The 51884-nt window shown below is 41.3% G+C and overlaps 1 long non-coding RNA gene across 1 annotated transcript; it reads left to right on the top strand.

Annotated features, from left to right (window-relative positions):
• The first annotated feature begins 925 nt into the window (after positions 1-925).
• LOC135565326 (uncharacterized) lies at positions 926-42660 on the top strand. The gene is made up of 3 exons (XR_010461534.1): positions 926-1060; positions 18121-18370; positions 38951-42660. It is a non-coding gene; the product is annotated as an uncharacterized LOC135565326 (long non-coding RNA).
• The last annotated feature ends 9224 nt before the right edge of the window (positions 42661-51884 follow it).

Genomic DNA, 51884 nt, shown 5'->3' on the forward strand with positions numbered 1-51884 from the left:
CACTCTAAAATGCGCAGTTGTCTCAAGTTTTGAGGGAGCGTGCAATTGGCATGTTGATTGCAGGAATGTCCACAAGAGCTGTTAGCAGAGAATTTAATGTTAATTTCTCTAGCATAAGCCACCTCCGTCATTTTAGGAAATATGGCAGTACGTTCAACTGACCTGACAATCGCAGACCACACGTATGGGATCGTGTGGGCGAGCAGTTTGCTGATGTCAACATCATGAACAGAGTGCCCCATGGTGGTGGTGGGGTTATGGTATGGGCAGGCATAAGCTACAGACAACGAACACAATTGCATTTTATCAATGGCAATTTGAATGTACAAAAATACCGTAAAGAGATCCTAAAGCCCATGGTGAGGCCCATTTTTTTTAAAGGTATCTTTGACCAACAGATGCATATCTGTATTCCCAGTCATGTGAAATCCATGGAATAGGGCCCAATGAAGTTATTTATATTGACTGATTTCCTCATATGAACTGCAACTCAGTAAAGTCAATGAAATTTTTGCATGTTGCATTAGGATTTTTGGTCAGTATACTTATAAACCCCTTTGGAAATTATTTTTAAGTAGGCCACCTTAATGGAAGTGTTACCCTTGCACATTGTTGATAAATATGCCATGACTTCATGATGGTTGGCTTCTCAAGTAGGAGCAGACCCTGAAAGTCTTTATCAAATCAATATTCTTGTAAACAAAGCAATTTATGAAATGTGTCTGTTTTACTACAATTGCCATGTTACATATTGTGAAAGGGGACACCCCTCAGTTTAGAAGGTACTTTAAAAATGCCATGAGCATTCTGTGGAAACGTGAGGTTAACTCCAGTTTCAAACAAGCAGCCCAACAAAATGATGTGACCCCGCCATCTAAAAATTCAGGAGCGCGCAACACGTGATTTATCTGCCAAAAATCAAGTATGGCGAAATCTGTGAATGATTCTCGCACTGGTGCTTTCTCCAACGGGTCCTAAACTTTACACTTTGGATAGAGTGGAGCTGCTGCCTCGTACGGAGACTGGATAGAAATCACCACATTCATGAGTGTTTGTTCAGGTAGCTTTTCTTTGAACGCAGATATGACAAGCTAATACAAGCGAGATGAGACATTGTCAAACACCGTGTTTGCTTGACTTGATAGAATTGCAACTATTCAGACGGAGGCGAAGTTGTTATCGCGGGCTCTTTATCTGTATATGGTTTGGACTTTCTTTTTCAATTTAAAGTATCGCCTAGTAAATAACTCTATTTCGAAAGTGGGTGGATGTGTAGCAGATCATGTCCAACTGTCATAATGTATTTGATACGAGTAGCTAGCTACATTACATACACGGGCGATATATTGTAGCAATACAGGCGATTCCATGTGGTCCAATTGTCAAATCGGATACAGCATAACGTTAGTCCCATAGGAATCTACGATTACTGTTGTCGTTCGAGCTACCTTGTAACTAGATGAAATAAGATACTTGGGTTACTGTTGCTGATTATGCATGTTGTAAATTGAGATTATTGCACTTGACGTTTGTGTGAATTCGTTTATTTTACGGCTCATATCCGAAAGACAAACATTTTTCAACGCTGGGTTGCTAATTATATCGGATATATATATATACTAGATGACTAACAGGGTTCGCTGTTTTGAAGCCACCGCTCCATTATGGCACTCTTCCACCATTGTTTATTTTTATTTAACCTTTATTTAATTGTAAAACATATTGATTTAGGATTCTATAGAAATGCATTTATAAATGTCTACATTTGTTTTTGCCACGTTTATTATATTACATACACCTTAATGCATACTTGTAAATATTTTGTGTGAGCTAAACATACAAATAAATATAAAAAAGCCCTTAAAGTAAACTATTTAGAAAGTACTAATGTTATTGTTCCCACTACAACAAACCAATACTTAAGTACATGTAACTTTGTTATTGATACATTTACATTAAATATTGTAGAATTCCATTCATTCCTATGGAGGACTGGTTTTCTGAGGAGTGCCAATATGGTGAGCGGTGGCATCAAAGCCTCTCATTGGCCAATACATAGTAGCATCAGCAAACCAGGGTTTATATAAACCATTGCATTTAACACATCCTGCTGTTCACATCTATTTAGGCTAGGCAGTGACATGTTTACTTCAGTAATTGCTTGAGTTTTCCGTGGCATGGATGTCGTATTTGTTTCAAAAGTGCTTTGTGGTAGGCTACTCCATAACATGCAGTCATGTAGATAACATTTTCTTAGCTCCAAATGCAATTAAGGATTCTGACATTTACACATCATTTCACGTCCGAATCCTTAGTTGTATTTAGAGCTAATGTTTTCTGTCATGGCACTAATGGGTGTCAGGCTTTAGTTTTTTTATTAAATGGAACCTCAAATTTCCAAATCTTATTTTGAGTGTGATTTGGGACATTTACACTCGCTCTGGATAAGAGCGTCTGCTAAATGACTTAAATGTAAATGTAAATGTACACTAGACATGGATCTACAGATGAGTAATAAAGGGTTAATACATCCAGTTGCACTTTAAAGGGCCAATCAGCAGTTGCTAACATACATTTTTGGAGGTATAAAGTAATGATATCTACTCACTTATTCTTGGAGAATATAAAATATGAGCTTGTTTTACTAAATTGTTCGTAAACAGTGTAATTGTAAACAAACACTGTATAAATGCCAAGATGGTTAAAACTACAATATTGATACTATGGATGGTCAGTCCTTGCATCCAAAGCCTTGTCTACGAGTGATTACATTTCTCCAGCCACATCCCTCGGCTGTTTACCCAAAAAGTATCAGGGTGATAGCTTTGTTGTTTGAACTTTTAAATTGCCCTTTTAAGTTGCTCTTAAACCTGTAACAACATTGTATTAATTTGACCTCATTCCAATACTTGTTTTTTCAGGCTATTTGCATTGCAATGGCATACAAATGGGATTGAGCAGTTGCCATTAGCCTACACAAGTGGAATAGGCTCTGTTCCTTCTTTATCATGTTATGTTAGTGATTTGCTCACTTGTTAGAGCATGCCAGAGTTTGTTTAAGCATGTGTTGAACTTGAGTCATTGGGGTTATGTGTTGGTACTTTTGTAGGCCTATGTCTGTGTTTCAGTGCGTTTGTGAAGTGAGGAGGTGAAATCGGAGAATAAGGGTTAGCTAAACTGGAGTCGGGAGGGAGATTTTCAATAGCATTGCCTTGATTCCTCGCATCCTCTCATCCTTCTCAAAATCATTGGATGAGAAGGTCAGAGGGGGACCAGAGGCCTCAAGTTGAGTTGTAAACACACTAACTCTAATCTAAGTAAGCTCTTGCTCCTAGCATATAGATATTCCTTCTATGTTCCAGTTCCCAAGGACTGGCGTTCATCAATCGTAAAAAAGAGCAGCCTTCCAAGAATTTGGCACTGGCAGTGGACCGATCTTTAATGACGACTAGTGATGGGATGTTCGACTCTTTTTACTGACGCTGATATTTTGGACTCGTTCAGTCAAAATAACTAATCTTTCGATAAATTTCATTCATTTGAGTCAGTAATGCCCATAGCATGCATGATCCCCTAATGGTGAATGTTGAACTGAACTCTGAAGAGTCATGATTCTACGAGCCTCTCTTTCACATGTCGTTCACCATATGGGGCTTATTGAGCCAGAGGAGTGTATATTAAAATAAATTACTAAAATGAACGAGTCAGTAAAAAATCCAAAATCGTTTGCGAACTGCACATTACTAGTGACGACTCAATCTCGGGAGTGGGACTGCATGGAGTAGTAAGTTTCATCAGTTTAAGGATGCATCCATTGAGAGCATTTGATACGGGGGTAGCTTGATTGTATTATGTTGGGACTGCTCAAAGCATGTGCTGTATTGTATGGTATGTTTTACGAGAGATGTAAAAATAAGTATAACAATTTTTGTACCATCTGATGTGTATTTTCCATAGCAACACCCGGCCAGAACAAAAACATGTCCCTACTGAACGTGACTCAGGTAGCCTATAGAAGGGTTCTCAGATTCAGGTAGCCTATAGAGTTTTGCCAGGGGCTCTGAGAATTGTCCTGGCTTCATCCTCTTGTACCCATTGCCCCCTTAGCCCTATTATCAGACAGTTTTGCATCCCATTGAGCTGCTTTGAACTCCGACCCGGCTGTTGTTCGTTTGGCCTGTTCCAGACGCTTTAAAAAAAGTCCCCAAGAATGGGCAATTAGGCAGAGTTGTCAATTAGAACGGTCGTTTGTTGATGTTGTCACTCTAATGAATGCTAATGGTCTATTAATGGCCCGGAGACAAGGTGACATGACGCCTACGCGTAATCAGCAGGGCAGAGTAAACTCTAGTTTGCCTCGTTCTCCTTCATTCTGCTGCTTGTTCGAGTGCTGCAAAGACTGGCGATATGAAGAAAAGGAAGGAGAACGATGGGGCGAGTGGTAATGTGAGTTCGAGAAGGGAAGAGAGAACATGTTAATAGAGTTGTTGTGGAGGGAAGACAAAAGAAGGGGGGCAGAGAGAGAGAGAACATAGAGCGATGGTGAAATGGAGCTAGAGCGAGAGAGAGGGCAAGTTTGACAGGGCTGTCATTTAGAAGGCTCGGCAGATGGCAGGGAAAGTGTTCACTTCCTGCTTTTTGTATGGCTGAAAATAGACAGGCTTTTTGTGGCCGTGGCCCAACACGGGGTGTCAGTGCTCCCACTACAGAGAACCACCTCAGCTAAGTTTGTCAATGGTAACAATTCAATGCTTGAAAGGTTTGGAAAGATACACAGCTTTCCAAACAATTGTTGGTAGAACCAGATTGTAACTGAGAGAACCTCCATTCTGAAAGCCTTAAATCAGTATTTTATAAATGCAGGCAGTTTATTTGAAAAGGTCAAAAGGTATAAATGAGCCCCCAGTGAATTTACCTGACACTCCTAGGCACTCCTTCGCCAAGTTCTCCTTCTCATCCTTCTCTGTTTCAGAAGTGCGTAAAACCCTGAAAGAAATTTATTTAAAAAAAATCCCCAGGCCCTGATGATCTAGACCCCCGCCTCCTACACCTAGCTGCAGACACCATTGCGCTCCTTTAACATGTATTTTTAACCTCACGCTTGACGTTAAGGAAATACCCAAGTTATGGAAATCTGCTTTTGTACTGACTTTCCTGAAAGGTGGAGATCCTTCGCTACTTGACAACTATCAACCCAAATCAAAATTGTCTGTACTGTAAAAGGTACTGACGTCCTTAGTTAGTAGGCGGCTGAAGGCCTACCTCCAAGAAAACAACATATTACATGGAATGCAATCAGGTTTTAGGTCTGGCCACAGCACTGTTTCAGCAACATTGAAGGTTTTAACTGACATCCACTGTGTTCTTGACAAGAAGTTACATTGTGTGTCTGCCTTTATTGATTTGTCAAAGGCATTTGACACCGTGGACCATGATGTGTTGTTGTGGAATTATTGGTCATGCTCTAGATTGTGTACAATTTGATAGGTCATTTATAAACCAATGTGTAATGGCGGTTGGTTGTAAGAGTCCACAGAGTTGTGCTCAGGTGTTCCACAAGGTTCTATTTTGGGCCCACCGTTGTTCATTTTGTATATCAACAACATTGGGGATCATATTGAAACAGCGGATGTTCATTTTTATCTAGATGATACTGTTCTTTATTTAAGTGAAGGTAGTTTATCTTTAGCTTTTGAAAATGTCCAAAGAGCATTTAACACCATACAACATAATCTGTATGATTTGAAGCTGGTTCTGAATTTGGGTAAAACAAAATGCATGGTATTTTCAAATGCTAGCCATGTCACTAATTATGTCATTACTACATTGGATGGACATACTATAGAGCAAGTAAAAGTGTACAAATATTTGGGTGTGTGGGTTGATGACAAGCGTGGAGAACTTGATAAGGAAGCTCAAGCTGAGAATAGGTTTTTATTACCAGCATAAGGAGCTGGTACGAAGGAGCTGGTACAATGTACACTACTGGGGGATTTAGATTTTAGTGATGTGGCCCTCAGGTTCATTACCAATCAAAAACGTCTAACTGTGAAAAACGTTTCATTGTGATCTCTACAGCGCAGTTGGCTGGTCGTCATTGACATTGCGTAGGCGTAAACACTGGTATACACTGATTTATAAGGCCATACTGGGTAAAATACCACTTTATCTCTGTTCTTTTCTTTAATCAGGTCGGTAAATAAATATCAATTACAGTCCCATTCTCATTTGCTTTTAACAGTACCAAGAATTAGAACAGGTCATGGTAGAAATAGTTTTAGTTACTCAGCTCCGAGGTCCTGGAATTATCTCCTGAACATTTTAGTTTTGTTCAATGTTGTTAGTTAATGTAAGTTGTTTTGTCTGAAACTTTGTTCCCCCTGCTGCTATTGGACCAGGTCCGTCTTGAAAAATAGATTTTTATCTCAATGAGAAAAACCTGTATAAATAAAGGTTAAATAAAAAAATGCTGAGGCTTGGCATGACTGGCGTGACTCCAATTTACTTCGATATTATGGTTATCATATCAATATTTGCACAGAAAATCGCTTCCACCGCCATTTCTCGCATAATTCATTATACAGACACAAAAAGATCCCACCTTGTCTAGCGTATTTTGTTTTGTCGACATTAGGAAGTTTACCAACACATTTTTCCATCAGTCCTGTCATGAATTTCTTTATTCGACATGTACTTTACTCACATAAAAAGGTTGTGTGGAAACAGTGTTTACTGTTCCTAATTCATGACATCGCTCTGCTCTCTTATGACTTTGTATGAAATAGGCAGAGTAGCTAGCTAAATTATTAGCTACACACATTGTGCCAGTGACTTAATAATTTGAAAAACTGCAAAAATATGTGCAACCATGTCGTTCATCAGTGCCTGACCAGCTGCTTAACCAACTTGTTGTAGCTAGCTACCATACTGACTATTAGCCAGCTCTACTGACGTAAACAGCTTGCTTAGGTTGTTTAAATTACCCTGACGTTGTAGTTATGCTGTCCCAAAATTAAGAGGGACTGTTATCAGAAATCAGTCCGTAGATCAACATGTTGCTCCATGATCGCTACTTTGCAGTGCTCAGTTTAAGACCACCTGAAGCAAGACCGGAGCAAATCGAGTCCGAGTCAAGACCAAGACCAATTCAAGACATGATTGTAATTTTGTCAAATCACCACCATAATAAGAGTAAAAAATCTCCAGTATTTTTGTGTTCATATTTCAGAACAACATATGGATTCTTTAGACATTCATAAAAGTGAATGCTGAGGGGAAAATAGAGCAACTCTACAAATTATTACTAACCCAAACAGTGGGGAACAATGGGCCTTCTACACCTTCAGAGATGGGATAAGGATTTATAGAATTATAATTATTTTCATAGATTTTCTGATTTAATCTCTTTGTGTTGGAAAGGGTTAACACTGAAGAGAAAAAAATATCCAATAAGGATTTTTCTTTGCTGGTCTCTTGGGAGATACAGTAAATCTAGCTAGCTAATTCAGCCATTGGCTAGGCCATCTGAAAATACAGTAGATGAAGGCAAATGCCATTCAACTGTATTAGAGCAAAATTTTGGACTGACAGTGGAATCAACCAATCACATTTTGACATATTAATAGGTGGGACCGTTTTTACAAAAACGTATGGAAACTTCTGCCTTCTTGAAGGCCATCAGGTCACTGCACAATAGCGAGCAGTAGTTTCCCCACAGCCTAGCTAGCTAGTTTGATAAGAGGATGTTGTTGCTAATTTGTTAGCTTCTCTCTTTTCAAGAATACCTTTCAACAAGAAGTTATGTTTCAAATTATCACCATCTGGTGAGTGGAACTGTGTTTTGTATTGCAGCGGGCTTGCTGTTAGCCATCTCTTTGAAATGAACTTGTCTGTGAAACATTGTTGCATTTAAAGTGGAACTGACAACATTTTAGCAACATTAAATTTGTTAATATACTCCCAGGAAGAATATGATAACTTTAAAACATTTTCTGACAAGCCACCACTTAGATATGGTAATTAAAAAAAATAAAAATAAAAACATTCTTAAGAATGTTTGTGAATTATGTATACTAAGGCATTTGGGAAAATTCTATAGCAATATAGAGAGGGAAAGCGGCCGTGTGTTTGGACAATTAGACCGGATTAAAAACATCTGTCTTGTCCAGGACCGGAGTCCACATAGACCGGTGCGCTATAGCCAATCAGAGCTACAGTAGGCCTTTATACAAACAAGCCATTTGCCACATGGGCTTGCCATCATTCACTTTAAACTGGACTGTGTATTTGAACTGGACTGTGCAGTTGCAACAGCGAGACTTTAGATAATTAGAACGCATTTGCCAAAAGCCACAAAATAAACATGAATGGATTTCTGCATTCAGAAAGTATTCAGACGACATGACTTTTTCCACATTTTGTTACGTTAGGGCCTTATTCTAAAATTAATTAAATTGTTTATTTCCCCCTCAATCTACACACAATACCTCATAATGAAAATGCAAAAACAGTTAAAAAAAACAAGTTTGAAAATGTATTAAAAATAAAATAAAAAAACTATCACATCTAGGAAGAGTCTTGATGGTTCCAAACTTCTTCCATCTAAGAATGATGGAGACCACTGTATTCTTGGGGCCGTCAATGCTGCAGAAATGTTTTGGTACCTTTCCTCAGATCTGTGCCTCAACACAATCCTGACATGGATCATTCCTTTGATCTCATGGCTTGGGTTTTGCACTGTCAACTGTGGGACCTTTTATATAGACAGGTGTGTGCGCCTTTCCAAATCATGTCCAATCAATTGAATTTACCACAGGTGGTCTCCAATCACGTTGTAGAAACATCTCAAGGATGATCAATGGAAACTCAATATAGAGAGGGAAACTCAATTTTGTAAAATTTTTAATAAATGTGTTAAGAAATGCTAAAAACCTTTTTTCACTTTGCCAATATGGGGTAGTGTGTGTAGATTGCGGGGGATTATATATATATATTTAATCCATTTAGAATTTAACAATGTGGAAAAAGTCAAAGGGTCTAAATACTTTCCGAAGGCACTGTACGATACATTTCTTTACTGTACAATAGGGGTGGGAGGTAGCCTAGTGGTTAGAGCTTTGGGCCAGTAACCGAAAGGTTGCTAGATCGAATCCCTGAGCTGACAAGGTAAAAATCTGTTGTTCTTCCCCTGAACAAGGCAGCTGTTCCTAGACTGTCATTGTAGATAAGTTGTTCTTAACTGACTTGCATACTGTTCATTGACAGATTTGCCGTGCATTCCCTACTGTAGGATATGCCCTGTTATTGGGCTACACACGGCCAGGCAATCTTTTAAAATAAGCTATTTGTCACGCCCTGGTCAAAGTATTTTGTGTTTATCTTCATGTATTGGGTCAGGCCAGGGTGTGGCATGGGTTTTTGTATGTGGTGTGTATATATTGGAGATTGTAGCTAGTGGGGTGATCTAGCAAAGTCTATGGCTGTCTGGAGTGGTTCTCAATCAGAGGCAGGTGTTTATCGTTGTCTCTGATTGGGAACCATATTTAGGCAGCCATATTCTTTGAGTTTGTCGTGGGTGATTGTCCTTAGTGTCCTTGTTCCTGTCTATGTGTTAGTGTACACAAGTATAGGCTGTTTCGGTTTTCGTTACGTTTATTGTTTTTTTGTAGTGTTTGTATTTAGATTCGTGTTAACGTTTGTTTATTAAAACATGGATCGCAATCTACACGCTGCATTTTGGTCCGACTCTCCTTCACACCAAGAGAACCGTTACACTATTGATCCTCTGCGGCTATTTTATAGGCCTTCTCATGGTGTGGTAGGCTATTCTGAATGATTTCATTTCTTTCTAAACAGACAGCAATAATTATATAACTTTGGCAAATGTATTTCATTTTATCAGGGGTGTTGCAGCTCCTCCAGAACACTCCGCGCGGCTATGATTTTTTAAGAAAATAAATGTGAAGTGCAAAGCTGGAGAGAAGAGAGTTGCAGGCTCACGTCTATCAGAGCAGAGAGCGGGAGAGATCATATAAATGAAAAATATAAACATGTAAAGAGTTGGTCCTATGTTTCATGATTTGAAATTAAATCTCAGACATTCTCCAGACATACAAGGCTTATCTCTCTCAAATATTGTGCACAAATTGGTTTACATCCCTCTTAGTGAGGATTTCTCCATTGCTAATAATATCCATCCATCTGACAGTTGTGGCATATCAAGAAGTTGATTAAATGGCATGGTCATTACACAGGTGCTGGGGACAATAAAAGACCACTCTAACATGTACAGTTTTGTCAGATACCACAATGTCACAGATGTCTCAAGTTTTGGTTGAGTGTGCAATTGGTGTGCTGACTGCAAGAATATCCACGAGAGCTGTTGCCAGATAATTTAATGTTAATTTCTCTACCATAAGCCGCCTCCAACATTGTTTTAGAGAATTTGGTGATGATGCACAGCGCATGCATTTTCTCTGTGACTTTTTCAAATAATAGTCATCATATAGGCATATGGGTTAAGCTGAATGTTTTTCTAAGGTTTGCATCACAACTGACGTTGCCAAATAACTCCAAACGTAGCCTAAAGGCCCAAGACGCTGGCCGACAAAGCCTAGTGAAACGTGTTCTTATAAGCCTAGTCATTGCACAGTCGTCATTGCACAATAAGCCTAGTCATTGACACTATTTAATAAAAGCGGATCCCAACTTTCTCTTGCTGCTATATTTTCTGCTCAATTCTTTAAAATTAAGCACATTAATCCACTTTACAAATGATGTAGCCTAACTGGCATATTTAAAAAAAAAAGTATCTGCACATAACCTCCATTTGCTATTTGAGTGCAGGCTATGGATGATTTTTTTTTAAAGACCAGATTAATCTTTACTTGTTACTTCTGTGAATTTTCCTTGTCCTCCCTCATGAGGGAGAGAAATGAGAAAATATCTTAAATATATGTGTTTTGGTAACAGAATGATAAGACACTAGGCAATATTTCTTAAATTTACAGAAGGCAAATACTTTCGGCACAACTAAATATAAATGTTGATATTAGTTGGCAGGGGCCTTTACTTAAACATTATTGTGTTTTGATGTATTTTTAATACTCTTTTCTTTTGTCTTTTTCTGCCAGATATTTTCTAAGACCCCCTTTCCATCTGTTTGACTAGAAATCATTCGTGCTCATGTTTTGTTCTTGTCGACTTACACTTTATGGAACAGTGGGGACTGTGAAGAGACACACGCACACACACTCACAGGAACAGACACACACACATGCTAGGACATGCACTCTATACACACATACAGTGTAATACTGTTGTATATTATACATTTTGTATTGTAGATAAGTAGTGGTATAATAATGTTATGATGTACTGTTTTATCTTTTTTAAATTTTTTATCTGCGATGTAAGTGGCTTAATGTGAGTGGCAGCTACCTTGGCATTCCGGAATCTATTTGCCATGCAGGATCCGATACTTCTCATGGCATGAACAAAAATAATCATTGTTTGCAATTCATATTTTTTAAAATATAAAATGATAAAAGTTAAATTAGGTTGACTCCTTGATTCCTCTGCCTTTGAAAACATTTTTTTTTTTGCCTGAGCATGATAGTCAGAGTTGATTTAAGCCTGACCGTTCCCAGGCTTATGGCTTGTGCATTGTAACCTATGTTTTGAGTGGCCGTTGCTGTGGTGGTTAGCCCACCTCACTGCTGGCTTATATGGTGGTGGTGGTGAGATATTCCGTAAGGTAATGTGTTCGCAACTACTCTAATTACAATCAATGAACCAACATCATCGCTATAGTGTTCTCTACCATCCTCATGGATAGAAAGTTTAGAGCCTAGCATAAGCCAAACAGCCCATACAGCAGGGGCGTAGGTCTGGGATGACACAGACACAGGCCCATCCACTGGGGAGCCAGTCTCTGCCAGGCACACTCAATCAGATTGAGCAAAATCAAATACATTATTATTATTTTTTAAACTACTCCTCACCACCAACCCCCCCACATCCGTGTTGGGCCATCCACATTTCTGTAGGTCCAACCACCAGCGAATTTCTGGCTATGCCCTTTCCATATAGTATGCATAATAATACAGTCCACACTCAAATGCTATTACTGGAGTTTGTTTAATTTTGCTGTAAAGCAATTGTGAATCAAAGACATCTTCAATCTATGGGCTTGTTTACATGTTTACATTGTACTGCTGTGCATAATATGGTAGGCTGTGTTATTATTTTTTCCCCCCAGGCTTGTGCTCTATGCATAAATTCTAATATTTGTATAGGTTTTCAGTATGTGTTGTCTAAAATGCTTTGAATGAATCAGCACCTTAGAAAGTGCTGTACATTTCAGCAACAACATAGTAGCCTACCTGTGATTTGTCTGCTGCTCTGCTGAATTGTTCAAATTTTTTCTCGTATGTTCCGGTACCTCAGAGCATCCCAGGTTATACATTTTTAACTGTTTGGGCTAGAAACAAGCAGCCTAATCATAACAACAATTATTTGGGCAAAGTTTGTTTTGTTTTTGTAGGTGCACTGGTGCTCTCAATTTTAAATGAGCCTGTTTAGACCAGACTTATGATAGCGAAATCCCAATTATTTTTGCAAGGGGCACTAAACCCTCACAGAGATCCTTTACAACACCTCAACCCAACCCTTGCCTTAACAAAACCATTCAGGAGGAGTCACATAGCCTGCCTTTGTCAGTCAGCGTCTCTGGATCTGCAGTGGCCGTTGTGTCATTTGTCAATAGACGGAGGAAAAACTTCAACAACGACAACACAGTAACGTGTCAATCTGCTATAGCATCATTTTTTCGATAAACACGTGCAGGCATGTAGACTACCGTTAATCGTGGTCCCTGAGTGAATTATTCATAGTCAATTAGGCCCAAGAGGCAGGCAGCAGCTGTCGAACACCAGAAGTGCATTTCAATGATTCATTTGGCGTGCCGCACACCCCTAATTGTTGTTTACCGCTCGCAATCTCCAGCACATGTTATTTTTATGCAGACATGATTACTTTTGGTGCCACTTGGAGCGCTGGGGAAATGAACCCCTGTGCTGCAAAAGCCATATTTCTGTCAAGTGACATGAGACATTTTCAGACCGGTATATTGTTCATGTTCAGTCTGTCTTATCCATCAGTCAAAAAGACATACAACTGGAAGCATTAAGAAGGAAAGGAGAGGCTTGCATTGATCATTATTAGTTCACTCAATCATTAATGTCTTTGGATATGATCCGCCATGACACACTGGAGTGTCACATTTTGTTTAACCTGCTTTAGCCAGGTTAGTCATTAAGAACAAATTGGCTTTTTACAGTGCAATAATGACCTTGTTTGTCAAGAAGCCTAGTCTATTCACAAATGCTCAACATGACCCGTTCCTCCTGAGTGGTATTAAATGGAGTTGTGCACACCGTACCAAAGCCTTTTGCCACAGAAAATTGCTTGAGGAAACAGAATGGCAGATGTTCCAGGGCTGCAATCCAAAACTCTACCCTTCTAAGCCAAGTGTGCACTTGTTCACTCTCCCTCATTGATTTCAAAGAGTTGGATTGGTGTAAGCATGGGCTTAAAGTAAGTGTTCAGTGTTTCCAGAGTGATATGAAATATGACCTAGAATTAATTACAATATGAGTGAAATAGTTTTCCTTCCAAAAAATTGTAATTAAGTATGTAAAAAGCAGGGTTTCAGTGTTAGAATGGTGTGTGCGCGTGTGTAACGGCTCTCGTCGGAATGAGTGGACCAAAGCGCAGCGTGGAAAGTGTTCATGATTTTATTTATCAAAGAAACACTCAAACAAAGTAACAAAATGAAAGCGAATAGTTCTGTCAGGTAACAGATACTAAACAGAAAATAACTACCCACAAAAAAACAGGTGGGAAAAAGGCTGCCTAAGTATGAATCCCAATCAGAGACAACGATAGACACTCGGCCAAAAACAAAGAAATAGAAAACATAGAATGCCCATCCTAATCACACCCTGACCTAACCAAAAGGAGAAATAAAAAGGCTCTACGGTTCGGGCGTGACAGTGTGACCCAACAACAGAATGGTGTGGGTGTTTTACCGGTCATTCAAAATATTAGTGTGAGTAGACCTCTAATTGGCCAGCTCCTCCTCTATGAGGAAATGGCAAGCCTTTTTGAAACGGTCTGTTTGAGATGCAAGTTTGAGGTGGGGTTTTTGAAGTGTATTTTTTCCCTCCATGTTTTGCTTTGGCCACATCCGAGTAATTTGGGTATGAGTTAACAGAATATTAACTTTTAAAATATTTTCACTGGACAGTTACTTTAACCATATTGCTCACACCTGTCCATTCCTTGTAAATCCATAAACTGGAGTGAACGAGTGCACACTTCGGGGGGGTGTAATTGTGTATTGTAGAGAGAATGAAACAATGTTTAATTTTCATTTTATTAGGGTCTCTTTTAATCCTTAAACTTTAAAATACAATTTACAATACAATTACATTTTCACAAATAACACTGTTGCAAACAACAGATATACACTGACATATTGAAATGTAAAAACATATTATATACAAAAGTAAATAAGAAAAAACTAAAATATGATGATGATAAATACTCTGGCAATCTGAAAACATAGAGATTGGTTCAGTCATCTACCATAGTCATGATCAACATCAGTCTATTATTTTCAAGTGGTCCTAAAGTTCTCATATAAACTATTACATTTTCTGAATTGTAATGTTTCCCCCCCCACCCCCTTATATGTCTTCTCTGCTGGGGTAAGACATATGGTGGAAATCCTATTCCTTATATTGACTGAATGTTGGTCGCTTAACAACTGGCTGTTTTAAATGGTGTATTCTGTGAAATAAAGTGAGCATGTCTTTTTAATTATGTTGTCGATTGCTGGCCACCCAAGAACATTGTGCATGACTACAACAGAAGAATCATATGTCCACTTTAGAACAATCTTGGCTGCTTTATTCTGTGCATTCTGCATCCACCTAATCTCACATGCTGATGCATTTCCCCCGACCACATAACTTTAGTTCTCTTGACTCCCAATTAATGTTTGGGTTGTTTGTCTTAAGAATATTTCACGGAAGATACTTAGCTATCCTTCTGACCATGCACACAATCATAATTGTTTTTCATGCATAGATTAGTTATTTGAGCTGAGCATGATACGTAGTTGTATAGCTGCATCCCTGGTAGTTTAGTTTTGGACACTTCCTCAATTCGTTCTTGCCTCATGTTTAATCACATCCCATGTTTTGTCTACTGTTTTCCTGATAAAACAGACCAACATAACTTTGGTTTTCTTAGCATCCAAAACAAGTTTGTTCCAACAGACCCACTCCCTGATATTTCCCAAAGCCACTTGTAGAGCTTCCTGTACCTGTTGAACAGATTGTCTTGCTGTATACATTGTAGTATTATTTGCAAATATAGTAGAATGAGTTCCAGATAGGGAATAAGAAAAGTAATTGGTATATATTAAATAAAGAAGTGGCTCAAGGCAACTGCCCTGTGCAATTTTACTAAAGCACGAGGGGAGGAAAAATACCCATTTAATATAGGTGGACTGTCAGTTAAATATGACTATACTAGAGCTGGGCAATATGGACAAAAATACATATTGTGATAAATTGTCTGAATTGAATAAAGGATACGTTTTTTATCCTTTAACTACTGCTACTAGTTTGATGGTTGTAGCCATCAGTTGTCCCATTAACAATCACCCATATTAGCAAACACATTTCTCTAGGATAGACTAGGGCTGGGCGGTAAACCATATTTTACCATATACCGGTGTTGATGCACGGATGCAAATAGCAGTACTGTAATGTTTGGTTTGTAAAATGTAATATAAACATGATAACTAAGTGACGTATCTCGAAAATGACTCTTTTTTTTCCAATGACCAATTAAATCTGAGTTTCAGTGGAGCTGCAATTGGGGGAGCAGCATAGCGAAGCTAAATATTGTCCACATGATCATTACCTGTAGATTTACCATTGGTTAATGACTTCAATAGGTGGACTAAAGAGCAAGTATTTGACTTATAACATGATCATCAATCAATTGGACAATAGCTTGCTTGGAAGAATGTTATGGATGGGATGGAAAAAACTGTGTGCCATGCCAGAAAAAGTAGAAATGATGTGTTGTGTGTAAATAATGAGTGATGACAACTAAATTATTTTTCTTGTTTGACAGTTTTGACTATTATAGTGGAGCCCAGGGGGTAGATTGAGACAGTGGTTGTGTCCAAAAAAACTGAACTTGCGTTCGAAATAGTAGGCTGATTGGGAATGCGAAAATAGAATGTTTTGTAATATGTGACATTTAAAAAATGTTGTATTCTTTAAATGCCAGGATGTCATACTCATTTCGGCTTTTCATCTAGTAGAATTTGCTGCACGTGATTGAGGAAAATAAGTGTTTTTTCAGACCTACAGTGCATTCGAAAAATTTTCAGAACCCTAGACTTTTTCCCTTGACTTTTTTTTCCATTTTGTTATGGATATAACACATTTTTCCCTTCAATCTACACATAATACCCCAAATTGACAGTGAATTATAAAAAAAAAATGTTTGCGCATATATATATATATATTTAAAAAAATCAGAAATACATTATTTTCATAAATATTGTGACCCTTTGCTTGAGACTCAAAATTGAGCTCAGATGCATTCTGTTTCCATTGATCATCCTTGAGATGTTTCTACAACTTTATTGGACTCCACTTGTGGTAAATTCAATTGATTGGACATGATTTGGAAAGGCACACAAGCCATGAGGTTGAAAGAATTGTCCGTAGAGCTCCGAGCTCCGAGACAGGATTGTGTCGAGGCACAGATGTGGGGAAGGGTACCAAATAATGTCTGCAACATCGAAGGTCCCCAAGAACACAGTAGCCTCCACCCTTCTGTAAGAAGTTTGGAACCACCAAGACTTCCGAGAGCTGGCTGCCCGGCCGAACTGAGCAATCAGGCGAGAAGGACCTTGGTCAGGGAGGTGACCAAGAACCCAGTGGTCACTATGACAGAGCTCCAGAGTTCCTCTGTGAAGATAGGATAACCTTCTAGAAGTACACTTGTAGTTTCCATCCGGTAGAGGTGCAAATAGATGTTGTGCTGGTGTGTTTTGGGGTGGTAAATCAGAGTTTACCAATTGATCTCTGAGATTTCTGCCCCATCGAGAATACGACCAAGGGAGGGTCCGAAAACACATTTCCGATACTGTCATCGGATGTTAGAATGGATCTTAGAATGTGCCAATGTTTGAACGATTCCCTTAATCGGTTCAGAGCACGGGTAGTGAGGATGCAAGAATGCTTCTTTTTGCGAGGCTGTCCTTGAAAGAGATCATGTCTCGATTTGTTTTGGATTTTCTCAATGGCCATATTAATCTGACCATTTTTGTACCCCCTCTCCTTGTATTTTCTTTGTGTCTCAGCCATATTTATGTCGAAATCTGATTGATTTTTGCAAATTATTTTGGTTCAACAGAATTGGATGTAGAGCAAACTGTTTTTCAAGGGAAGTGGGTGTCATTATACCCTGATGAAGACAGCTCGTCTGTCAACGTTGGTTATTCGGTTATTCAGTTATTGCATCTGAGCTCCTTTTCTTTTGACAACAGTTGATAATCAGATATGAGGACAATCTGTACCAAAATGAATGAATAGTGGGAAACAACACAATTGTGCATTACATGACGCATTCTCAGTATGGGTGGGCCTAGTATGTTGATATTCGTTTGTTACGTAATACATTTTTACATTCTAAATAGTATATACACTCAGTGTACAAAACATGCCCCATTACATAGATTGACCAGGTAAATCTAGGTGAAAGATATGATCACTGATTGATTTCACTTGTGAAATCCACTTCAGCATTGGAGTCAGCATGGGCTAGCATCCCTGTGGAAAGTTTTTGACACCTTGTAGAGTCCATGCCCTGACAAATTGAGTCTGTTCTGAGGGCAAAAGGGGGTAATGTTTTGTACACTGTTAAGTAGCCTATATAGTATTCTTAAACTTTGAATTGTATGGAAGCATATTTGGTCCACATATGACTAACCTCATTTTAACTTGAGTATTTATGTGCCCTTGACAGGTTGAATTCATGGGAGTGGAGAAGCAAGCCAACTGCAACCACCTGAGAGCTGTGTCGTCTAGAATGAGCCCTTGAGACACTCCCTCCTCCTCCTCCCTCATAATATTCTCCCTTGCAGTGTTCATCCAGCCGGACAGTCGATGGTGTTCACCTTACACCCCCCAGAGGAGTACTGAGGCCGTCTTCCTCATCCTCTTCATCAGTCTTCTCAGGAATGGTACCCCAACAATTGATTCCTACAGTCGCCTAGGTAAGAGTTTGTCTGGTTGACCAGTGCTGGGTCGTGTTAATTCGTGCACACTGTAGCAAAATATTCTGCAATGGAAAACTGCCTGGTTAGAACAACACCCTGCAGTACCAGCAGACCAAGGTTGTCAAATCTTGTGCTACATCAAACCAAACGCTTTTGAACTTCTTCCCACTTGAGTTGAATTAGATTGATATTGCTTTTTTATCGCTGGTGTCCTTATGTCAACTCTCTGGTATTTGAGGAGCTGCCATTAATGAAGTTGTCTGCCTCGCCTGAGGTGGAGTCAGATCTTTGGCTGCTGTAGGTGACAGGCCTTATGGTTAGAGAGACAGCTGGGAAGGATTCTCACTAAACGGAATGAATTAACTGCATAACATAAAGATTTTATGGCATGTTGTGTGTTTCTCTGGCCAAAATGTGACATACGTATCTGTTGATATGATGGAATGTACAGTCACCTCAAATTATTGGCACCCTTGTTAAAGATGAGCAAAAAAGACTATGAAATAAATAATACACATACTGAGCTATATTTTATACAAACATTATTTTTTAAATTATATTATTTTATACTAATACAATTACTCAGAGCAATATATTTTGTTTAACAAGTAATAAAAACAATTCTTAAAAAGATAAGCATCAATTATTGGCACCCTAACAATTCTAATAAAAAAATCGAACAAAATAAAATCTGCATTAACATTCTCTTTAAAAAAAAGTTAACCTGTTTAAAGCATGACTACACAGGTCAGTGGCGACCCTATGCCGCCCCACTCCTTGTGTAATGTTTTCACTTTGAATGAAGACAAGGGGGTTGAGCCCTTAGCCGCCTTTGGCTGGTCTTCTGGGCAAAGTGAGTCTTTGCGCTAATCCAGCCTATTCGAATCACCCTGCTGTCCCGGTGCTGGAGAAGAAGTGAAAGTCACTTGCAACCTAATGTTAAATGCGTCTAGCTATAGAGGCCATTCTACTGCCAATTTTTGTCTATGGAGATTGCATGACTGTGGCTGAAGTAGCCGAATCTACTAATTTTGCATATATAGTATAGGTAATATACTGGCCATGGTCTCACCTGAGAGAGAGGAGGTAGATACAGACTAGCCATGGTTCCACCTGAGAGAGAGAAGGTAGGTAATATACTGGCCATAGTAATTGTATATCAATTTCTCAAGTATACTCAAAATACTGTTGTCGTGCAAAATGTCTGCCATTCTTTATGAGCAAAGGTTTCCTACCAAGCCCTTTGCACTGATGTTCTTGAAGATTAAGTCTTAAGTGGGACAGGAGGAACGAGTCTGAGTCTGTGGGGGTTGTTGGCACTGTGGGAAAACCTTATTTAAATGGTTACTTCAATAGTACACGGTACAATGCAATGTCATATTCACTATGTTGTGCATATGTCAAATGTTGATTTTGATAACATAATATGTATATAATGAGTAAATTATAGAGCGAACGTACGCACCATTAAGGAATTCAACCAATACTTTTGGTGTATTAATAGTGTATTCAACCAATACACCATTCATTCTTTGTTGACTACAGCTAAATGGGGGAGGGGGAATATGCTAATTTGACCATCCTATGACTTTCTCCCATAGTCCACCAACATGTCATGCAGATGAGCCATTGTTTACTTGACAGATTACTCTGAGTATTCATTGTCGTTCTGGTGGGTAGTTCACACTAGGTTGGAATCAATGCTGTAGAAAGGCAGGAAATGTGCTGAAGAGGTAAACATAGCTAACTATTTTGGTCAATCACTAACAAAATAATTATTGAATCACAAAGCGTAATAGAAAATGCATACAGCATTTATTTTCCTCTCTTTCAGTGTTGGATTTTGCACAACCACAGCGTGTACACAGGTTCCGTCAATATCAGACAGTCTCCACCAGTATCTCCCTGAGATACTTTCACATGTTTGTGTGATGTTACTGTACCGATTTTTAAAGCTACGAGTGGTCCTGGGCCGAAAATGCTGTCGACCACTTAGCTAGCTAGTATTATCAACTACAAAAGAAACACATCAACAGTCTGCATATCTAGATTTAGCTAGCTAATGTTAGCTAGTTTAAATAAAGGCATTGGGCATCTTGTGGGGTTTCAGTGTAGCTACATGATGCTATTGAGTACAACACAGTCAGAATACAGAATATGTTAGCTAGCAAGCTTTGTAACTAAGTTACTATGTTAGTTAGCTTGAACACTGGACACACTAAGGTTAGCAGCCAAGGTAGCTAACAGGCTAAAAACACAACCCAACACAACATTACCAGTCCATGGGAACGTTGGCCATTTCGGCATCACTCTTCCACCTTTAAACATTCATTCCAATGTTTATCCGGTTTCTGAATTGGTAATTAGCAGTCTATTTCTCGCTTCTTTTTCTCTTTTGGGGTTGAGTTGATTTAGATATAAGAACAGAGAATGATGCTTGTTTGCTTTGTCTGCTGCTCTGTTTGTTTCTGGCGGCTGTAACATTAGGTTGCAAGTGAATTTCACTTCCTCTCCAGCTCCGGGGCAGCAGGGTCATTTGAATAGGTCGGGGTTAACGCAAAGACACACCTTGCCTAGAAGGCCAGCCCAAAGCTGCTCAGGGCTCAACCCTCTTGTTTTCTTTCAAAGTGAAAATGGTACATAAGAAGTGGGGCGTCATAGGCTCGCCCACGACCTTCATAAATCAGGCAATGGGTAAAAACGTTCCTGGTATAGGACAATTGTATCTTGTCCCCACACACAGTGAGGAAGATGGTTCGGGAGGGAAAGAAAAATCCAAGGGCCACATTTGGCAAATGACAAAAACCTCCAATAGGCTCTTTGGAAGGGTTGCCAGAGAGAGCAAGCCTCCAACAAATGTAAACGCCTGGAGTTTGCAAAACGGCAATGACACTTAGATTGTAACTGAGTGCTATGGTCAGATGAGACAAAAACAGAGGTCTTTGGCGTCTTTGAAGTTATGGGGCTGTATTGCTTCAACTGGTCCTGGAGCCTCATTTATCAATCATGCGTATGCACAAATCTGTGCGTAAACCATGCATGAAATCATTTCCACGCAAAGTGTGAGATTTATCGCTATGAACATTTGCTTGAGAGTGTGCATATGACCATGGGTACGCACAGTGCCAAGTGATGGAATAAGGGAACTGCTTGTCAAGTGTAGAACGGGGAAAATACATGTTGAAAATGAAATGAATTCATGCAGGCGTATAATTTAACCACATCAGTGCATTTGTTACGATAATAATCCATATAAAGTACAGTAATTTCTTAAATTAGAGGTACGTGTGAAAGTGAAACCATTGTTGAAATACTATTAAAAGATTGAGATAATGAGGCTGATCTTGCTTTGTTCTGCAGATTTGGCACATGCTGCATTTCACAGAGAGCGCATTTTTAGAGACAGGTAGGACTTTTTTTTGCAGTACAGTTTAGCTCATAAACTATAGTTTCCCAAAACCAATCTTATAGAATTTTTGCGACCATTGAAGACCTACTTTAAAAAGACAAACACATGCCAGGGGATGATAATGGTTGCCTACTCATTTTAAGTATTTGTCACGTTTGTTGAAATGGACGGACCACGGTGCAGCGTGATCTGAGTTCCACATCTTTATTAAAAGTGAAACTTCTCAACAAAAACAAGCACCGAAACGTGAAGTAACGTAGTGGAACAAGCACATACACAAACAATATCCCACAAAGCAGGTGGGAACAGGCACACCTTAACTATGATCCCCAATTAGAGACAACGAACACCAGCTGCCTCTAATTGGGAACCATACTAAGAGCACCAACATAGAAATGAAAAGGCTAGAACACCCCCTAGTCACACCCTGAACAACAACACCATAGAGAACCCAGAGGGCTCTAAAATTTGCCATTACTAAAGCAACTTAATGGTCCCCTTTGTAGCTATGTTATTTTTGGTACGGCTTTAAAGTGATGATTTTGACCATATGGTTAATTAGGGGTGTTTCTAAATGCAAATAGCCATGATCGTGCACGAGCATCGAGGCTGAGAACAAATGGTATTTATCAATGGTTATCTTCTACCGGTGTGGGTGTGATGCTTGTAGGATTGTTTGATAAATCACACTTTCTATGAGGTATGAACATTATACATTCTGTTTATAAGTAGTATTTTAGAATAGTTTCCACGCAATATTGATAAATGAGGCCCCTGGGGCCCTTGTTAAGGTCAACAGCGTCATAAACTCTACCAAGTACCAGGACATTTTAGCCAAAAACGTGGTTGCCTCTACCAGAAGGGTGAAACTGGGCCACAAGTGGATCCTCCAGCAGGACAATGACCCCAATAACACATCAAAATCCACAAAGAAATGGTAAATTGACCACAAAATCAACATTACTACTTTTTGAGGCTTTGGCCAAAGTTCTCTAATCAGCAGGCCTGTTAGCCCTTGGACGTTAAGAGAGAGGGAGCGAGACTCTGGCGGTGGTGCCCCACTAATCCTGTGATCTAACGATGTAAAGGGATTTCCCCTCACCATGGATCTGGTTGGAGACCTGGGGGCCTGGGTTTCACCCTCTGCTGCCCCAGGCCTGCTAATCCTCTTAAAGAAATGAGATCTGAGAGAGCACATACTTTCAGCCAGGGATCCCCAACCATTTCAGCATCCATGATCCAGCAGGAATCACCCAACCAACACTTGACACCAATGGTCCTGGTTGTCTCACGAGGGGGAGGTCGAGCTATTCGTCTGTCTGTCTGACCGACTGTCATTCTCATTTAATTACATGTACAAAACAGATAGATATAGACACCTATCATCATCATCATCATCATCATCCTCCTAGAGTGCCTGTTCCTCCCCTCCGTTAAATCTGTCCCCGTGCCAGACTGCTTGGGTAAGCCTCTTTTGGGAACATAAACCAAGCGTGCTGGAAACAGCAGTAATAGTAGCAGTGGAGGCCCCCTAATTTAGTTGTCTTAAGGATTTATTCATCGAGGTGCTGCCTTGGAAACAGAGGAAATAATCCTTCTCACTACTCTGAAATGGAGAAATGGTATCTCCTCTTTTATATATATATATTTTATTTAACCTTTAACTAGGCAAGTCAGTTAAGAACAAATTCTTATTTACAATGACGGCCTACCCCAGCCAAACTCGGACGACGCTGGGCCAATTGTGTGCCACCCTATGGGACTCCCAATCAAGGCCAGTTGTGATACAGCCTGGAATCAAATCAGGGTCTGTAATGACAACTCTAGCACTGAGAAGCAGTGCCTTAGACCACTCAGATGATGTCAATTAGTCTATCAGAAGCTTTTAAAGCCATGACATAATTTTCTAGAATTTTCCAAGCTGTTTAAAGACACAGTGTCATGTTCTGACCTTAGTTCCTTTTTTGGTCAGGGCGTGAGTTGGGGTGGGCATTCTATGTTTTGGTTCTGTGTGTTTATATTTCTAGGTGTTTGGCCTGGTATGGTTCCCAATCAGAGGCAGCTGTCAATCGTTGTCTCTGATTGAGAACCATACTTAGGCAGCCTGTTTTCCCCCCTATGGGTTGTGGGTAGTTGTTTTCTGTTTCAGTGTTTGCACCATGCGGGACTGTTTCGGTTTTCATTTATTTTCTTGTTCTTTTGTATTTAGTGTTCAGTTAATTAAAGGAAATATGAACACGTACCACACTGCACTTTGGTCTACTCCTTCCTCAGATGAACATCATTACACACAGTCAACTTAGTGTATATAAACTTCTGAACCACTGGAATTGTCATACAGTGAATTATAAGTGAAATAATCTGTCTGTAAACAATTGATGGAAAAATTACTTGTGTCATGTACAAAGTAGGTGTTCTATCCGACTTACCAAAACTATAGTTTGTTAACAAGAAATGTATGGAGTGGTTGAAAAACAAGTTTTAATGACTCCAACCTAAGTGTATGTAGACTTCCGACTTCAACTGTATATATACTTTTTCTATTCTTAACCAAAATATTAAAGCAACATGAAACAATTTCAAAGATTTTACTGAGTTACAGTTCATATAAGGAAATCAGTCAATTGCAATAAATTCATTAGGCCCAATCTATGGATTTTCACATGACTGGGAATAGAGATATCTTAAAACAATTAGGGGCATGGATCAGAAAACCTGTCCGTATCTGGTGTGACCACCATTTGCCTCATGCAGCTGGACACATTTCCAGTGGCGGTAGGGTTATGGTATGGGCAGGCATAAGCTACTGACAAACACAAATGCAATTTATCAATGGCAATTTGAACGCACAGAGACACCGTGATGAGATCCTGAGGCCCCCGTTGTCATGCTCTTCATCTGCCTCCATCACCTAATGTTTAAGCATGATAATGCACGGCCCCATGTCGCAAGGATCTGTACACAATTCCCGGAAGCTGAAATTGTCCCAGTTCTTCCATGGCCTGCATACTCAGCAAACATGTTTGGGATGCTCTGGATCTGATTGGACGATGGCATGTTCCTGCCAATATCCAACAACTTCGCACAGCCATTGAAGAGGAGTGGCACAACTTTCTACAGGCCACAATCAACAGCCTGATAAACACTATCCGAAGGAAATGTGTCCAGCTGCATGAGGCACAATAAAAGGCCACTAAACTGTGCAGTTGGCATGCTGACTGCAGGGATGTCCACAAGAGCTGTTGCCTCCAACGTCGTTTTAGGGAATTTGGCAGTACGTCCAACCGGCCTCACAACTGAAGACCACCTGTATGGCGTCGTGTGGGCGAGCGGTTTGCTAATGTCAATGTTATGTCAGCATGCCAACTGCACAGTTTAGAGTGGCCTTTTATTGTCCCCAGCAAAAGGTGCACCTGTGTAATGATCATGTTATTTAATCAACGTCTTGATATGACACACTTGTCAGGTGGATGGATTATTTTGGCAAAGGAGAAATGCCCACTAACAGGGATGTAAATAAATTTGTTCACAAAATTGGAGCGAAATAGCCTTAGTGCGTATGGAAAATGTAGGGTTCTTTTATTTCAGCTCATGAAACATGGAACCAACACTTTACATGTTGCGTGTATATTTTTGATCAGTATAGTTTGTTAGGGATTCCAGTCTTTTACCTGCCTATCTGTCTTACACATGTGTTTAACCCTAGCGTGGATCCCTGTTGACGTACATTTCTCACACATGACACATTTTTTATGAGTTTGTCCAAAACCCACTTCCACAGTTCAGTGACAGGTTATCCTTTAACTTGTAAACTGTCCCTGTTGGCATCATGTGTTTATGGGTTTTGCTGATGAGTCTTCATTGTCAGGGTGTTTTGCAGGAAAACTGCAAAGTCCTGTTATAATAATGTTATTTGGTCTATCCTAGTACTTTCCCCCTGAGCACCTGTCAGCTGTCTAACTACAAACAATGAAGCCCTTACAGGTTGAAACATCTGTCTGAGCCCTCAGAATTGTGGACTCTGGTTTTATTTAGCATTTTAGTAGGAGAGACAAGGAAACAGCGAATTGAACCAATGTGGCTTTGCACATAGCCCCAATACGAAGGCTCACAATTCCAAGGCTACAGTGCGATACAGCAGTAGACTTGCACCATCTTTCCCATTCTTCCTAGAAGGCAGCCTCTACTAAGCTGCATCACATAGACTGAATCATTTGTTGAAGTCGTACAGGGACATGCAGCCCAAGATGGTTATGCCCTCAAGTGAATGTTCTCCAGCGTCACTCTTTGCTTTCATTTTTGCTTTTGTATAGCGTTGTTTTATGAGAATTTTGTTTGAAGAAGTTGTCAGGACAGTGCCATAACCAAAGAGACTTTATTGCAGGATTAATGATTGAGTTCAGTGTGTTTTCAATTGCCTAAGGTTTTTTAAACCACATTTCTGTAAGAAAGATGTTCTGATGTCCTAACGGGACTCGTCGAGGACAAATAAAAAGTGATTTTGTTTGGTTGTGGCGAGCTTTAGGCATTCATCATACCCTCTCTCTTATTTCCAGTGTTCTTATGCTAAATTTGTAATAGCCCAACCACTGTAGGATGTTGAACTCACTCATTCAACAACAACATGAGCTTTGGTTGAGACATGCCAACAAACACAGCCCAGGAGTTGAGCAACCTTTACTCAAATGTCCAATGTTTTTACTGCTCGGTCATGTTACTGTTGCAGACAATGTGTTGAGCTGCCAATCCAATACCCAGCATCACCAGTTTTAATTACTACATCTTTGTAACATCCTTGGCAAATGTATATTTAAAAAAAAATTTGATTATAAATTAATGGGTTTATTTCATTCAAAAAATTAGGTTTTCCATATTGCTGGTTTCATCACAAAACTGTAGTTACCCGTATCTCTCTTAAATACACTAATCAAAGTTGTTTACGAGCGTCCTGCTGCGTTCCCCATGAAAGGCCAATTGTGTCTCGCCCCATATGTTAAAAACATTGAGGTCACAGACACTGCCTGATTATGGCCGTGCTATTGGCACAGCGCAAGCCATGGCATTCTGGGACGCTGGTGTGACCTTGCTCGGATTACGGATTATTCTTGGATTATGCGTCAGCCTGGATACAACACCTCCAAATGTCCATGAATACTGGCTGAAGTTATCTATTACATTCTCTCTCTGGTCGAGTGGGTCCAAACTTCTTTTTCCTTCCCATTGTAAGTTTGGTTATGTAAATAGTTTGTGGAAGGAGGCCACGATATGTTTCATTTGAGTTCTGATATTTTTTCCCCTGGTGTTTATTTTGCTTCACTGTCTGAAGACAGACAGCTTTGGCTGAGGACCCGTTAAGTTGCTTTTCCCTGAAGATACTAAAAGTCTTCAAAGAATTTGTCTGGCCGGATTGGATTTTGAATGTCGGCAATCGTATGTCATTTTCTGCTTCTTTTCACCCTGGCGTCATCAAACTGGCATGCTGCAGGAATGTGCTCCCAGGGAGAATGAACCAAAAGCTTTTCTAACTAGCAGTGTTATAGTATTTTCAATTGCATTTCATTTATTAAATTAATTCCAGTTGTAACATTTACCAAACTGAGACAGCAGAGCTCCAGACTAACATTTTACCCTGATGGCACTGGTCCCACTAACTTTTTCAGTTGGTGGCACCAAGCCATATGTCAGGTCTGCGTAAATGGCTGTAAGAGAGTCAGGTGCAGGAGAGCAGATATTGGGTAGCCAACGGAGCCTTTTATTTAGGCGAACCAAAAGCACATGGCAAAATAAACACAAAATAACAATTCGGGTTAACATAACCCAGTGCAACAGACTAACGTGCGCAATACATGAAACAGAAATCATCAATACCACACAAAGACATGGGGAAAACAGAGGGTTAAATACACAACACATAATGAGGGAAATTATAGAACCAGGTGTGTGGGAAAACAAGACAAGACAAATGAAAAATGGATCGGCGATGGCTAGAAGACCGGAGACGTCGACCGCCAAGCAACGCCCGTAACAAGGAGAGGCATCGACTTCGGTAGAAGTCGTGACACCATAGTTTGGTTGCACCAATTGTTTTTTGTGGCGTCACGCAATAGGATTTTTAAAAATCGTCTTATAATGTCGGTGCTTTTTTGAAAAGTGTAATAGACTTCTGAGATGGTATTCAAGAAATAAATAGTTTAATCTAACATGTTTAAGCAGGAAATGATGTGCAACCTAAACCAGTGGTTGTCATAAATTTTGGCTAGTCAATTAGGCTGTTAAATTTGATTGTTAAAATAGAGATGAATTTACCTACATCTTTATGTGTACACACACCGAGTGTACGACACATTATGGACACATGCTCTTACCATGACATAGACTGACCAGGTGAAAGCCATGATCCCTTATTGATGTCACTTGTTAAATCCACTTCAACCAGTGTAGATGAAGAGGAGGAGACAGGTTAAAGAGTGATTTTTGAGCCTTGAGACAATTGAGACATGGATTGTGTATTTTTGCCATTCAGAGGGTGAATGGGCAAGACAAAATATTTAACTTCCTTTGAACGGGTATGGTAGTAGGTGCCAGGTGCAACTGTTTGAGTGTGTCAAGAACTGCAACGCTGCTGGGTTTTTCACGCTCATCAGTTTCCCGTGTGTTTCAAGAATGGTCTACCACCCAAAGGACATCCAGCCAAGTTGACACAACTGTGAGAAGCATTGGAGTCAACATGGGCCAGAATCCCTGTGGAACGCTTTCGACACCTTGTAGAGTCCATGCCCCAATGAATTGAGGCTGGTCTTAGGACAAATGGCAGGGGTGCAACTCAATATGTGACTGACTGGCTCAATTCGGTCTTATGTAGCAAAATTTGAAATAGACTCAGAGCTAGAAAATGTTACGTCATACACTATAGTTGAGGAACAATGGCAATATTCTATTCAATAAAATGCTAATGAATTACTTAAAAATCATACAATGTGATTTTCTGGATTTTTGTTTTAGATTCCGTCTCTCACAGTTGAAGTGTACCTATGATAAAAATTAAAGACCTCTACATGCTTTGTAAGTAGGAAAACCTGCAAAATCGGCAGTGTATCAAATACTTGTTCTCCCCACTGTATGTACATATTCTCATTCACCCCTTTTAGATTTGTGTGTATAAGGTAGTTATTGGGGAATTGTTAGATTGCTTGTTAGATATCACTGCACTGTCGGAACTACAGTTTAAGTCAGAAGTTTACATACACTTAGGTTAGAGTCATTAAAACTTGTTTTTCAACTACTCCACAAATTTCTTGTTAACAAACTATAGTTTTGGCAAGTCGGTTAGGTCATCTACTTTGTGCATGACATAAGTCATTTTTCCAACAATTGTTTACAGACAGATTATTTCACCAAAAATTCACTGTATCACAATTCCAGTGGGTAAGAAGTTTACACACACTAAGTTGACTGTGCCTTTAACTTCTCTAGGGTAGGGGGCAGCATTCATAATTTTGGATGAAAAGCATGCCCAAATTAAACAGCCTGCTACTCGGGTCCATAAGATATGATATGCATATATCTAGTAGATTTTGATAGAAAACACTCTACAGTTTCCAGAACTGTTAAAATAGTGTCTGTGAGTATAACAGAACTGATTTGGCAGGCGAAAACCTGAGAAAAGTCCATTCAGGAAGTATTTTTTGTTTTGTTTTGTAGTTTTCTATTCAATGCCATTACAGTATCCATTGACTTAGGACTCAATTTGCAGTTCCTATGCCTTCCACTAGATGTCAACAGTCTTTAGAAATTGTTTCAGGCCTGTATTCTTAGAAATGAGGTAGTAAGACCAGTCTGAATGAGTGGACCCTGACGTGTCACAGAGCTTTTTCATGCGCAATCCCGAGAGAGTGCATTTCTTGTTTACCTTTTATATTGACAACATTATTGTCCGGTTGAAATATTATAGATAATTTAGGCTAAAAACAACCTGAGGATGGAATATAAACATCATTTGACATGTTTCTATGAACTTTACGGATACAATTTGGATTTTATGTCTGCCTGTTTGACTGCATTTGAGCCTGTGGATTAGTGAAGAAAACGCGCGAACAAAACTGAGGTTTTTGGATTTTTTTATTTATTTCACCTTTATTTAACCAGGTAGGCTAGTTGAGAACAGGTTCTCATTTGCAACTGCGACCTGGCCAAGATAAAGCATAGCAGTGTGAACAGACAACACAGAGTTACACATGGTGTAAACAATTAACAAGTCAATAACACAGTAGAGAAAAAAGGGGGAGTCTATATACAATGTGTGCAAAAGGCATGAGGAGGTAGGCGAATAATTACAATATTGCAGATTAACACTGGAGTGATAAGTGATCAGATGATCATGTACAGGTAGAGATATTGGTGTGCAAAAGAGCAGAAAAGTAAATAAATAAAAACTGTGGGGATGAGGTAGGTGAAAATGGGTGGGCTATTTACCAATAGATTATGTACAGCTGCAGCGATCGGTTAGCTGCTCAGATAGCTGATGTTTAAAGTTGGTGAGGGAGATAAAATTCTCCAACTTCAGCGATTTTTGCAATTCGTTCCAGTCACAGGCAGCAGAGTACTGGAACGAGAGGCGGCCGAATGAGGTGTTGGCTTTAGGGATGATCAATGAGATACACCTGCTGGAGCGCGTGCTACGGATGGGTGTTGCCATCGTGACCAGTGAGCTGAGATAAGGCGGAGCTTTGCCTAGCATGGCCTTGTAGATGACCTGGAGCCAGTGGGTCTGGCGACGAATATGTAGCGAGGGCCAGCCGACTAGAGCATACAAGTCGCAGTGGTGGGTAGTATAAGGTGCTTTAGTGACAAAACGGATGGCACTGTGATAAACTGCATCCAGTTTGCTGAGAAGAGTGTTGGAAGCAATTTTGTAGATGACATCGCCGAAGTCGAGGATCGGTAGGATAGTCAGTTTTACTAGGGTAAGCTTGGCAGCGTGAGTGAAGGAGGCTTTGTTGCGGAATAGAAAGCCGACTCTTGATTTGATTTTCGATTGGAGATGTTTGATATGGGTCTGGAAGGAGAGTTTGCAGTCTAGCCAGACACCTAGGTACTTATAGGTGTCCACATATTCAAGGTCGGAACCATCCAGTGTGGTGATGCTAGTCGGGCATGCGGGTGCAGGCAGCGATCGGTTGAAAAGCATGCATTTGGTTTTACTAGCGTTTAAAAGCAGTTGGAGGCCACGGAAGGAGTGTTGTATGGCATTGAAGCTCGATTGGAGGTTAGATAGCACAGTGTCCAATGACGGGCCGAAAGTGTATAGAATGGTGTCGTCTGCGTAGAGGTGGATCAGGGAATCGCCCGCAGCAAGAGCAACATCATTGATATATACAGAGAAAAGAGTCGGCCCGAGAATTGAACCCTGTGGCACCCCCACAGAGACTGCCAGAGGACCGGACAACATGCCCTCCGATTTGACACACTGAACTCTGTCTGCAAAGTAATTGGTGAACCAGGCGAGGCAGTCATCCGAAAAACCGAGGCTACTGAGTCTGCCGATAAGAATATGGTGATTGACAGAGTCGAAAGCCTTGGCAAAGTCGATGAAGACGGCTGCACAGTACTGTCTTTTATCGATGGCGGTTATGATGACGTTTAGTACCTTGAGTGTGGCTGAGGTGCACCCGTGACCGGCTCGGAAACCAGATTGCATAGCGGAGAAGGTACGGTGGGATTCGAGATGGTCAGTGACCTGTTTGTTGACTTGGCTTTCGAAGACCTTAGATAGGCAGGGCAGAATGGATATAGGTCTGTAACAGTTTGGGTCCAGGGTGTCTCCCCTTTGAAGAGGGGGATGACTGCGGCAGCTTTCAATCCTTGGGGATCTCAGACGATATGAAAGAGAGGTTGAACAGGCTGGTAATAGGGGTTGCGACAATGGCGGATAGTTTCAGAAATAGAGGGTCCAGATTGTCAAGCCCAGCTGATTTATACGGGTCCAGGTTTTGCAGCTCTTTCAGAACATCTGCTATCTGGATTTGGGTAAAGGAGAACCTGGAGAGGCTTGGGCGAGGAGCTGCGGGGGGGCCGGAGCTGTTGGCCGAGGTAGGAGTAGCCAGGCGGAAGGCATTGCCAGCCGTTGAGAAATGCTTGTTGAAGTTTTCGATAATCATGGATTTGTCGGTGGTGACCGTGTTCCCTAGCCTCAGTGCAGTGGGCAGCTGGGAGGAGGTGCTCTTGTTCTCCATGGACTTCACAGTGTCCCAGAACTTTTTGGAGTTGGAGCTACAGGATGCAAACTTCTGCCTGAAGAAGCTGGCCTTAGCTTTCCTGACTGACTGCGTGTATTGGTTCCTGACTTCCCTGAACAGTTGCATATCGCGGGGACTGTTCGATGCTATTGCAGTCCGCCACAGGATGTTTTTCTGCTGGTCGAGGGCAGTCAGGTCTGGAGTGAACCAAGGGCTGTATCTGTTCTTAGTTCTGCATTTTTTGAACGGAGCATGCTTATCTAAAATGGTGAGGAAGTTACTCTTAAAGAATGACCAGGCATCCTCAACTGACGGGATGAGGTCAATGTCCTTCCAGGATACCCGGGCCAGGTCGATTAGAAAGGCCTGCTCACAGAAGTGTTTTAGGGAGCGTTTGACAGTGATGAGGGGTGGTCGTTTGACTGCGGCACCGTAGCGGATACAGGCAATGAGGCAGTGGTCGCTGAGATCCTGGTTGAAGACAGCGGAGGTGTATTTGGAGGGCCAGTTGGTCAGGATGACGTCTATGAGGGTGCCCTTGCTTACAGAGTTAGGGTTGTACCTGGTGGGTTCCTTGATGATTTGTGTGAGATTGAGGGCATCTAGCTTAGATTGTAGGACTGCTGGGGTGTTAAGCATATCCCAGTTTAGGTCACCTAACAGAACAAACTCTGAAGCTAGATGGGGGCAATCAATTCACAAATGGTGTCCAGGGCACAGCTGGGAGCTGAGGGGGGTCGGTAGCAGGCGGCAACAGTGAGAGACTTATTTCTGGAGAGAGTAATTTTCAGAATTAGTAGTTCGAACTGTTTGGGTATGGACCTGGAAAGTATGACATTACTTTGCAGGCTATCTCTGCAGTAGACTGCGACTCCTCCCCCTTTGGCAGTTCTATCTTGACGGAAGATGTTATAGTTGGGTATGGAAATCTCTGAATTTTTGGTGGCCTTCCTGAGCCAGGATTCAGACACGGCAAGGACATCAGGGTTAGCAGAGTGTGCTAAAGCAGTGAGTAAAACAAACTTAGGGAGGAGGCTTCTGATGTTGACATGCATGAAACCAAGGCTTTTTCGATCACAGAAGTCAACAAATGAGGGTGCCTGGGGACATGCAGGGCCTGGGTTTACCTCCACATCACCCGCGGAACAGAGAAGGAGTAGTATGAGGGTGCGGCTAAGGGCTATCAAAACTGGTCGCCTAGAGCGTTGGGGACAGAGAATAAGAGGAGCAGGTTTCTGGGCATGGTAGAATATATTCAGGGCATAATGCACAGACAGGGGTATGGTGGGGTGCGGGTACGGCGGAGGTAAGCCCAGGCACTGGGTGATGATGAGAGAGGTTTTATCTCTGGACATGCTGGTTGTAATGGGTGAGGTCACCGCATATGTGGGAGGTGGGACAAAGGAGGTATCAGGGGTATGAGGAGTGGGACTAGGGGCTCCATTGTGAACTAAAACAATGATAACTAACCTGAGCAACAGTATACAAGGCATATTGACATTTGAGAGAGACATACAGCGAGGCATACAGTAATCACAGGTGTTGAATTGGGAAAGCTAGCTAAAACAGTGGGTGAGACAACAGCTAATCAGCTAGCATAACAACAGCAGGTAAAATGGCATTGACTAGGCAACGGGGCCGACAGATAAAACAAACAAGCAGAATGGAGTACCGTGATTAATGGACAGTCCAGCGTGCATCAGCTATGTAGCCAAGTGATCAGAGTCCAGGGGCACAGGTGTTAAATTCGGAAAGCTAGCTAAAACAGTGGGTGAGACAACAGCTAATCAGCTAGCATAACAACAGCAGGTAAAATGGCATTGACTAGGCAACGGGGCCGACAGATAAAACAAACAAGCAGAATGGAGTACCGTGATTAATGGACAGTCCAGCGTGCATCAGCTATGTAGCCAAGTGATCAGAGTCCAGGGGGCAGCGGTGGATGGGGCAGGGGGGCTGGGCTGGCGAGTGATATCCAGGTTAAAAAAACGAACAATGACTAAATAGCTTGTAGCTGGCTAGCTGGTTAGCTTCTGGAGGTTCTTGAGTGTGTTCTAAAAATAAAGATAATAGCGATTCCGTATCACATTGGGTGAGGCAGGTTTCCGGAAGGTATAAACAAAAAAAAATTTTAAATCGGGAAGAGATAAAGTACATATGGACCACTGCATTTTTGGGATGCGGCGATGCAGCCGGTTAGCAGGCCTGTGCTAACAAGCTAACAGATTAGCAGGCCGGGGTAAACAAGGTAGTAGTTAGCGGACCTGGGCTAAACAAGCTAGCAGTTAGCATGCCGAATTAGCAAGCAAGGAGATAGCGAGGGCTAGAGAGTTAGCCTTTGGAGGACGTCGCGATGGGGTGAGTCTGTTTATTCCTCTTCATGCATTGATATCGATAGACCGGTCGTAGGTCAAGGTATTGTAGCCCAGGAGTATGCTAGGAGCTCTGGCCGGGCTAGCTTCAAGCTACGTGGGTGGAAATGCTAGCCAGGAGTAATCAACCAGGGTTGCTGTTTAGCTCGATAGCTAGTTGTGAAGATCCAGCTGAAGAATGTTTCGTTTGTGGTGGGAATCCGGGGGTAAATTTAATTTAAAAAAAAAATAGGTCCGTTATGCTCTGGTTAGCGTCGCGTTGTTCGAACTGGCGAGAGCTTTCCGAGCTAAAGGTTAGTTGATGACCGGTTAGCTGACGACCGCTAGCATAGCTGGTAGTTAGCTGGCTAGCTTCAGTTGAGGGGGTCCGGTTCCAAAGTAAATATAAATACTTTAGGAAAAGTAGCTACATTGGCGGGTTGCAGAAGAGTATTTGGAAGCTTAGGTTTAGCAAAATGTTTTTAAAGATATGCGAAGAAAAAATATCTAAAACGAAAAAGAGACGATATTTACAGAGAGACGATACGACGGGACGACTTACTGCTACGCCATCTTGTTGATATAAAGAGACTTTATCGAACGAAAGGAACATTTATTGAGTAAATGAATGTCTTCTGAGTGCCACCATATGAAGATCATCAAAGGTAAGGGGTTAAGTTTATCTCTATTTCTGAGTTTTGTAATGCTTCTGCTTGGCTGGTTACTGTTTGTAATAATTTGTCAACTGGGCTATGTTCTCAAATAATCGTAAGGTATGCCTTCACCGTAAAACATTCTTTAACCTTTTGTGACTAGGGGGCAGTATTTTCATTTTTGGAGAAAAAAACGTTCCCTTAGTAAACGGGATATTTTGTCAGGACAAGATGCTAGAATATGCATATAATTGACAGCTTAGGATAGAAAACACTCTAAAGTTTCCAAAACTGTACAAATATTGTCTGTGAGTATAACAGAATTGATGTTGCAGGCGAAAGCCTGAGAAAAATCCAATCCGGAAGTGCCTCATGTTTTGAAAGCACTGCGTTCCAATGCATCCCTATTGAGCAGTGAATGGGCTATCAACCAGATTACTCTTTCTCCGTATTCCCGAAGGTGTCTACAGCATTGTGACGTAGTTTTACACATTTATGTTGAAGAATACCCGTAGGCGGCTACATTGCGCAAGTGGTTACCTGATGGCTCCCAGGGTAACTCTCGCATAAAATACAGAGGTAGCCATTACTCCAAACGGTCCTACTGAAAAAAGAATTGTCCCGATGGATATATTATCGAATAGATATTTGAAAAACACCTTGAGGATTGATTATAAACAACGTTTGCCATGTTTCTGTTGATATTATGGAGCTAATTTGGAATATTTTTCGGCGTTTTCGTGACTGCAATTTCCGGGCGATTTCTCAGCCAAACGTGAAGAACAAACGGAGCTATTTTGCCTACAAAAATAATCTTTTTGGAAAAAAGGAACATTTGCTTTCTAACTGGGAGTCTCGTGAGTGAAAATATCGGAAGCTCATCAAAGGTAAACGATTTAATTTGATTGCTTTTCTGATTTCCGTGACCAAGTTACCTGCTGCTAGCTGGACAAAATGCTATGCTAGGCTATCAATAAACTTACAAAAATGCTTGTCTAGCTTTGGCTGTAAAGCATATTTTGAAAATCTGAGATGACAGGGTGATTAACAAAAGGCTAAGCTGTGTCTCAATATGTTTCATTTGTGATTTTCATGAATAGGAATATTTTCTAGGAATATTTATGTCCGTTGCATTATGCTAATTAGTGTCAGATGATGACAACGGTCCCGGGTGTCACTAGTTAAGCCATTTTGCCACAACTTTGGAAGTATTCTTGGGGTCATTGTCTATTTGGAAGACCCATTTGCAACCAAGCTTTAACTTCCTGACTGATGTCTTGAGCTGTTGCTTCAATATATCCACATAATATTCCTACCTCATGATGCCACCTATTTTGTGAAGTGCACCAGTCCCTCCTGCAGCAAAGCACACCCATAACATAATGCTTCCACCCCTGTGCTCCACGGTTGGGATGGTGTTCTTCGGCTTGCAAGCTTCCCCCTTTTTCCTCCAAACATAATGATGGTCATTATGGCCAAACAGTTCTATTTTTGTTTCATCAGACCAGAGGACATTTCTCCAAAAAGTACCATTTTTATCCCGATGTGCAGATGCAAACCGTAGTCTTTTTTATGGCGGTTTTGGAGCAGTGGCTTCTTCCTTGCTGTGCGGCCTTTCAGGTTATTTCGATATAGGACTCGTTTTACTGTGGATATAGATACTTTTGTACCTGTTTCCTCCAGCATTTTCACAATGTCCTTTACTGTTGTTCTGGGATTGAGTCGCAATTTTCGCACCAAAGTACGTTAATCTCTAGGAAACAGAACGCGTCTCCTTCCTGAGCGGTATGACGGCTGCGTGGTCCCATGATGTTTATACTTGCGTACTATTGTTTGTACAGATGAACGTGGTACCTTCAGGCATTTGGAAATTGCTCGCAAGGATGAACCAGCCTTGTGGAGGTCTACAATTTTCTTTCTGAGGTCTTGGCTATGATGTCAAGCAAAGAGGCACTGAGTTTGAAGGTAGATCTTGAAACACATCCACAGGTGCACCTCCAATTGACTCAAATTATGTGAATTAGCATATCAGAAGCTTCTAAAGCCATGACATCATTTTCTGGAATTTTCCAAGCTGGTTAACCTCTCTACGGTATGTGGGACGCTAGCGTCCCATCTGGCCAACATCCAATGAGATTGCAGAGCGCCAAATTCAAATACAGAAATAATCATTTAGAAAACAAAACATATTTTACATAGGTTTAAAGATTAAGTTCTTGTTAATCCAACCACGATGTCAGATTTAAGAACAACAACGTCAGGGTATTGTAGTAGCCGTCACAAAGCCCTGACCTCAATCCCATAGAGAATTTGTGGGCAGAACTGTGCGAGCAAGGAGGCCTACAAACCTGACTCAGTTACACCAGCTCTCACGAGAAATGGGCCAAAATTCACCCAATTTATTGTGGAAAGCTTGTGGAAGGCTACCCGAAAAGTTTTACCCAAGTTAAAGAATTTAAAGGCAATGCTACCAAATACTAATTGAGTGTATGTTAACTTCTGACCTGCTGGGAATATGATTAAATAAATAAAAGCTGAAATAAATCATTCTCTCTACTCTTATTCTGACATTTCACATTCTTAAAATTAAGTGGTGATCCTAACTGACCTGGATTAAGTTAAATGTCAGGAATTGTGAAAAACTGAGTTTAAATCTAATTGGTAAGGTGTATGTAAACTTCCGACTTCAACTGGAGAAGCACAAGTATTTTTCTACACTCACGTTAACATCTGCTAACCATGTCTATGTGATTTATACAACGCCAGAATTTGGTTTTCCAGAAAGTGGAGATTATTAGCAACACGTTTGCAGCTCTTCTATATTAAAAAAAGCGGTGTTAGAAAGCATTACCTACACATACTGAATAGCTCATGTTATATAGAGAAGCATGCTACATGGTAGACCAATCCAAACTAATCTCTCGGCATGTCCAGCCCATTCATTATCTCAGCCAAACATGTGGGAAGGTTCCTGCCTTTTTCCCTGGCTAAATCAACTAGGCTCGTAATTTTAAAATGTTGTTTGTATTTACAGATAGCAAACAAGTTTGGTATTAACCCTTTCATGCGTGAGTTCCAAATATTTCTAACGGTCGTCCCAGCGTGAGTTTTTTTATGCACGTGATGTTAGAACGTTCTCTCCATTCCAGAATGTGATTGTTACGTAACAGTACATTTAATCCGCACTGCCCTCAAACCAAGGCACGCAGCTTGTTTTTATTTATAGGCCGTTTTCAACTTGTCATTTCAAATTATTTTCCAACAATTTGAATTGAGGTGTGTTCCGCCTCATTCATTCCCATAAAAGTAGCAATTTTTACTTTTGCAGACCAATACATTTCTTTGACATTTCTGACCCGGACAAAATTCCCCAAACACTTCCCAATTGTTTGTGCAGTTCAAGTCTGCAGACATTTGCTCTTCTCTCGTCCTGCACACACGTTCCACATTTTCCGTCTGTTGCCTGCATCGCATTCATTGTTGTTTTCGTTATCAATAATAACTTTGGAAATGTGTGCGTTTCTATCAAAGTAAGTGCCTTATAACGTTATAATAGTTTCTGGATGTCATGTTATACTGTTTCTACTGTATCTCACGGTGTGTATGGAGCTAATATATTTGTGTATATTCCTTATAACTGTGGTAACCAGGGTAACGTTACTCATTTCATAACCTTTATGGTGTTATATTCAATCGTGCTTAAGTAGCTATTTTATTCCATTAGCTCTGTAAAACAATGCTAATTTCCTCAGAGAAGTATTGGCTTGTTGTATTTTGAAGCTACCCTGGAAAAATATCTTCTTATTCCACTTGGTCATTTTCTGAGTTCATTCCACAAAGCTGTTTATCATGTCCACCTTATTCACTGCCCCTATTTTGAGGTTATAGTCAAGCACGCAGTCTGGTTTGATTTTTCTCTCTCCCATCAGGTGGTCCACCTTCCCTGTGGCCGACATGGTTGCTGTTTGGACAGTGGAGAGGACATGGATGTCTCGTTTGTCATGCCACTTTACTGCCATCTGTTGACATTTCTTATTTTGTATAATGGGTCATTTAGGATGGCAGTAGCATTGTTGATGAAATGCAGTCATAGCAGCAGAACATGAAAGCGGTCTTGGGAAAAGAGGGTGGCAAAGAAGGGAGTTGCAAACATAGGATCTGTGCTCCAGTATTCTCTTATCCCCATGAGAAGGACTGTCACCAGGAAGGTATACATTTCACTAATTGTGGTTGTCACCCATTTAGCGAGTTTACCCCCCACTCCTGGCTCTCTTCTCCTGTAGCTCTAAGGCATAGCGATTGGTCTCCTCTACTAAATCTCCCACCAGCTCCTCTGTCAGAAACAACTTTAAGCACTCTGCCTCAGATGGAAATGGCAAGGGGCGTTGCACTCCAGACTGGGACTCATCAAAGCAAACAGCAGGGCCAGGAGGGGTGAAATGGCTGGCGGCCTTTCAGCTACCACAGAACTCCTGTACTTCATCCACTGTCGGTCTGCCTCCATCACCACCAGCATCTTCAAAGGGACCTGGGACTTTGTCAGTGGACAAGGAATCCTCAGATTCAGGCTTCTCAATGGCTACAAGGTTGGGGGGCAGCTCCTCACTGTCAGAATCTGATTCCTGACTTTCATAATCAGACTTATTGTCAGAATTATTTTTCAATCTCCAGAATTTCCACATTTGTGAGTTGTCTCCTTTTGAAAGACATTGCTAATGCTACAGCTTAGCTCACTAGCTACATACATAAACAACAACACTGAATGGCTCAGAGTGGGAGTGAGAGGTTACGTGATTGACTGCCGGCATGCACCCCGATTCTTGCATAGATTGTAAGATTGTAATGGGCACATATTATGTGTATAAAACATTTTTTGAGCACTTCCAGAAATGAATGGTGGGATGTGAACGATAGGTAGACGACACCTCCCCCCCAACATGCATACTATAAACAGACCAAACTCATCTTGTCTCCTCTTATCTTTGGTTTCTGTGAGGAGAAAAAAGCTTGGCAGCGCGCTGAAACTACCCATCTTCGGATTACTTTAGATTTCTAGAGTGTTTTACTCAATTATTTCGATCAATGGTGAGCTTACCCGTGATGTGACTAATTATAAATAGTCATTTCTATTAGCTAATTCATATTGTAGTTTGTCAGCGAGAGTAATACAAATATGTCCGCTTGTGTTAAGTCACTCTTTCCTCAGTTAGCGCTAGGGCAAATGTAGCCTACATTTTTCCGATTTCGATGATTGTGTTATGCTGTAGACACTTCTGTGAATGTCTGAACATTGCATCCAGTCATAAACAGAACTGTGATTCAAGCATTGCTAAGAGTTGCTGGAAAACGCAGTAAAGTTTGAATGAATGCTTACGAGCCTGCTGCTGCCTACCACCGCTCAGTCAGACTGCTCTATCAAATATCAAATCATAGACTTTATTATAATAAACACACAGAAATATGAGCCTTTGGTCATTAATATGGTCAAATTTTGGGGCGCCAGGTAGCCTAGCGGTTAGAGCGTTGGACTAGTAACCAAAAGGTTGCAAGATTGAATCCCTGAGCTGACAAGGTAAAAGTCTGTCTTTCTGCCTCTGAATAAGGCTGTCACGTTCTGACCTTAGTTCCTTTTTTATGTCTTTATTTTAGTTGGTCAGGGTGTGAGTTGGGGTGGGCATTCTGTTGTTTTTTCTATGTTTTGTCTGTTATTATATTTCTATGTATTTGGCCTAGTATGGTTCTCAATCAGAGGCAGGTGTCAGTCGTTGTCTCTGATTGGGAGCCATATTTAGGTAGCCTGTTTTCTATTGTGTTTTGTGGGTGGTTGTATCCTGTGTTAGTACCTTCACCATACGGGACTGTTTCGGGTGTTTGTTTGTACTTTTGTAATTTTGTTCAGTGTTCTGTTGATTTATTAAATACACTGCTCAAAAAAATAAGGGAACACTAAAATAACACATCCAAGATCTGAATGAATGAAATATTCTTATTAAATATTTTTTTCTTCACATAGTTGAATGTGCTGACAACAAAATCACACAAATTATCAATGGAAATCAAATGTATCAACCCATGGAGGTCTGGATTTGGAGTCACACTCAAAATGAAAGTGGAAAACCACACTACAAGCTGATCCAACTTTGATGTAATGTCCTTAAAACAAGTCAAAATGAGGCTCGGTAGTGTGTGTGGCCTCCACGTGCCTGTATGACCTCCCTACAACGCCTGGGCATGCTCCTGATGAGGTGGCGGATGGTCTCCTGAGGGATCTCCTCCCAGACCTGGACTAAAGCATCCGCCAACTCCTGGACAGTCTGTGGTGCAACGTGGTGTTGGTAGATGGAGCGAGACATGATGTCCCAGATGTGCTCAATTTGATTCAGGTCTGGGGAACGGGCGGGCCAGTCCATAGCATCAATGTCTTCCTCTTGCAGGAACTGCTGACACACTCTAGCCACATGAGGTCTAGCATTGTCTTGCATTAGGAGGAAGCCAGGGCCAACCGCACCAGCATATGGTCTCACAAGTGGTCTGAGGATCTCATCTCGGTACCTAATGGCAGTCACGCTACCTCTGGCGAGCACATGGAGTGCTGTGCGGCTCCCCAAAGAAATGCCACCCCACACCATGACTGACCTACCGCCAAACCGGTCATGCTGGAGGATGTTGCAGGCAGCAGAACGTTCTCCATGGTGTCTCCAGACTCTGTCACGTCTGTCACATGTGCTCAGTGTGAACCTGCTTATATCTGTGAAGAGCACAGGGCGCCAGTGGTGAATTTGCCAATCTTGGTGTTCTCTGGCCAATGCCAAACGTCCTGCACGGTGTTGGGCTGTAAGCACAACCCCCACCTGTGGACGTCGGGCCCTCATACCACCCTCACGGTGTCTGTTTCTGACCATTTGAGCAGACACATGCACATTTGTGGCCTGCTGGAGGTCATTTTGCAGGGCTCTGGCAGTGCTCCTCCTGGTCCTCCTTGCACAAAGGCGGAGGTAGCGGTCCTGCTGCTGGGTTGCTGCCCTCCTACGTCCTCCTCCACGTCTCCTGATGTACTGGCCTGTCTCCTGGTAGCGCCTCGATGCTCTGGACACTATGCTGACAGACACAGCAAACCTTCTTGCCACAGCTCGCATTGATGTGCCATCCTGGATGAGCTGCACTACCTGAGCCACTTGTGTGGGTTGTAGACTCCGTCTCATGCTACCACTAGAGTGAAAGCACCGCCGGCATTCAAAAGTGACCAAAACATCAGCCAGGAAGCATAGGAACTGAGAAGTGGTCTGTGGTCACCACCTGCAGAACCACTCCTTTATTGGGGGTGTCTAATTGCCTATAATTTCCACCTGTTGTCTATTCCATTTGCACAACAGCATGTGAAATTTATTGTCAATCAGTGTTGCTTCCTAAGTGGACAGTTTGATTTCACAGAAGTGTGATTGACTTGGAGTTACTTTGTGTTGTTTAAGTGTTCCCTTTATTTTTTTGAGCAGTGTATATCATTATGGACACTTACCACGCTGCACCATGGTCTGATTCTTGCTACTCCTCCTCTGAAGAAGAGGAATTCCGTTACAAACGCAGTTAACCCACTGTTCCTAGGACGTCATTGAAAAGCAGAATTTGGTCTTAACTGATCTGCCTAGTTAAATAAAAGTTTAAAAAAATAATAATTCAGAAACTGTCATTTCAAAAACTAAACATTTATTCTTTCAGTGAAATACGGAACCGTTCTGTATTTTATCGAATGGGTGGCAACCCTAATTCTAAATATTGCTGTTACATTTCACAACCTTCAATGTTATGTCATAATCATGTACAATTCTGGCAAATTAGTTCGCAACGAGACAGGCAGCCGAAACTGTTGCATGTATCCTGACTCTGCGTGCAATGAACGCAGGAGAAGTGACACAATTTCCCTAGTTAATATTGCTTGCTAACATGAATTTCTTTTAACTAAATATGCAGGTTTAAAAAATATATACTTCTGTGTATTGATTGTAAGAAAGGCATTGATGTTTATGGTTAGGTACATTCGTGTAACGATTGTGCTTTTTTCGCTAATGCGCATTTGTTAAATCATCCCCCGTTTGGCGAAGTAGGCTGTGATTCAATGATAAATTAACGAGCACCGTATTGAGTATATGCAACGCAGGACAAGCTAGTTAAGCTAGTAATATCATCAACCATGTGTAGTTAACTAGTGATTATATGAAGATTGTTCTTTATAAGGTAAGTTTAATGCTAGCTAGAAACTTACCTTGGCTCCTTGCTGCACTCACGTAACAGGTGGTCAGCCTGCCTCGCAGTTTCCTCGTGGAATGCAATGTAATCGGCGTCCAAAAATGCTGATTACCAATTGTTATGAAAACTTGAAATTGGCCCTAATTAATTGGCCATGCCGATTAATCGGTCAACCTCTATAATGCACTTTAGCCTACTGTTTGACCAAATCATGTTCTTAGCCTCCTGAAAAATAGGATATTTTGAGTGAGGTGACCATGTAGAATGTGCAGCTTGCACTGATGCGACCATTCAAAAATGTAACTCGCACAGTCAAGTCAAAGGGTGGCAAAATGCGACTAAATATTGACAGTTCGGAGCCCTGATCAGGTATAAAACCATATACCGAACAGGTTATCCATTCCCTACAACAATGGGTTAGCTTTGAACTGCTGTGGATCTTACCTTTGACCAATACAGGTTAGCACAGCAATGAGATCGAATTGGACAACACAGTCCATTCTCCACAGACCTCTGACTACTGTTTGACCCATTAGAATGCAGGTCTTTGCTGACATTATTGAATTTTGGATGAAGTGTCACATAACTATTCCTAAGGTTACCAGGATGGTCTTTGATTTGAACAACCATTCCTTAGTTGACAGGTTGTTTCCCCTAGGAGCCAAGAGGATTCACTGGTCTGCTCGAGAGAATGTGGAAAACTTGTCCACTTCTTTAGAGTGAATCGTTTTCCACTTCTGGAACAGTCCTATGTTGGTCTGAAATCGCAACATATTCTCTACATCTTCAACTGCACCAGTCTCCACTAAGGGCCTTTGTCCGTTTTAGACTTGGGTGGCTATGCCTGACTGGGTGACATGTCATTTTGCTTGGTGTGTCGTAACTGGTTGCAGCCCTGGCAAGGTCAAGTTAACTCAAGTCGAGCCAGCATGCACACACAGACGCACATGTCTGAGCCAGGCCCAACTCTCTCTACTCTCCACTCTCCCGCCGCGAGTAATTGCTGGCAGCCAAGCTGGAGGGATCTTGTGTCAATAAATCGTCATGAAGGGAGACTCCCCTGACTGGAACACAAACACTGAGAGGGGGCCGTGCTAAGAAGAGAGGCCAACACCAGCCCTAGTTAAAGGCCCTCGCAGCTCTACTCACGATGAGGTATGAGCATGCTGGTATGATTGGGTGTGGATACATTGTGAAGTAGCTGTACTGTTATTACCCCAAATAACATTGCCTCTTCCCTTTGTGTAGGATCCCACTTCTACTACCAATGCCATATGTTATAAGCTCATATGGGCTGGGCACCAACTGGTGTATGACACTGAAATAAAATAAATAAATCAAACTCAATGTTCCACCTGCTACCCACCAGCAAAGGGTGTCCAGGTCTTTCGGAGAGAGTACACTGTAGAAGAGTCCGCTTGGGGGATAAGAGAATGATGGTTCATTAAGCCCCTTGAGACCTGTTCTAACTCTCATTCTGTGGCAGATGGTTGTAAATAATTCATGTCAAGTTTGTGGAAAGTGCAAGGCTAAGTGCAGATTTATCCCGAGATGATTCCATATCAGAGAGAAAATGATTGAGACTTTGAAGGACGACTAATCTTCTTACAGGAAACAGGAGTGTGAACAACGGGTAGCAAACACCCCCTCCTGTAATCTCACTCGGCAATATTAAACACAAGGGAATGCTTCTACTTAATTACCAGTTTGTTTATAATCATTCTTATAGGACTTTGATACTTTACCTTCAGTGTTTTAATAACTTGGGGGACCAACCACGGTCACCACAAGACCGGTATCATTTTGAGCAGCATGATTTTGTGATGTCACAACACTGTTAGTTCCCTTTATGACATTAAGAAGATACTTGAACTTTAGATTGTGTTTTACAAATTGCTTTTCTTTTCAAATTGCATTTGCTCACAAAAACCAACGAGAAAGTCAAGTGTTGCTTTTTTGCGTTTTTGTTATGCTTTGGTCAAATACAAAAAAAGGGGGTATGGGGTGGCCGTTGTCGGAGTGAAATTGTTATGGAGATGGTGAGGCTAATTGTTACCTATGGAAAGGTTTTGGCAAAGACATAGCTGATACAGTGCATTTGGAAAGTATTCAAACCCCTTTTCTTTTATGTTACAGCCTTATTCTAAAATATATGAAATCATTCAATCTACACACGATACCCCATAATTACAAAGTGAAAACATGTTTTTAGCGATTACAGCCTTGAGTCTTCTTGGGTATGACGCTACAAGCTTGGCACACCTGTATTTGGGGAGTTTCGCCCATTCTTCTCTGCAGATCCTTTTAAGCTCTGTCAGGTTGGATGTGCAGCGTCGCTGCATAGCTATTTTCAGGTCTCTCCAGAGATGTTCGATCGGGTTCAAGTCCGGGTTCTGGCTTGGCCACTTCCCCAGATCTGTGCCTCAACACAATCCTGTCTCTAAGCTCTACGGACAATTCCTTCGACCTCATGGCTTGGTTTTTGGAAACATTGTGTTTGATGTATTTGATACCTATCCACCTATTCTGCTCCAGCCATTACCACAAGCCTGTTCTCCCCAATTATGACACCACCAACCATATGTGATATACACTGCGTGAACAAAACATTACGAACAACTGCTCTTTCAATGACATAGACTGACCATGTGAATTCAGGTGAAAGCTATGATCCCTTATTAATGTCACCTGTGAAATCCACGTCAATGAGTGTCGATGAAGGGGAGATGACAGGTTAAAGAAGGATTTTTAAGCCTTGAGATAATTGAGACATTGATTGTGTATGTGTGCCATTGCGGGTGAATGGGCAAGACACACGATTTCAGTGCGTTCGAATTGGGTATGGTAGTAGGTGCCAGGCGCACCGGTTTGAGTGTGTCAAGAACTGCAACGCTGCTGGATGTTTCTCGCTCAACAGTTTGCTGTGTGTATCAAGAATGGTCCACCACCCAAAGGACATCCAGCCAACATGACACAACTGTGAGAAGCATTGGAGTCAACAGACCAGTATCCCCGTGGAACGCTTTCGACACCTTGTAGTCTATGCCCCAAATAATTGAGGCTGTTCTGAGGGAAAAGGGGTGTGTAACTCATTATTAGGAAGGCGTTCCCAATGTTTTGCACACCGGCTGTTGTTGTGGTATATTGTTATTCATTTTGAGACAGTAGCTTACAATATGGTAGTGTAGATCAGGGACAGGCGACAGCTTTTGTAGAGCCGTGGACAAATACAGTTTTTTTAATAAAACATTTAAATATATTTTTTTTAACAGTCAGGATCTCAATTAACTTTTGAGAGTTAGAATAATATAACAAACGAGGTACAATTGCAAAATTTGGTTGTGCATCAGCAGTCACTCAATTAGCCCGTGTCAGCTACATTTTTAAAATATTGGTTAGTCATTCTAGTGTCCAGCATGGTCGAGTTACCCCCCCGGGGTGGAAGTGGATACGGAGACCCACGAGCCACTGCAGCCCCTCATGATGAGTTCTGTATCTTTGTGATCCCTACCCCAATCAAAGATTGTTCATCTATCTCACTGGGTCACCCTAATTAGGTTTCTGCTCCTTAACCCCCCCCCCCCCCCAATACGCCATCACCTTTCTCCATTTCTCTTCACGTGTTTCTCTCTCTGTCACTCTTTTCTTTCTTTTTAACCAGCAGCTGTAATAATGACTTGCTCTGGGAGCTATCAAATGTCTGCAGCTGTGGATTACAGTGGCTGACTAGTCTCTGGACCAGGCGACTGGAAAGCGAAGCGTAATCTTCAAAGAGGGGCTTAACCTCCGCCACCCATCCCAGAGGAGTCGTCACTCACCGGGGCAAAGGCCAAAGAAAATGCTCCATGATGTTAATTGATATAATTCAGTGGAGAGGTTTAACAAGCTGCTTCAATATTATTGAAGTCAAGCAAGGAGGTGACTTCCGAAATTGAACGTTGAGCCTTATTTTGGTGCTATTTTTTGGGGGCATAATAACTTTTCTGGATGCCTCACGTTTAGTTTCTTAACATGTATCAATCTATTTGCTTGAGGGATAAAAAATAGCGTTCCCTCATATCTTGAGTCGATGCATTTCAACATCACGAAAATATTTTGGTTCTCATATATCCTCTGCCGTGGAAAAAAAATCCTTAATAGAAAGATGCATATGAAGTCATAATACGAGTGGGACCACACTAAACAAAACCTCTGGGGGCCATACTTGCGTCCTTTGGAGAACAATGGAGCTGACTGTGGAGTTGAGATTATACTGTTTAGTAATTGTCCCTCCCACAGTTTTCCATAATATTCCAGTCAGCTAATCTCTTTGGAGGATAAAACAAGCAGGCATATTGTCTTTTTAATGAATTTAGCGAAAACTCAAAGCACTGCTTTGCCAAAAGAGAAGTTTACAATTAAAGTCCCAGTGCAATCAAAAGCATGATTTTCATGTGTGTGTATACACAGTTGAAGTCGGAAGTTTACATACACTTAGGTTGGAGTCATTAAAACCCGTTTTTCAACCTCTCCATACATTTCTTGTTAACAAACTATAGTTTTGGCAAGTCGGTTAGGACATCTACTTTGTGCATGACTACTTTGTGCATAACAACTGTTTACAGGCAGATTATTTCACTTATAATTCACTGTATCACAATTCCAGTGGATCAGAAGTTTACATACACTGAGTTGACTGTGCCTTTAAACAGCTTGGAAAATTCAAGAAAATGATGTCATGGCTTTAGAAGCTTCTGATAGGCTAATTGACATCATTTGAGTCAATTGGAGGTGTACCTGTGGATGTATTTCAAGGCCTTCCTTCAAACTCAGTGCCTCTTTGCTTGACATCATCAATCAAAAGAAATCAGCCAAGACCTCAGAAAAAAAAATTGTAGACCTCCACAAGTCTGGTTCATCCATGAGAGCCTGAGGTACCACGTTCATCTGTACAAACAATAGTATGCAAGTATAAACACCATGGGACCACGCGGCCGTCATTTACATTTTACATTTAAGTCATTTAGCAGACGCTCTTATCCAGAGCGACTTACAAATTATACCGCTCAGGAAGGAGACGCGTTCTGTCTCCTAGAGATGAACGTACTTTGGTGCGAAAAGTGCGAATCAATCTCTGAACACACAGCAAAGGATCCACTTCAGCGGATGCCCTTTGTCCAATGGGAGCGCCACTGTTGTCTTGTGACCTTTCAATTCAAAGGGCTTTATTGGCATGGGAAACAAATGTTTACATTACCAAAGCAAGTGAAATAGATCATCAGAAATGAACCGTTAACATTGCACTCACAAAAGTTTGACAAAACAATACTCTCTCTCTCTCTCTCACTCGCTCTCTCTTGTTAAAGTGATCTCCAAGCCCCATTAGTGTTACCTGATGGTGAGATGCCAGAGAGGGACAATGTTAATGAGAGTACTGCCACTAAGCCTCGGTCTGATCCACTTAACTAACCGTGGTACTGCATGATATGAGCCCTAAGCTGATCAAGGCCTTTTGGTGTGCCATGAGGATGTGAAAGGGTTTTCATGTCATATGGTCTTTCTATATATTCTTCCAGTTCTGTAGCATATAATTATATAGCCTAAAAAGACTTACACATCTTTAAATCCATGACTATGTATTTTAGTGCATTGGCCAATCCGTGGCAATAATCAATCAGTTCCCTGCACGCGTAAAGAAAACCAGGCCTTTTTATGACAAGTGTAGTCACAGTGACTGAACCGGGGGACCATTTCAGGACCCTGACCCCATTTGGCCAAGCCTTTGGATTAGTCCACATTGAGCACTGACACATTTTAGCTGCCCAAGTCTCTGCCTGTCCTGCCGGTAATATACTGCCCTGAGTTCAGCCTGGGGTCAGCTCTTCGCTCAGGCCTTCCCTCTGTCAATCTGCGTAAGACAGCTGGTTCAGCCTCAGTCATTGTTGCTCTTTACCAGATTATCTCTTATCATCTCTCCCATGGATTGTGACGTATTTTAATCTGGGACGTGCATCATCCAAACAAACAAACAGGCCACCTCGGACGTCAGCGATGATGCTCATTGCTCAGCTACCATCCCCAAGGCTACGTTTTTCTGGAACTGCCTTTTGACTTGTTGCCATGGTTCCCAGCAGACAGAAACGGATTAAAATGGTCTTTATGACGTCTTCTCAACCATACAAGATCTTCCCAACCAGAAAACCGATTTGCAAACCAGAAGAGGACGTTATAAAGATGCCACATGCTAAGTTTTTCCTGCTTAGCAGTAAAAGAGAGCAGCGAACAGCGCCTCCAAGTTCAGAGAAGCAAGGATTCAGGGGTTTGGGATTTTTGACGTCTAATGCTGAATTCTTAGTAGAAAGTTTGCATATAGTCTACATCTTGTGCTCCCCTCATGGTATGTTTAGATATACCTGATCTAATGGCTTGTTTTTCCCCCCAAGGTCATTCAGGGACTTTTTTGGACAAGTTCAGAATTATGTCCAGTGGACATTTTGTCTTCTCACAACCACTGGTGCAAATCAATAGGGTTGTCGGGAATAGTTTCACCTGAGATAGAAAAATGGCTTTACAAGTCCCGTTTAGCTAGCCGGGACTTGGGCCGTCATTCATAAACATAGAGATGCAGTCATGTCACTGTGCTTTGGCATAATGTGCACTTTTGCATAGACAAAGTAGAAAAGGGAGACATCTTAGCTGATCTCAGGCAGTTCTGAAATAAGAGCAACTACAGTAACCCAGAGAAACTGAGAAACTTGACTTCTCTTGACCGACATGGTGTGAAGTCATACACACCTGGGTTGTGTCCAGTTGGCACAAAACAAGAGAAAACATTTTGACAGAGTGAAATGGGCAGATACTAGCAGAACGTGTCCAAGGAGAAACATTTTAAATGTTTACATATTGTACAATGAGGCAACACGTCAGACTTGAGCCACGCGAGGGGGGGGGGTTGTCAACCGCCCACACTCTCATGTTAGACCCTAGCTAAATAAATGAGCTAACGGGGGTTGCTCTAGCGGACGTGGTGCCGGCTAATGAGAAACGTCACTTTGGGGAGACCGTGGGTCCGCTAACCTCGTGCCAACACTGGTGTCTGGGGGGGTTCTCAACACTGGTGTCTGGGAGGGTTCCCAAGCAGTGGGTTGATGAATGACTCGACTGAAGGGGAAATGTAGTTGTTTGAGTTCATTTCTCTTTGTCTCTCTTGCTCACTTTTTCCCCAATTACATTCACATGCATGTGTTGACATGTTTTTAGCTCTGACTACACACACACATCACTGTTTTCGGTCAAATTGAGATAGATACTAGAACTGGCAACACGCAACACGTGTTCTTCTACCATGTTTACCCCCCCACCACCACACACACTACAATTTAACCTGATGAGAATGAACCACCTGACCCCCAGGGCCACAGACAGAGCTAGCGACACTCCATCGCTAACTACCTTATTATCCACCCCATTGGCTACCAACCATTAGCGCTATAGCCACGAAACCATCCCTGTGGCCATCCCCTCTTCGTCCCAGACCCCTCCTTCTTGATGAACCTATAGCAGCTTCACTGTGGTGGTAGAGCCCCTTCTGTGTGAGAGCAGACCAGGCCTGAAAGGTTTAAGTGTAGACTGACTGGAGATAGAAGGGGGTCAGAATGGGAGAGAGTGAACGAGAGAGGGCGTGCTGAGAGCTGCCCCGGTTGCTGGCGGGTGAAATGCAGCTATTTATAGACACACAAGGATTTTTCTCTCTCTCTCTCTCTCTCTCTCACTCACTCACTCACTCACTCACTCACTCACTCACTCACTCACTCACTCACTCACTCACTCACTCACTCACTCAGACACACACATAGCCTCCCAAACAAAAGCACACACTCACAAACCTGCTCAGAGGGCAATTGTTGAGCCTCCTTCTCACTGATCTGACCATACTTACCGCTCTAATAGAGTGCCCCTCTTCAGCCCAGCATCCCGGACCTAAGCACTCCACATCTCGATGACCCTCCACGATATAGCAGCTGTCGACTGTACACAACAGACCACCTCTTAAGTCATTGATCCTGCTTTGTAGTTTACCCCTCTGTTGCGATTGGGTTGAGTTGTGCGTCATTTGCATGTTTTAACCCTTTAGCCCCCTTAGTGTGTTGTGAATTATGTAATGAATGTATTGTAAGGTTTTAACATTTTTGCCGGCCCCAGGAAGAGTAGCTGCTGCCTCGGGAGTAGCTAATGGTGATCCTTAATAAATACAAAATACAAATAGATTACTGAGAATGTTCAAGATAAAGCTCATTTTCTCACACATTTCAAACAGACATAGATCAAAGAACAAATGACAATTACAAGTTAACTTAGTTTTAAAGAGCACCACATTCATGTCAATAGGAATAACACAAATGTTGTCATCCATTGTGTGAATACACTATCAAAAACGATTAACACAACACCCTAGAGTATTTACATTTTAGTACATTTGACTAAATTGCTCAATCAAAATATACCAAGTATATTATATTATACTTATAATTTGCAAATAAATTCATAAAAAATCTTACAACTGTCAGGATTTGGCCAGGGTTGTTCCGGTTTTTGGTCACTAGATGCCCCCATTGTGCCTTTTGACCTTTTGTTTTCCCT

The sequence above is a fragment of the Oncorhynchus nerka genome, linkage group LG3, assembly GCF_034236695.1.
Source record: "Oncorhynchus nerka isolate Pitt River linkage group LG3, Oner_Uvic_2.0, whole genome shotgun sequence".
In the NCBI taxonomy this organism is placed as follows: Eukaryota; Metazoa; Chordata; class Actinopteri; order Salmoniformes; family Salmonidae; genus Oncorhynchus; species Oncorhynchus nerka.